Consider the following 72,089-nt stretch of genomic DNA (forward strand, 5'->3'; position numbering starts at 1 on the left):
TCTATCGAAGACCAATTGCTCACGTTTATCCTCATTTGATATGGTTGTTGCAATAGTTATGAAACTAACTTGAATTCCCTCCACGAAATCTTCGAATTTACTGGTGATAAGTTGCAATGATGCATCAAGATCACCCGTAGCTTATTGTTAATGAAGATTTCATTTTTTTTACATATTTGCAGGGAGGTGATTGTTTCTTTGCACATTAAAGTAAAGAGAACTAGTCTAACATATGCTTCAATAATGACAATTATTGAATAATGAATATTATTCAAAGACATAATGCTTCAAAGAGAACTAATTGCTCTAAAAAGATTCAAAAGATAGTGGCTTCAGAAATAAATGACAATGATCAAATAGTCTACATAGATAGCGTAAGCATTTAAGGTTCAAGAACCAGACCACAACCATTTTCCATATTCTGTGTAAGCATTTTTTGTCTTACTGACCACATATGCATTTGATTTTGAGGTCTTCTTAAAAAGCAGAAAGTCAGCAAAGCAATCTTAATTATTATGTTAAAAATTACTATAATGTAGCAAGGTGTTCAGTAGGAGGTGATGATTTTGGAACGTGTGCGGATTCAACAAATCCTTTACCAATTTCTGATCAACCCAAGCAAATTCACACTGGTTGACCAGGGGATAAAAGGATCGAGCAATTCACAAGTTTTAATGTCATATGAAAGTATCTATTAACATATCTTAAAACAACTTAAGACTAATACTGATGAATCAGACATAGAATTGGACATTAAACTTGCCAGAAACAAGGGGAAAACCATGAAGCAGAAAAGTTTGTGAGAAATTCCTAGAGTAAGAGGACTAAAAAATCGGAGAAAGAAGCATTCCAATAAGCCTATAGAAAAAAAAAAGGAACCAATACTATGATTTTCCTGTAAATATCATTCTTTGTCCCCTCCAAGAACATTGAAAGATGTAAACAAGTTCATTTCTGAGCAACTAAGAAATGACTAAAAACTTATATATTATTATTATTGGTTTTAATTATAGGAGAAATTTGAGAGAATACATAACTTAGAACCCTTGAATTTGGGTTTAGGGTTTTCTTTTTCAATTTTTCTTGGAGATCTTTCTCTTGAAGATCTTGTTGAACAATTTGTCTACTCAAGATATTTGTCCACTGTTAACCCATTTAGATATACTTTAAATCTTTTTTTAAAGAGATTTTGGATAAGAGATGAAGATTATATAGGATGATAGAAAAACTGATGAAAAAGAACAACAGAGTGAGGGGCGTATGATAGAGAGAGAGAGAGAGAGCAGAGGCATTAATTGTATGTGATGGGTAGGTCTGTCCATAAATGTTGTGAAGGAATAGTTTGAGGATTTTGTCCAAAACCCCCCAATTTGTTCTGGAATGAGAGAAGTCCATTTTTTTAGAAATGATTCCAAAAAGTGCATTTCAATAGGTTTAACCCAAGCAATAAATACGAGATTTATTGCATTTCATGATTCCCAAACCCTTTAAATAAGTAGCCCCTTAGTGTATAGAAGTTTCTAAAATTAGTTAATATTTCTTGACTTGTCTATAAATAGGACAAGCCTCTCTCATTTGTAAAACATTGTGTAAGTCTTTGAGTGCAATATAAAACTTTTCTTTAGCCTCTAAATGTTTATTTATCTTTTGCTTCTATATAATCGCGCACTTGAGAATTAGACTAAATTAACAATCATTTAATTTGTAGATTAAATCTAGAAACTTGCTATGCCGTACGAGCATTATGCTAATAGGGATTTTAGCCAACCTGTAACACATGGGAGACCTCGATCATAATCATATACTGTATAGTTATGATTAGCGATCGAATCCCCACAACTTAAGCACTTTCTTAGATTTTGTACGATCGACCAACAAAGGTTGCTATTATGAAAATCATGGCCGTACTCGACGAGTGTTTATGACGTGATTCTCAAGTTCAAAAGCAACCATACATTAGCCATAAACCATGGGGTTTACTATTATGGGTTAAAATTGAGCACCCTCTTGGCTAGCTTGCATAATTTCCTCATTCTCAGTAGCTACTATTTCCAAGTGCTCTTACTCCTCAACTTCTCCCTCAATAGCAGCAGTAAGTAAGTCCTCAATATCATAAAAATGCTCATGGTTCTCGTTGTTGTCATCATTACTGCTACTATTGATACCAATATCTTCATATTCATTCTCATCGTGCTTCTTATCAGTGCAAAACATTGTGACGAATGAGAGTTTGGAATCACTGCTAAAAACTACTTAGCGGCACTGATGACGAGGGGAGGGAATTTAGGAATCACTTCTCAATGTGTTTCCTACAGTAGTGACAACGCATGCCCAAGATAGGAAGTGAACTATCGCAATAATATTTGTGCAAGTGATGTAAATAGGGGAGCGACAAAACCACAAAATCACCATATTCGTACTCAATCTGATATATTGCACACATTCCCTGATTTTTGACCATTACTAATGGAAAATAATAAAGATTTGTTTTTGCCTTCAATGACATGTCATCATGGCTACCAAATAATGTTCTAAAAGCACTAAAGGTGACTTCTTCAAACTCGTCGTCATAGATGGATGGTAAGTTCATGAGATTCTCCATCAAGAAGGGTGAACAAGAGAAAAAAATTCAAACTTTAGCTTCAATCATTAAAAAGAATCCAACTTTACCTAAAAAACTACAATTTTGAGGTACATAAAAGTAACTTGATAGACAAAAGTTAGATATTCTAGTTGGAAGAGGAGATTGGATAATTGTGTGTTTGATCGGTACACTAGAATTGAAGAAGAGAGCGAATAGAGCACTTGTTTAGACCCCAACTGCGCGAAATCGAAATGGAAAGCTTGCTCTATTTGAAAATTTGGCTCAGTACTGCTAATAAATATTACTAGTAGAGTATCGCTGCTCTTGAGTTGCATATTAGCCTCAAATTTTTATAATTTTTTAATTTAGTGCTTAAAGTCTTTGTAGTTGACTATTTGTTGTGATGATGGGTTTAAAATTATATACATAACATATTCTCTAATGAGTTTCATAGATGAAAGTTTAAACTATGCTTATTATCTTGTTTAGCAAATGAATTTTTTAGGTATTTATCTAAAATTTTATTGTATCTTACTGTAGAAGTTGTAGATGAAATTTTTGAAATGTGTAAATTTTTGGATATTTTGAAATGTACAATTTAAAAACTTTAAAAAGTTTTTTAAGATTACTGTAGTTAAAATTGTTAAAAAATTTGTAACAGATAAATTTGACCAAAAACTTGTTTTACAAACAGGCCTTATGTTAAAAGGACAAGTAATAAGCTAGAAAAAGCTCATTTATGAAAAAGAAAAAAAGAAAATGAAGGTGCAAATGTTTCTTATAGAGCAACTAAAATAACATTACCTAATCTTTTGGTCTTACAAGCTTATGTGCTTGCAATCCCACCAAAACAAAGATATAATATGTAAATAAGAAATTTTCAAATTAACATTACGTGATAGAATAATAGTTAATCAATTTACAATTATAGGGTTAATTAATCATTTTATACCCAAAAATAGACCATTGGTGGGTTGCAAAATCAAAACATAGACCGTCAATAGGTCGCACACGTACTTATTTTCGATATTGGGGGTAGGAGACTTTGAAACTTGTTGAATTGGAGTTTAAGAGGTCTAATTTATTATATTTACCGTTGAAATATATTGTTGTGTGCATGTTAAATTAATCTTTCAAAAATTCTAAACTTGACAAAATGGACGATTGATTTGCGGTGTACTACTGGTAGATTTTTTTTTTAAAGTGATAAAAAATTCCAACTTAGTCCCACTTAAAGTGAGAATATTATTCGAGAACGCATTAGCAAGTTTGTTTACAAATAGCAAAATGAACCATAAAGCATTAGTTTATTTATAGCAAAATAATAAGATAGAATAGTTAGTTTGTAGAGAGAGAGAAAGATTAGGTTATTATGAGCCTATATGCTTTTCTCGCGTAAATGATTTTGTACTTTTTTTCAAAAAACAAAAGGTATTTCATATAATGAAAATAAAGTAATATAATTTTTTTCATGTCAATGAAAGAAAATGTGGCGCTGATGAGAAGAGGTTCGATGAGATGGAATGTATTGCCTCATATTGTTTGTTTGAGCATTCTGAATTGCTTAGGGAGGACCCCAGTGACCCATGGCTTGCTCAAGTCAGCTTGGAACACGCCAAAACATCAATATGTAGAAGCTTGCTTTGCTTGAAGCCGAGAAGAAACAATCTCAATCAGGATCTCTAGCCATGGAATTATTCTAAAAGCGTTTTATTGTTTTACCTGCCTGTTCCTCTTCGGTGAACCTAAACGAAGAAGATTTCTGTGTGCCCTACCAGGCAATCCAGGAGTTGGATGCCCTTGCTACTAGGATAGAGTAAGCTCTTCCTACTAACTTGGCTGATGAATATATGACTGTACGTCTGGATCATATTGTAGACGCACTCCTCCTCTAGCTATCTTTCCTCTTTTTGTTTTGATTGGTTAAGACATATTTGTCCATGAAGTTGTCTTTCATGGGCATTGCATGATTTGCATTCTTTGTGCGGTACTAAAACATCATTTATGTCTCTATCTTGTTATGACATCTGTAGGTGGTGAGTCAATCTACTGATATCCCTATACCTGCGCTGCTTGCTTTTGGTTCGGTGCAAATCACACACTTGGAAGCAAAATTGCTTGGGAGGATCGGTGGTCAGGACCCTACCCTTGATGCTATTGTGAGATCATTTTTTAGTCGCGAAAGGCTCCCTCTTGACCCTACATGCTTGCGTAACTGCCCTTAAGTCTCATTGCTCTTTTTGGCCCCTTCTGGTGTTGGTAAGATAAAAGTAACCAAAATGCATTATCGAGGTATTTTTCAGTGATGTTAGCAGGTTGATTTAAGTTGACGTATTAGAGTATGTGGAGGTGCAATCTATTGGAAAGAGCTCTAGGTATATCCGTTGTTGCCTGGAGTATTGCTATGTCTCGCTGTGCTATGACCATTAACTTTGTTTTAACTCTGATAATATACTAGGTCAAAGGACGAGATTCTAGATGTAGGCTTTCTATGGCTTGCTGAGGCCATAAGGGAGAAGCTGCATAGTCTTATTCTGCTCGACAAAATTGAAAGTGCCTATCAATCTATTGTTGATGCTCTTCTTCTAAATATCATTAATGGAAGATTAAGCGATAAAGATGGTCATCATGTGAACCTTAGTCACTCAACCATAATCATGACACCAAATATCGATTCTGAGCAGCTTCAGTCTAATGTTCCTCCATCATATCCAATTCACGACCATACATTAAAAGCAAGAGGTCGAGAGCAAGTTCTCTAGGAGGTAAATTTCTTCTAAAAAGGAGAAGTGTATTCCTTATATGTTTGATTTTACCTGTGCAAATCTTTAGAAAGAAGGTTTCGCTCCCAACATACCACAGAAAATTAGCAGGGAAAACAATTTTTCTCTTCTTGTTCTCGTGTTTGATCTATATGCTGTATCTCCTGTGGTTGTTTGTGATTATTTGATTTATGAACTAATGACAGACATTTTGACATAATTTCAGGCGAATTTTTTTCTTTTGCAAGGCACTTGTTAGATTCTCTAGATGATGTTATTGTCTTTGATGCATTATGAGGTGTTACAGTTGTTTCTAGACTAATTTTGAGGCAAAAGGCTCGAGAACTCCCTGAACATGGCCTAATATTGTTTCCTTCTAAACTTGTTCTGGTTGCTATAGGAAAATATGTAGTGAATCAGTGCTTAATTCCCCTGCTTCTTCTAATATATTGGTGTTTATATTCTTTTTCTTTTTTCTATGAGATTCTAGTTATGCACTTTACATTTGGGTGTTTGGAACTTTGCTTGTGCAGTTCTTTTAGTTTTGGTCAAACAATATTCTCCTTTCCTATCTTGTAAAAATAACTTTTAAGTTGAAAATCTTTAAAATATCTGAACACAATTGGAATAGAAGATTTCATTTTTGTTTAATTTGATTCCTCTTCTTGTTTGAACACTTTTGATTCCTGATATTGTTAAGCCTAGTGTGAGATGCATATAATAGTATTATTGACTTCTAAATAGTATTAGGGTGTGAATGGGGGCTTGGTGGGATGGAGAGGATAAGTAGGGTTTGAATGAATCACTTTGAAATTGATAGGAAGTTTGAACGGACTTTATTCAAGTTTAATATTATTAAAGATGTTTTTTTCTTCCCTATCTTCTTCTGACCCTCAAACAGCTGCCCTCAATTGCACCTTTTGACACCTTTTCTTTCTCCTTATATCTCTCTTCTTCTTTCGAAAATGGTTAGAAAAAAATCAAAAAAAAAAAGAAAAGAAACCAATAAAAGAAGAGAAGATATGTGGAATGTGCCGGCTATCAACAGAAATTTTGTGGTATCTGCAAGATCTAAAGTGAACTAACTGCCTGACTATCTTAGATTCTCTGATAATTGACCAACGAGAAGAAGCAGAACAAAAAGAAAGATGGAAAATGCGGGATTTCTGCAGGTTGTGGAAAAAAGCTTGATGATGGTGAGAAGCAAATACCGGCAGAGTTAACGATCATTGTGGCCTCGAAACTCCCCTGTTTCTGGATCGACATACATCTAGGCCTCATCTGGCACACTGCAAATAAGTGAACAATCTCATAAATTAGGCGCATAAAAAGAGCGACTTTTGGAATTGGCGAATCAACTATCAACTTTAGTCAGGTGGACTTTACTCCTCAATGTTTTTCGAGGCATTCCTTGGGACTTTGTCCTGTAATTAGAATAGTAACAATTGATTATTCGAAAAATAGTCCCAAAATAAAAAATGAATTTAGGGTTTCAATCAACCACCTTTTTGGCAGGGCAGTTGTTAATGTGATTCATTATTGTAGTGAGCATTGTCAACATAAAAAAAAATATTATTAAAGATGTAGACATTTTCTAGAATGGAGTTGAGTGGAATAGGAAGAATCAAATGGTTTTATATTCTACTAAAGTTCCATAAAATGGAATATGAATTTTTTATATGATTAGCTGGAGTTTTGTTTCTTTCAACTAGTAGACCGGAATTTGGAAAATCCATTTATTGTATGCCATTTTTTCTGCCTTTATCCATATCGTTGCAATGCAAATTGCGAGCATTGAAGTTTTTGGCCTTTATTAGGTTGCAGATGGAAAAGCATTCAAGAAAAAGTTGGATGAAAAAGTGGTTCCTCTTCTTCCTTCCACTGATCAAGATTTTGGTAATAAACACTCCATCAATTCTATTGATACCTTTGTAGCAACATATGAGTTATCTTCTAAATCGGAGAAAATGAACTTATTTGAAGATTGGTTGCCGAAAAATCACAAGGTGTCATCTAAGAGATTGAGAGTTATTTACTTGAGGTATAAAACTTTAGTTGACAGGATTTTCCAACTGAGAAGTATGCTCTCTTGCTTGTTGAATGCCTTTCATGATTACAATTTGCCAATTCAAGTGCATAACAAGCACGAGGCTTTAAAAGTTCTATTGATTTACAATACACTACTCCAGTCTAGATGGCTTCTCTCAGTGTGTAAATTAGTACAGGTATGCATTTCTATGGTTAGCTATAATCGTCATATTAGTTAGCCTTGTTAATATAGGATCTGAGTCTCTTATGCATTATTTTAAGGGAATATCAAGCTAAACTAAACAGAAGGGTTTATGTTCAGAATCTTGGAGCAATATAGCTAGAGAGAGGCCTCAATCAAGTAGCTGATGCTGTTATGAGATCCATGCATTTGTCATCAAGCCTTCATTCTAAGCCTGCTCGAGCTCTTCTCTTAATGGGTTTGACTGATATTGGCAAAGCCAAACTTGTAGACATGCTCAAGAATGACCTAGTACCTGATAATGGGGAATCTTTGCTTATTCAAGTGAATTTTTCAGATTACATTAACAACATACTGCAGCTGTTTATGTTTTCTTCAAGATACTATTATTGTTGGCTATACCTTTTCTATTTGTTCTAATTTGTTTAAGTTGTATGTGTTGGGGTTTTATTCAATCTTTGACCTTTAACATGCAGCTCCAGCATTTCTGAAGACAACAACCGCAAGATCCTGGAGGCTATTGAAATTTCCCATATCTCGCATTATTCTCTGACTTAATAGAGTATACCAATGCATTTTCCTTTAGCACTTTGCTTAAGATCTTGTACACTGGTATGTGGAGCGTTGGCCCATACATGATGATTGACTTTAGGCATTCCATCATCCTCATTACAATGCAGCAGTTAGGGAACAAAGAGAAAATAACTAAGTTATTTAGTTTTTTTTCCTCTGTGAAAAATTTAGATGGCACAAAAAAGGTACGTCAGGGAAATCCAGTTAATTGATTGTAAAGTTTTCTCGGTTGATGTTTACTAGTTTTCTACCCATCTTGCGGCTTGTCTACAATTTGATTGATTTTAGTTGTCAATGATGACTTGATTATCTTAAACTGCCTGTGGCTACTAAATTTTAGCCACAATTGATGCTATACTATATCCTTCTCATTTGTTGACAGGAAGCAAGACATTTTAGGATGGAATTACTGAACAGACTGAATAATATTTTCTATCTTCAATCCTACATCACTGGATCAGAGGAGAATCTTTGAATTAAACTTAAAATGCAATTCTTTTGGTCAAAGGGTGCCAGTGCCGATTTATGATACTTGCTCTTCCATCTATTTAAGGATTATGCAAGTGTTGAACCAAGTTTTAATTCTTCATTTGAAGTTAAGTTCTATGGTTAACAGTATGTGAATACGTAAACACATAAACATTTACCCTTCGAAGTGATGCCTCTTATGTTCAATGCTTACTTGATGCGGGGTCAAGGCTAGTGTGTGTGTGTGTGTACATATATAAATTTTATTGGTGTTTAGGAAGCAGCCAAGTGCAGTCCATTTGAAGCAGAATTGGAAGAATTGCAGGATGGAGTGGACTAATATGTGACTGTTCTCACCATTATAGACACCCTCACAGCTTGTTGGGAGAAATTTTTTTTTTTGTTTTGTACCATAATTGAACCATTTAATTCATGTGAAGTTAAAGGGTGTGAAGCTTGTAAACTTAGGATGAAAAACTGTGGTGTAAAATCAAGTTCAACAGGAGTAACAATAATTATACCAATTAAAACCTTAAAAGCATTTTTAAACTATCTAAAACATTCAAACATGTCAGAAGAAGTTTTGAATGAGGTCAGGAGATATTAACAATTAAGGGCTTTATTTGGCACCTGGACATTTTTTTTTCCAATCACGATCTATAAGACTACAGTAAATTGTTAAAACACTTAAAAATATTCAAAAATTCTATAAAACATTCAAAATAGTGTACCACCATCCAAAAAAAAGAAAAAAAAAATACTCCATTGCCTCCTCTATCCTTCCCCTCTTCTTCCCATTGCGACGGGTACAAACTTTTTTAGGAAAAGGATAAAAGTTAAGGCAAACAAATGAAGGATTGGACGCGGATGCAGATGAAATTTTGAAAATAAATAGTAGTTTATAATAGTTCTTTATTTGAGTTCACAATATAGCATTCAACTTTTGGAATGTTAATTTTATTATTTGAAAACAAAAATTAGATTTATATTATTTTTCAACTTTATATATTTTTAAAATATTTTTCTTTTTGTTCTTTACTGTATGTTCAAAAAAATACCCACAAATACCTATTGGATACCCAAACCCATAGAGTTGAAGTCTAGATTTACTTTTTCGGACCCATTTTTCGGCCATGCAAGTTTGAATCTGAATTTAGGTCTAACTAAGTTTAATGACTTTAGATCTAGACCAACTAGATGTAACTCAAACCCTACCTATTGACATATACTTAACTACAAAGGACAAAATTTTCATATTCAATAAACATGCTGAAATAAAGGACTTATATGGCCTTACTCTCCCGTCAAGATATGAATTCTTAATTCTAAATCTCATCGATATTGCCGAAATTGTCCTCTCACTAAAAGTACAATGACTATAAGTGGAATTAAATTAGGACCCTACCAAATCTGAAGCAACCTATCATTACATAACGTAAACGATTGAAACTAGAAGTCAAATACGGGGAGCTTGGATTCTATGAAGATTTGACTAAAAGTAATTGAAAAAGGGAACTAAAAAATAAATGGTTGCAGGAAAAGGAAGAAGGCTCATTATTGATGATCAGAATACCCTAGTGAGGTCTTGTTTGTTTGCAAGTAGGACAGCAAGTTAGAGAGGAGGAAAATGGAAAGAACTCCACTTGTTTGGGACTTACTGTCTAATTAGTCAGAAGCAACGCATATATTGGCAATCGTCAGGATTCAAGATCTGAATGCCATCCAATGGGAGGATTTGATCAAACCTCAATTGCATTTAGGATAGGGAAATATTTGGATCTAAATTATTTGCTTGCATTATAAACACAATTTTCAATACACTTTTTTTTTAAATTTTTTCAATCACCTTTTTATTTCGCATACATCACATCACAAAAAGTGTTATAGTAATTATTCCAAAATAATATTTCAAATAATATCGTATCCAAACACACTCAGTTTGCACTTCCATTTTTGTTAATCACACTCCCACTATCGTTTTAATCATATATTTTTCATTTATTACACTATATGATAAAACATATTATGGGAGTGCAAATCACAAAAAATGAAATGAAAATAACATTTCGCTTAGGATATGGTCGAATCATATATCTGATGTATTAACTAGAATGACCTCTAATTTGAGACATCTCAGCGACTTAGCCTTGACAAGTGCACATAACTTCAAAAAAGATTGATATGTTTACATTACACTAAAGTAATAAGAATTTTACCTCATGTATTAATACCCAAAGGGATTGCGAGCAGATACCAAAAGACCAGCGTAGCAAAACACAAAAAGCAAACTTGACAGAATAAAAGGAGTAAAATTAAATATCAGAAAGAAAAACAAAAGAGAAAAAAAAATATAAGTAGAGGATAAAATGATCGGGAATGAATAGAAGAACTTAACATGGTAAAATAGAATACGAAAACAAAATTTGCTTAGTCAAACAAAAATTTAAAGAGAAAAATTGACGACATTCCCTTATTTGTTCATAGCCTAAAGGAGTGCAGATGAAGCAATGGAATGAGATGAAGATGAGTGACAGTGGTAGTTCAGTTTGCTTCAGTGGGTTGCTTGGTGGAAAGGATGCAAATGAGGACGTCCACCTTATAAAAGAGGAAAAAGATATAATAAAAGGATATATACATAAAATAAAAAAGTTTTACAGGGAAATAGTGAAATTTAAGAAACGAGAAAGGGTTCGAAGCTAAAACTTTTAAATATTGAAGTTTCAACTTTAACCATTAGATCAAAACTTGATTGTGTTATATATTACTTGTCTTTCCTTTTTTTTCCCTATTCTTTTCCCCTTTGGTTTTAGGATGGCATAAAATTAGATTACTGATCTCGTCTCATGATTGGTTATAAATGTTATTAAACATTCCCTTTCATTGAATTAATCCCCCATTCATGAACAATATAATCCCACGGGTGGATGTATAATAATTTCTTCCTGAGATGATAATAATTTCTTCCTCCGATCAATATCCTATTTATAAACAAAGTAATCCCATAAGGGTGATCCCTAGAAGGTGATACGTGTCATTCCACAATAACTAAAGGGTAGGATAACAAAATTTTGGCTTAGTTTGGCCATCTTAATGCCCCTTAGGTTACCTCTTAGGTTCTCTTAGCTTTAACCCTCAGTCAATATTTAATTAGTTGGGTGTGTGTGTCTTATGTCGTTTTCGACAAAAAAAAAAAAAAAATGGCCATCTTAATGATATAACCATATGCTCTTACAATCTCACAGACCTACTCTCTCACAGATACAAAACGAAATTTTGAACGAATAGCCCTACAAATTGCATAACAAATTTTTCGACATTTGCCCCCTCTTATTAATGATATAACATTACTTACTCGATCAATTCCCGCAGATGAATGATTTAACTCATCGCTTAGGCCTTGTGACTTGGGTTCAACAAGCTTAAGCCCCGCCCAAAGAAAAATTTTACTTGGCAATTCGATCCGGGATCGACATAATAATTGTGCGCGCGCGCACATTCACTGAATCAAGGGTATCATATCTCGTTCAATGTCAGAGAAGGGAAGGAAAAGCAAAAAGGAAAATAACAGACAGAGGGGAGAAGAGGGGCAAAATCGAGAACGAATTTGGGTACAACACAAGAAAATCTTTTGTTTGGTAGGCCAGCAAATCATGTGTTGATGCAACATTGGCAGAATACAGGCACCAGTAGCTATATCTACTTCAACTGTACGTCAGACAATCTGCAAGCAGCCATCCATATATAGTTCAACAGACAACATGTTTTCTGCGTTCAGAATGCTGATTTAGTTCGAAGAACATGTTTAGGAGTACAAAGATTCTTGATCTGCCTAAAAGGAGAACAGCGAAAAAAAAATCCTAATCTATGAATTCATCAACAGCACAGAACATGATGAAATAACTTGGATGTATTTGGAACCTCAACTTTATGCCCCCTCTGCTAGGGTTCTCTTTGATGTGCTGATATATAGCACTGCAACCACAGAAACGCACACTATTATCATTACAGTGGAAGATAAATGAAAAACATACTAGAGCAACATCAATTTAAACTTACCATTATTTCCACGAATAAAGGCGTCTCCATATTTATTCTTCAGCTGTCCATTTACGTATTCCTCTGTTTGTTCCATTGCTATATTCATGTATCCATCGAGACAAGCTAAGATACCTGCATTCAAATAATTGTGATGTTAAATTGCAATTGCTCTTATTTTGCTATATCAGGTCTGCAGTCAGCAACACTTCGACCAAGTATGTTTAGCCAAATTTATTAGTAGTCATTTTGGCCTACTAACTAAAAAGAAATTAGAGCATTTTAATTGATGCATAGGACTAAGCATAAAACAAGAAAGACCCCTGGACATTTATCAATGCTCCAAAACTCAGAAGATCCAGTAACATAATTTCCTTTTAGCCCAGCTACAAAACATACAAATAATTTGCTTCTATCCAAGTCCTATTATCATCTTCTCCTCTGACCAGCTCCCCCACCACCAAACCCCCATCTTCCATCTATATTCAGTCACCATTCTGCCAAAGTAATTTTTGTTTCTTCATTTTTAACTTAACCCTGCTACTTTTCTCACATTTTCTTCACTGACATCTCCACTCCTCCATCATCCTCTTCTGGTTTTAAAGATCTTTCTTCTCTCTCTTACCATTTATCAGCTTGAATACAGGAAAAATAATGAATCTACTGGGCGTGTCAGAAGCTATTTTCTTTTTCAATATCCCAACAGCCCTGAACAAAAAAGCAAATGATTGGCAGACATGCTAACAAGACACCAAAGAAAATGTCATGCAAAACAAGACAACATGAACATAGTCGTTAAAAGAAATTATGCTCAACTTCCTTGAGTATTTACATGACGTCCAACTGGATAATTGTATAGACATTCTAGTAATTTATGCGTCAACAAAGGATGAAAAATATTAATCCAAAATTTACCAGTAAAGCTACTACTGATTATTTCATAAAACACATAAGAACAGGTAGCAGTGCAACACTTGCTGCATGTCAAATGAGTATCATTTAGTACCTTCTCATACAACAATCTCTCAACAATAAGCAGTAAGTTCAACTAGTCTCATATCACATCCAACTAACCCAACTCCCCCCCCCCCCCCCCCCCCCCCCCCCAAAAAAAAAACACCGGGACTCAACCAGTATGGGGTTAAGCATCAAAATCTAAAGTTACAGACAGCATAAGTTCATCACTGTCATTATCACTGCATGATCAGAAAGATATTTTGTAAAACTGAACATCATCATCGAATAAATGCAATGGACAGAACCAGGTCACTTTAAACATCTTCTGGCCTCTAAGACGTAATTTTTGACACTGATTTACAGATATTACCACCCACATAAACCACTCCCACCACAGCCCCACGGAAAAAAAAGGAAAGAAAAGGTTAGCTTGCTGCATTTATGTATTGATCATGATACATGGAACTACCCAAAACTTCCTTGGTTTTGCTCAGCTATTACCATAGTTACATTTACATTGCCAGTGGTATACTATTACAGTACAAATAGCTAAATTCCAGATTAATCATAAAGCATAAAATGGACACCTCGCACATATTTGTAACACAAATATGACTCAGAAGTAAAATGGTTGATTTGGAAAGTCACATGGATAAATCATTGACAAGAAGCAGATGCTCAATTTGCATAATCAGCTCGCAAGAGGGTAATTCAAATGAGAAAACCACAAAAACTAGTCGCAACATCTGACTAGGTAGATGCCTGGACATGATAACTACGGAAAGTTAATACTACTAAATAACAAAAAGTGGTAAGCAAAACTACGTTCCAGAATTGGAAGAGAAGGTTTCTAATTGAAAGGAAAGAACCACTAAAATAAAACACATAAAATAGTATCTAACCTCGATAGTCAACGCCAGAGTTTAGCTTGACAACAACAGGTCGCCCCCGAATAGATTTGAGAAAATCAGCTGGGGTTTTGGTGGTTGCTGAGCCTTTCTCTCCTGTTCCACTCATGTCTTAGTGCTAACAATGCCACTGGTTTCTTCACGGTACAGTGACAACAAGATTATTTATGAAAACATAACCAGCCAAAATCCATATCAAACATCAAATCCAAGTAATTTATGGTAGCATTAAATATTTCATCTACAATACCATCAAATGGACATTGAACAATGCATTTGCTACACTACAGAGTGATCAATCGAACAAGGGATAGTGCATCATTAACCAATCAACAAAATTCAAGCATTAGTCAATAATGTCTTAAATAGATTCCTTTGGACAATAAAACTCATTTTTGGCAAAAGTCATTGTAACAAGAAATCATAAGCAGTTACAAACAAAATAACAGTAGCAATTCATTCCGTACAATATATATCAAAAGAATCAACTTTGGCATTCAGAACATAAATCCACTGACCTCTTAGCAGAATAAAGAACCCAAAAAAAAAAAGGGAGACGTTCTTCTCCATAATTCTTTGATGAATATGAACACAGAAACTGAAACGCTTTATTCTCTTCTTATATTGTTAAAGTAATTTAACAAACAGTTAATAAAGAACAAACTCTCATATTTCAAAAATCCAAGCCATACATCAGCAGAAACGCTAACCCAAAAAATAAAATACATAAAATACAAAACGAGATTTGCACCCAAGAACAATGGTAGCAGGACAACATGACAAGAATATGCTACAATAATATCAATACCATGGTAAAAGGTACTAACAAAATACTAATAACAACGATGATACAGAAAATCAACCAATAAAGAAGCTGAGAGGGAGCTCAAATTGTAAAATTACAACAAAAAAAATCCAATTTTGCATTCGTAAACTAGACTCCAAGAACCCAAATCACTGAAAAAATGTAATATATAATCACGAAGAAATTGGGTAATTGAAGTCAATATACGAGCTAAATTAATCAAGAGGAGAAAATTCACTAACCACGAGTTCAAACTTCTTCAATTGGGCCGGATTCCGATAGCGATTAAGAGTGGTGGAAAGCTAAGACTTGGGAGATTTTCGTCCGGAAGGGCTATTAGGGTTTTTATAGAGTTTTTGGTCAACTAGTCAGTACTTCCCGGCTACTGAAGACTTTAGGCTCTCTCCAGTTGAAATTTTGGAAAATTTTGAAAATTGCGAATTGGTGCCTAATGTTTTGAACCGGTATCAGTATGCACTAGTAAACTTTGTTGAGGTAAAAAAAATAGCTTCTTAAAAAGCATAGCTTGAATTGAGGAATTTGATGAAAGATTTGAAATTCATCCAAATCGTGTAGTTGTTTGAATTGCTTAATGGACATTTGGGTTTGTAATATATCAATTATTAAAAAATATTTTAAATACAAGAATAATGGATAATTTACAAATTTAAATACCTCATAAATAATGTAAATGATGAGAGAGATTTCAAAAGATTTCAAATTCTTCATTAAATCTCTCAATCCAAATGCATACTAATTGAAGTCCATTTTCAATCCAAAGTGCACCTAGAACTTAAAAAAAAAATTTAAATTAGCTTCTAGAGAAGTCATTTTTAAAAATGAAATTGGTTTTCTCGATTTGTTTCCAGATTCAGGGACATTGGTTTTTCTTCTCTCTCTCTCTCTTTTTTTTTTCCGCCCCATATTTTTGCAAGGCTTCTAGAGGATGATCCAAAAAGCAGTTTTTCTTGTCAATTGATTCTAAGTTTTAGCACTTTTACCTATCGATAAAATTTAACGTTTAGGTACAAAAGCAAACGAGAAAAATAAAGAGATTGATTTTTCAAAATCAAAATCTAAATTCGGTCAAAATGATTAAACAAGAATACTCCCTCTAAAAACTCTATACCTGTTGTCACTCTAGTTTGATTTTTTTTTTTTTTTTACCTCAAAACAAAACACCAATATCCACATATTGTTGATTACAATTTTGAGAAAAAATTAACCTTTAACTCGTAGCAAAGGATCACAAAATCCAACATAACAAGGGGCGAAGCAAATAGTTGGTTGAAAAGCCACTGCACATAGTTGGTTATTGATTCAAAAGCTGTCCTTTTGTTCTTTGATCTTCTCCACGATAAAAAAATCCTCAGCTAAGCCTTCTATATATATATGTATAAATAGAAAGATATACACAAAACCAGCACAAATCATCATAACCTCAAAAATTTTGAGTTCTTCATCCAAATTATCCATCATGAATCTCATATACAATGTATGCAGGAAGGGAACGTGAATGGGCCTCGAGAACACATTCACACCACCTTCCAACTTTAAATCCAAGATTGCCTTCTGTTGATCTAACTTCTGAAGCCTCGTTACTTCAAAAACATCAATTGAAGAGATATCAGAAAAACAGGTTATTCTCTTCCACGAGCAAGCTTTGATTTATTACAAATTGTACAATATTCTTTTTCTTTTCAACAATGTACAAATTTGATATGGCCACCTAAATAAAAGGCCACAATCAATATATATTTTGGTCATGAAAAACTTGACCTCCGCGACATGAATGGTCCGAATGCATTCTTGGTTGCCATGACCTTGCTTACCAAAAGTTTCCATTTTGCCTCGTCTTTCTTACTTTGCTGCTGCATTTTCTCCTTGAAATGCCTGAAACCCAAAGAAGGGCAGTGGCAATTTCAGTTATAGCACCTTATTGCAACTGTTTACAGAGCTATAAACCACAATCATCGCAAAAAAGTTTGTATGTCGCTGTCATTTTAAAGCAAGTTTTTGATTGGCAATGGTTATCTTTGTTTTTCCAGCCAAGTTTTATCAGTTGGTGACTTTAAAGTTTGCACATTTTATATGTATAAACATTTGAATGTGCAAATCGCATATATCTGCAACTTCTTTAGTGTGGTTAAATAGCTTTGCTTCTGCACTGCCAGCTGAAAATTTAAGAAATGATGCTCCTATGTACACAGTACACATACCTGCACAGAGGAACCTTGCAAAGATCAGGTTCACAGCACATTCGGGAATGAAGTTCAAGAAGCTGCCACATTCGCTTGCACTGCATGCATCCACCAGGGACTCTTGTCTTACAGATAGAGAAATGACGGACTAAAGTTTCAATTCCCTTGCAAGCAGGGAAAGGACAAGAAACCTGGCTCCCTTTGAGAACTTTGTCACAAGGCCCAATTGTCCTACATCCTTCCTTGCAAATATGTAGCAATGCTTCCATTGCCTCGTACAGTTGCAAATAAACCTTTTTCTCTTCAATTTTCTTCAACCTCTCCTCTTTCCTCTAAGACAAAAAGAGTAAATTAATATCCTCTGTTAATGAACCAAAGCATAAGTTAAACCCTTTCCAACAAGGTAGTAGCTAAAATATGTATACCTCAACTAGTTGATTAACACATTACAGCACAGATCTAGCGCACATCTGATGTATGATATCTCTAGATGCTATGCACAAATATCATGAGTAGCTAACTGACATTTCCGGAATACAAATAATGCAACCGACACTTGTTTTGGCTCTTTATTATTACATAAAATAGTAAGCAGAAATCCGTGAAAGAACAACGATGAAGTTACCGAAAACAAAATGCATACAGGACAGCCAAATGAAATAACAAAGTAAATGCACAACAATCCCCCAGTCCCTCCTTACGGAATATCAGGTCTAGATGCCCTTATGTCTGCGGGGAGAAATGCAGTTTCTGCATATGAAGGCCTACCGTCTAAGTTACTCTTAAGCAACCAATTTTTGGTGCCATAGCTTGCTGTTAGTTCAAGTGTGAAATAATTTTCAGATGACTCTCACAATAGATAAGCAACTGAAACTAATCTGGCAAGCTACAGGAGGGAGAAGAAAATTATCCTCTTTCTTTGGAACTTGGAATTTGGTGGGTGTAAGGGAATGATGAAGGAGAAAATTCTCATACTGTCTTCTTCTAACTTAATTGCAAATTCCTCAAGATTTGACCATAAATTTACTAACTAGAACAAAGAAAAATGGGACAAAAGTAACTTTTTCTTTCACATTTTCTAGTGCTCTTCCTTCCCATCAGGGTCTAAATACAGCTCAAAACCCCTGCCTGAAAGAAAGCAATCTCTGTAGACCCCGAAGAACATGTTAACCAGATTCAGTTGAAAGTAGACATTTCCAAGATATTTTGAGCAACACATCTTATATTACATGATTGACTTCAGACAATTAGGATTCTCTAACAGGTGTCTTCCATCAGATATTTCAAATAAGAAAACATACATCGGTCCACCAAGCACTGCTTAGCTGCTCCATCCATGAAGCAGTAGCAGCAACTGTTTAACATTTTATGGGAAAGGATGAACACTGTAATCTATCAGAATATTTCTCATAGATACAGAGAAAAATATGACTTGGAAGGTTCCACAATAGTTTATTACTATTCATATTGAGATGACCATCAGGAAGTCACTCACATCAGGCATCTCATCTTGTTCAACAAGAAGCCAGTCATTCAAATGAAAGAAATAGATTGTATTCTGTGGAGATAACGAAGGGTAGCTCTCTTACAGAATCTGCTTCAACAACTGACTCCAAAAGCTCCTGTTCAAGACTGGGATTTGCACGTTTCATTACTTTCCATCCTTCAGTTAAAGATATGGTTTTGAAGTCCTTAACAATCATACGAACACATATTAAGGAAAGTCTTGGTGCATCACAGTTTTTTGCTAGCTGCAGAACATCTATCACATTCTCGGTTGTCAACCAACGTTGCTCCAAAAGGTCTACACAAACTTTTTTAAGCGATGGTACTGAGTATGAATGTGATAAAACCAATAAATGGAGAACAAATTTCTTCATTTCTCCTTCATCATAGCTGATAGGAAAAGATTAAGACTACAATTTAGAATCTGGAAGAAGATAAAGAAACAACATATCCAACATTATAAGCCTTGACAATCATTAAAATGAAGAGGAATACTAGAAATATCAACGCAATGTTCTGGTTTTTTGCACTAACTGATACAGCAAACAATGTAGCAGTCAGTTCAAAATCCACAGGTCCAGTTAGATGGTGTCACTGTACGGTTTACACTAATTATTCATTGTTTACTCTTTGACTGGTAAAAATTTTTGGTATATTTTATTAGTTACAGCATTTTCCTAAGAAAAAGAAGACCACCTTTATTTGTTAGAAATAAGCATTTCTGCAAATACGAAGACGATTATGTTGACCTTGCCAATTCCAGCAACTTAGATGATAAGACTTTTATGCTACTGATGCCACTGGAACTGAATCTATTTGATAAGGAGAGAATTAAGTATCAATTTTCACTTCTACTTATAAGGTGGTCGAAGAGGAGTTTCACAAGAAGAAATGATTAGTTCTGTCATGCTACCAGAATAGACATGAGCAGAATTTTGAAGTTTTGTACCATCTATTCCAATGTAAGAACCAATGAACTCCACTGAATTATCTACAGCCACTGCTTCCTAATAGACAATCCTTAGCCATGAAAAGTTGCCTACTATAAACAATTATATCAAACCCCTGCATTTCTGAATGTAAGAACCAATGAACTCCACTGAATTATCTACAGCCACTGCTTCCTAATAGACAATCCTTAGCCATGAAAAGTTGCCTACTATAAACAATTATATCAAACCCCTGCATTTCTGATCCTTCAGGACACTAAATAATCTTGACATGTTAAAGCACTCTACGTCATCTAAAAGAGGTTATATTGCAATATCAACTACTATCCATGACACCAGAAAGTTCGGGAGGGAATTCTTTATCAAGAACATCCATATTTGGTAACCCAAAGTATTGTTCTGCAAAAACCTTCATAACCATTCTTATCAGAAGCCTGGTCCAAGACTGCAGGCTAAACTGTCACCATCATGACAACTGACTGAGAAAGGGGACTGTTTAGAAGGATTAAACAAGGAACAGATACTAATTGCTTGGAGAATTAGAATGACAATGACTTCACTTATGATTTTGTACTGTACTGAAGCAGAAGAACAATAGACAAGAAAGTAAATAGCGAGATGGGCAGCATACCAGGATGAATAAAGGAAACGTATGAAAACATAAATAGCATCATAGGGTAGCCCAGGAATCTTTATATATCTTATACCATTCTTTGCTTTAGATTGCTGCAGAAAATTCTCCAGGACTGCTGATGCAACACACTACCAAAACAAAGAGGAAAAAGGGACATATATCAGCTATTACAAATAAAAGTGAATGTTGTCTAGTCATCTATCAGATTAAACAATTTCCAGGCAGACAACGACAAGCTTTCTCCTTGTCATTAGCAAGCTTTCACATAATCTTCGAGCCTACTAAGTTTAGTTGTGCTTTCAACTACAGTGGCTAAAGTGCAAGTTGCACACAGCAGACTGTACAGCTTAGAATTGATCAGGGTATGCCAACTCAGGTGTAAATAAGGTACGATGAATTTGACTTACATACCAGAACACTATAATGTGCTGGAATTACAGACCCATTTTCTGTGATGATATGCACATCTGCTGCATATCCTTCTCTAAAGAGCCTGTCCCATAAATCTTTAGTTTCCTTGGGAACAAAACAGGATTTTGTGAGACATCTTTGGTTTTTGGTTCTTTGACATATTTTAGCTGGGAGAGGAGGTGGCTTTGGGATAGTCTGGCTACAATGTATGATGGACTTCGATTTGTCTAGTGAATCTAAACTAGCAGAAGAACTAACTTCCTCTATGTGTATATCTAGGGAACCGTCAAAGGATTCAATGGATGAGGCCAGCCATGGTGTGTCAAGGTCCAGTGAAGCCATGAGATACTACTTTACACAATTGATCAATATACCTGCACAGGAAAATGAACAAAACTGTAGATATTGCAAGCTGAGGAAGATTTAAAAATGAATACAAGTATAATCAGGAACAATAGATTCCTTTAAGGCAACAAGAAGCTTATATCAAATAAATCTCGTTATTTCTTCTTGTCAAGACAAGTCTGACAAATGAAAATGATACAGAAGAGATAAATTTATCGTCTCCAGCAGAAAAAGAATAACTAGCAAGTGTTCTTTGCTAATGACTTGGAACCAAAACAATTAGAAAAGTTGGATTTTATGGAAAACTAAGGATTCTTCAAACCTAAGTAAAAAGATTCCTGGATAATGTCTTAGTTTACTTTCTAGCACAACTCAAGGAAAGATTTTCATATCAATTGCCTCATTTTGTGGACATGCATTAGACTAACATGATACACAGTTCAAGTTTTGACCAAAATATTCCAAATTCTCCAATAAAATCCAAATATAAATAAATAAGACAGTGATAAGGAAAAGGGTAGCCCAGAATAAATTCTTCATGATTTCAGATTCGTGGGGAGGTTAGCTGAAAGCAATCTAATGGAGAAATTGACACCGTACCCTGATGAGCGGGTTAAAAACAACATCCAGAGTACAAAAGACAACATCACGTTTATACAAAACAAGCAATACATGAAATTCTCTACTTTATAAAAGAATCAATTCAGATCAACTAAAGTTTTAGACAAACCTCATTAGATACTACCATACTATACAGAAAGCTAAAGTTGAGAACCTTTCTTGATTAAGCTGTGGTTATTACTTAAACAGTCACCCAAATGAAACAGGGGAACCCAAAACCAGAAAAGGAAATTAAACAAGAAGATCTGATAAGACAGAAAGTGTATCCAAGTATACAATATCACACCTCGAAACATGCCAAGTATGAATAACTCTGATTAAGCAAGCCAAACCACCAGGCCTAACATGTGCTTATCTCCTTGTTCCTCCACCCCCACCCCCCAAACCACCCCAGAAGAAAAAGAAAATTAAATAAAAGTTAATGATCTATAGACTATACTTACAGATAAGCATATATGTGTCTACCTTACAACGAAAAATCAGCAAATCTCCTGAAAAATTATTGAGATTTCTGCAATCTTTCTACTGTTACAACTACTACAACAGAGCTGATATTCACCCTGCTGAGGTAATATTAAAAAAGCCTGCAAAAAGAACAGAAAGGACACTGAAAAGAAAATCAATGCAGCAGAATAATCTAAATCTTCCTTCAACAATCAAAACCACCTTTTTCCAATATATTACGTGCAACAGAACTAAATAAATGCAGCAGAGGTTTTGGAATCGAATCAAGAAAATCTGAATTCAACCCGTTTGACAAACACCTGAAAATGATGCAAGAAGATCAAGAACTCACCTCAGAACAACATCAAACCAATAGTTGTCATCAACTATTCTGCATGTAAATATGCAAACACCAAGTACTGTGTTACTGTAGAACCATGGATATATGATAACCTTTAGCATTAAAGTTATAAAAGAAAACGTGAAAAAAATGAAGGGATGGGAGAGGGATGGGGACTCGTGAAGAAAAGAAATGTGAAGTGGAATACAAGTGGGCTGAGAGAAGAGGAGTGGACGGAAAAAGAGAGGCAAAATGGGACCTGGTTCGTTTGTACTTTGTATATTTCTCAGAAGAATACAATAAGCATAAATTGATACATGTACACCTTGTATATTGTTGTTATACATTTAAATTTTCATTGGCATGATTCTATTTCTGTGGATGGGGTGGGGACTAATTGTGGGGAACTGGGATTTGGCTTTTTCTTTTTTTGGGATGGGGTGGGGACCGAAAAGATTTCTGATTCAATAATGTTTTTCTTTTTCTGACATATACACACACATATACATATACATATATAGATATACATATATGTATATGTATAAACACACATATATGTGTGTTTGTGTGAGTGTATATAATGTTTGTCTTTTTCTGATACACATATATACACACACACATATATATATATATATATATGTATATGTATATATTTGTGTGTTAATCACTTGAAAGTGTTTTAAAAACAATCTATGGTCACTGACATCAGCAATATATTTTATAGTTTCTGGAATGCACATATATAGAAATAGATTGCAGTTATGTTAAGAGACTATCACACAAGATTAAGGTAGTAATTTTTGGGTTAAATATGAGAAAATAAATAGACAATTAAATGTCGAGAAGACCTTAGTTTAGTGACTACGATCTGGACTTTTAAGTTAAATATTTTGAATTCAAATTCTCTTTCCCTGCTTATTAAATCTTATGCCTCCCATGTTAGAGCAAAAAATAAAGAATTAAATATGAAAAATGCATATCATGTTTCTAAAGAAAATCAAGTATAAACTAGCCAATCAAACTTAGCAAATTAAGTTTTATTTTCTTAGAAAACAAAGAATAAAAACTTAACCCCCACCCCCTCCAAATAAAAGTTTAAAAACTCAACATATTTTCATTTTCACACTGACTAAGATGCGAGGAAAGAAAGTTTAATAAGTAAAACATCATAAATGTTTTTTTTTTTCCATTTCTATGTTCTTGCTTATTTGCAAATTTAAATACTCAAAATCCTTTTAGAAAATTATAACATGTTGTTTACTTTGCCTCAAATTTTTGAAAGGTAAAATATATATTTGAACAAAGTCATTTCTACCTTTTGTTCCTATAAATAAAAAGTCCAATCGAGTTCATAAACCAAACATTAAGTCAAGACACCTGCAAAAGTGCATATTTTTCTTGAAGAAAAATTTAACTTATATCAAAGGCAAGAAAATAGCATACCTATATAACAAGCAGAAGGTTATAGGCTATATTAGGTTATAAGAATTCTACCTTCCGTGCAGATTGTCCTTTTCTGAGTACTGAATGAGCGGAGATTAGTTTGATTGTCTATGGTCGGTGATTATGTTATATTAATGTCAATTTTGTCACACAGAGTCAGGATGACCTGTACCAATTTTAAAGTAAAGAAACGTAGGACTAATGACAAATACTACTGTTAAACTATTTACTTACCATGTATATCAATGAATTAATTGGGCATAGTTATCATCCTATGATTACATTATTATGGATAAAATAATCATGTCATGATTACACAATTATTTGAGCTTGAGAGTCATGCATATCCTATAACTGTTGACGTTAGAGTGAAATTACTATTACTATTATTATTTTTTGCCTCCCATCTTCGACCGTCAGAATTAGGATTCAAACACTAAATATAGATCTCGAGAAAATTCTAAAAGTTCTCCCCTGCACTTAGAGTGAAATTAGTCAATTACGGCTAACTAAAACAAATTGACCAACTCCCTTTAGTGGAGTTGGCCACCACCTTTAGTGTGAGGTGTTGAACCCTTGACCTCCCATCAAAAAGTTGCAATTTAATGTGACTTTGCTTAAGATCCATATGGGTGTTGTGCACCCGTATGGTCCGATGGTGATTTAGTCCCCATCGATTTTCCGTGACCCTGTTGAGTCACCCCCTAGTATAAGCTAGATTAGGACTAGGAGTAAGTGTAGATGTAGATGATGACAAGTGGTAAAAAAAAAAAAAAAAAAGCTAACTAAAACAAATTAAATATAGGGGTATTTTATTGTGCATGATTGGGCATAGAATGGCAAAAACTAGATGATAATTCTTAACCTTTTTTTTCCCATTTAAAACAATACGAGTTAGAACTTATGGGAAACTATGTGAGTTGAACCAGGGCAGGTAAGATGACAAATCTTCAGCTTTCAACATCCAGTCAGGTAGAAAGTAGAGTTTCATCCATGGAAAGGGTTTAGGGAAGGGTCACTTTAACGTGAAGCCATCAAGAAAAGTGACTGCCACAGACAAAAAAAAAAAAAAAAAAAGTCATCAAAATGGGATTAGGGAATCTACAATCTGTCGCAGGTGCAACTGTAGATGCTAACTCATGAATCAGATTTTAAAATGAAATCCAAATTTGCAACTCAAATTGTATTATTATATGAAAATGCAAAGTTGATTGAATTAGGCCGTTAATTATTGACTGCAATTACACCTCTAATGACGGATAATCGACTATCGATAAATAAAAAATTAATAATTCATATTTAAATTTACAATTTATGCTATCTTGTGGTCTATAACACATTTGCAAAATTGCACACTTTTGAATTGTAGGTAAAAGTAACGAAATTTGTCAATTTGGCAACGCATGTTCCTTCTTTCCTTTATTTTTAGGAAAAACTATCTAGAGAGCCCTTAAATTATTCCATTGGTTTCAAAGTGGTCCCTCATTTATTTCAAGTCTCAAAATGGTTTCTTAATAATAAAAAGCGTCAAATTTTGATCGTTTAGTCAATCTCCACCACTGAAACTAATGGATGTAAGGGCAAATTTTGACAAATCTAACAGTGAAAATAGACTTGAAGATCAAAATTTGACACTTTTTTATTGTTTGAGATGTCAATTTAAAACTTGAAATAAATGAGGGACCAATTTGAGATGGTTGAAATCGTTTAAGGACTCTGTAGGTAGTTTACTCTTATTGTTATTGAGTTGGATGCATGCATATGTAACTTTCTAGTCTCAACTGAGGAAAAGTTTTCCTGCAATAAATCATGCAATTCTTTAGCCCATTACAAAAGATTGAACGATTATTGTGTGTTAAGATCCATAGTCAAACATAAGATTGAAATGCACCTTAATTTTCTTACCAAAAGTAGGGAAATATAGACTTCTAATTTTGGTTTTCCAATTAGTGTCACTTTAGAGGTTAGAAATGGGGATTGCTAGGAGTAATTAATATACAGTTTTAGAATAGATCTACATCTCTCACCGATTAGATTAGCCAAATTATTGTCAACTTCCTTGCTAAAAAGTTCTTTAATTTCTTTCTCAATAACTTACAAGAACCGCATGCTTCTTACCTTTTACACGACAATCTTACTTTTATTTCTAGATATTATTTAACATTGTTCTAAGCGTAAATCTTACATACACTGATTGTCAGTATAATATATATCATCATTGGATTCATGACGTATGTTCTAAACTGCACAGAAAATAGAAATTAGTGAACTTAAAATTTTGACATGTCAATTCAATATGTGAATATATCCTAGAAATCTTGAAGATAGTGAACTTATGAGGCCATAATAATCATAATGAAGAAAACTCATTAAGTCGAGTAGTTTTAGTTGTCCCAAATCCACGTAAAATAAGACAAGGTACTATTTCTTGCGAAATTCTTTAGTACTTTAAAGAAGTATGAATTCATTTGAAGTAAAATATATTTGAAGGTTAATGTAGACCATTGCTTCAATAACTGAGTAATTTAGGGTCATATTAGACAAAGTAATATTTGTACTACACCCAAACTTACTAAGTTACAGTCACCCCAAGTGTAACAAAATTTTTGTAATTAACTCAAAAACTTCCATTTATTCAAAATACCTTGTGAACCAATTTCTGTTATGATGATGCTACAATTAAGACGGAAAAAATTATCATTTATCTTGACCAAATAATTTACGAACATTTCAAATCAAGTCATGCATAAGATTTTTGACAAAGATTTGATCATGCCTAAATTGACAGATTAGAAGCATCTTTGACAAAGATTGGATCATGCCTAAATTGACTTAGAAAAAGGAATTGTCAGCATCCACTAGGGGGCGGGGGTGGTGGTATTCAAAAACAATCAACTAGCAACATCATCATGCCTAAAGGTCGGGTTTTCAAGTTTTCTGCTGACATAACAACTATGTTAGCGAGCAATCTATAAGAATTTTTAGAAGTTCCGAAAACATACCCTAACCTGCAATGATTATCGAAGCTAAATCCATCCAAACTTTTTATTGAAAAGAAGTACAATAGAAGGTATTGTTCATGAACAATATGACCTAACGTACAAGGCAACAAAAAGAAAACAATGTTGAAGAGTATAGGCCGGTTGGTTATGAGAGAAAGATGTGAACGACGCGTGGAAGTGGGAGACAGAATAACGTGGATAACGTCGATGGGGACCAAATGAAAGCAATCCACCGGCGGCTATATTTGGCAGAATCACAAGAATGCAAAAGATCAATGGAGAGGACGACAATGGACGGTCGTTGAAAAAACTGGGATGCTAATCGACTGATTGGATTTGTTGGGTCCCCATGACTGTTGATAGATTCCAGCAATGAAACTCATACAATCAAACCCATGAATAATTTGGAAGAGGAATAATATGATTGTCACTGCAATCGTTCCTGAATAATGTAACATTACAAGGGCTCGTTTGGGAATGCGGTACGTCCGCGCAGAAAGCTCTTCTGAGAAGGAAATGCACTTTTAAGATGTTTGGTAAAAGGAATAAAAAAAAACCAAGCTCAATGGCCGTCTTAAATCCCTCCTTGAGTTGTAGTTGGGGATTCAAATCTCGTCTGCAGCGAAAAAAATTTAAGAATGGTGTCAAAGCACCCCTTTGATCTAATAAAGTCTCCGGAATAGAATATATTGTATAATAGTTATCGTCTCCGAAAAAAAAAATAGTAAAAGGGATAAAAGCTTTTTTAAAGTGTTCAATGAGTATCATTCTTTAATTTTCGGAGTAGAGATTTTGGCTGTAGGAGCACTTTTAGTTTTAGCACATGTTCTAAATTGATGTTTTTAGAACAACAAATGACAATTTTACCCGTAAATATTTTAACAAAACTCCCGTATTTGGTATGCTTATCACAGTTATTAAACCCGGCCCGGCCCGGCGGTCGGACCGGTCAAACCGGTGGCCCGGTCATGAAACCGGGCTGGTTTTCTAGTTGGATCGGAGTTGCAAAGAACCCGCCTTGATCCGTTCGACCCGGACGGTTTAACCATAGAACCGCTAGAACCGGCGGTTATTGATAAACCCGGTGGGTTTTGGTAATTTTTTTGAAGTTACCGTTTTATCCAATTTTTTTATTTAGACCATTCATACTACATGGGCATTATCGTCTTTTTAGCCAAATAAAAGAGAAAATCAGAAAAATTGAAGAATGAAGAGGGAATCGGGCATTTGGCCGTCATTGGGGATTTAGGCATTAGGGATTGTTTTCTTCTTTGTTTCTCTGAGAAGCGAGAACAAATGGAGAACTTTTTAAGCATTTAGGCATTCGGCCATTGTTTTGTGGCACTGGCAGGTTTGAACAATTTTTCTTTCGGCACTGGCAGGTTTGAACAATTTGTCGGCACTGGCCATTGTTTTGTCGGCACTGGAACTTGGAAGTTCGAAGTTCTTCAAGGAAGCCGTCGCTGCTACTGAAGCTGCCGTTGCCGTTGCCGTTGGTACTGAAGCTGCCGCTGCCATTGCTACTGAAGCTGCCGCGGCCACTGAAGCTCCAGGTACTCGAAGCTACCACTACCGCTGCTACTGAAGCTGCTGCTACCACCGAAGCTCCAGGTACTCGAGGCTGCCGCTGCCGCTGCCACCGAAGCTGCCGCTTCCAGGAAGCTTTGTTCCTCTCAATCCTCTTGTGGAGTTTGACGGTCTCTCTCCCTATTCTCTTAAGGAGTTAAGTCTCTCCGAATTCTCTGACCGCAGGCAATATTTTGTTTCTTCTTTCTTTTTGGATGATTATTTATTTCTTCTTCCTCTGCATCGAACTTCAACATGTGTAGTTACATAAATTTCCAGTGCCATTTAATACTCTTTGCTTCTGAGAATTTAATTTCAACATGGTTAAATTCATTACCTGTATTTAATCACTTGCCTCGAACCCGTCATTGATATATTAGTTCAAAATGTAGATATTGTTGCCAGTGTCTTTTTAAGGTTTCAAATTGTCAAATCAAATTTAGATTCATTCACTGATGAGCTACAAACAACCTTTAGGAATTAGAAAGCTTTAGGAATTAGAAAGTGGTGAGTTATTCTATTTGAGCCATATGTTTGCTTATTCTTTGTTTTTCGTTTTTGGCTAAATATTATCCAAATTTAGTGAATGATTCATTGATTTTTGTACTTATGTAGATGAAACTCTAAATTTGGATGATTTGGACACGGGAGATGAAGATGAGACCAATAATGAAGAGAATGTGGAAAGAAATGTTCTTAATGTGGGCTGTGATGTAAATGAACTTGGTGGTACTGAATTTGGCAGAAGTTGGGAACCATGGGCATGAATAATAGATGGAGTGAACTACTCAAGTGATAATTGTGGTGTTGTTTATGTTCATGACTTTATGTTTGGTTGTATTGAATTTGTCGTTTATGACTTATGTTTCATGGTTTGATACTTATATTTATGTGTGTGAAATGAATTATGAACTATGAACATGTTATAACTTGTTGAGATTTAAGAATTTCTGTACTTATATTATAATTTACATGTTTATTTAATTATATTATATATTTTTTTTATTATATATTGTGACCCAACGGTTCAACCAGTGACCCACCGGTTGAACCACTGACCCGTCAACCCGGTCCTCTTGCCGGGTTGATGTCCGGGTTGGTTTTAATAACTATGATGCTTATACTTAGAATAAGTTTTAAAATTATTTTTTCATTCTTTTTCCTTCTTGTTCCTTTTTAAAAATTTTCACCAATAAAACTGTAGAACTATCACTATTACCTCTAATTTCTATATAACCAAACGTCGAACTAGTGATTTTTTTTGACGAGTTAATTTTATGTTAATCCAATGTTTTTGATGATTTTTGTTTTTTATTTTTTGGTATTAAAATTAACAATAAATCAAAAAATGGCCCAAAAGCACTACTAAATTATGATAATTCCACTGCTCCAAAAATTCATAAATTTTAAATGAATTATTTCAACATTTTCTTTTCTATCTTATAAATCTAAATTCGTAGTAAAATACTATCAAAAGTATTATATCATAGTAATAAAATTATTATTATAACTGTTTATCAAATAATAGATATGAACATGAAAATTTTGGCAACTTTTCCTTATAATTATACTAAATAATCTTATAATTGTATAGAAAAATAAATTAAAACTCATTACACAAGGGCATTTTTGGATATTTATATAAAAAATTGACCAAGTCTATATTATTTTAAGATTTTGTTGCTAAAACTATCAAAACAAGGGAGATAAGTGTAATTTTCCAAACCTTAAGGGAGCTCAATGAAATTGTTAAAAACCTCAAGGGAGGTTTATGTAATTATCCCTTCTTTTTAAACAACCATGCCGTATATCCGATTATAGTTTGTATTTTGTATTGACAAAACCATTTTTTTTCCTAATTTAATTTTGAGTCAATGACCTCCTTGTTACCCGTATTTTTCATCGTATTTTAACAGTTTTCTTCTTTGACCATGTAATTCTGTTCACTAAAACCCTGAACATATTTTTCAGAAAGAATGACTGCACCCATTGTTCCAAGGAAACTCTGAATTTCATTCTAACAAAGATCTCAGAAAACTTCAATAAGGCATTTGATCAAGCCTGGAGTCTTGTAATTTTTCATCATCATGCTTCACAAAAACATGAGGGTTCTTGTTGGCCTTGTGTACAATCATCTAAGAAGAATTACAAACTTGCTCATTCTTCAAGGCCATAAACAACAGATACTAATTCTATTACTAATTTTCATCAACATTGCATATGACCACCATAATAGCCAGCAAACGAGCAACAAATCTTGTCCACAGCCATTGCAGATGTACCAAGAACCAATTGACCTGATAGTCATTTACCATCTCCAGAGCGGAGAAGCACCTCAGCAAAAGGATCTTGTAATGTACAAAACCCTGGTAGATTGCCAAAAATTCCAACCCTTGAAACATCATTCTCCGACCACAAAGAAAGGAATGCTCCTGGTGGTACAAAATTAATGCAAAATTAACAGCAAGTTCTATGTATGTTATGATAGAAACATTACAGAAACTATAAATTCAATAGTCAGTACCAAAAAATAAGGACAATCGAAAATACCAGCTTTACAACCACAGATAAATCTTTGACCTATAAGTTACCAGAAAACATATGCAATACTATTGGCTATGAGTTTGTCCCTGTACTTGATTCATAAAAATGGAGCAACACAAATTAACTTACACGCCGCCATGTCTTGAGAAATAGTCATTATCCAGTGAGAGAGCTAAAGCAACAGCTACTGCTCTCTGTGCCAGAGTCAACGGATGATTCACTTGTAACTCTTGACTCTGCAATGAGGGAGCAGTTAAATGCCCATATTAACAATAGATGACATACAGAATCAGCAATTAAAAATTTACCTCTCCATCAGGATAACTGGGATCAGCAGAGCCAAATCGGATAACATACTGGCCAGCGTCAGTAAAAAGCTGCATCACATTAAGTGCAAGCACAATCAATTTGGCACCATGTAAGGAAAGTGTTCATTAGCAGCCTTCTAAGAGAATGTTTCACCAGTATTATGTCATTATTCACATAACTTTAGCAAAGAAGATATACTTTGGTATATTGATATGTTTGGTATAGGAAGAAAAGAGGAGAGCCAAGACAAAATCTTTGGATTCCAAGAGGAACAACAGCCGTACCAAAACCAAAGTGGGAAAAACAAAAGGCAAAAAAAAAAATAAAAAATAGAGGAGCAATGAGTGCACTAGGTGCAGTAATAAACCAAGGTCTGCATCATTTACCCCCACCACCACCACCACCACCCCACCCCCCACAAAAAAAAAGAAAAGAAAAAGAAACCAATAAAGTTCAAAACAAAAGAAAAGAAAGCAGAGTAGAGCTTTACTTCATACAAAGTCCAAAAACTGCCACAACAAATTGGATAGCACTAGACTCTAGTTTAGGACACAAACATAAATCATTAACATTGACAAACTATAACCTCAAAACCAAAACCCCTCCAGTTACGATCTATTTCAGCCAGCACTTCTCCATTAATGTCCTTCAAAGTAAACGTCCAGTTCCAGAATCCAGGATTCTCAACCACTGCAAACTGCATATTCCTACATAAGCATAAAAAAATCGTGGTTATATATGCAAAATACCATAGTATTCTTGGATAAAAAAGTAATATACACTTGAGTCATAGAACCCAGCAAAAATAGGAGGGATGTGTTATATGACCCGTAAAAAGAGGATGACTAAAAAACAGATTCAATTATAAGGAGGATGCAGGAAGAGTATGTTCCAGTAAAAGGAAGCATTCCATATACATTGTTATGAAATTTAAAGCTACTTCAAAAATTAATGCTTTTCCTGAATTTCTTCAAGTTACTAATTCAATTTCAACTGAGTATAAAGGATAAAGATACGAGTTTAAGGACAATACTGGAAGAGCACTTTCCAGTAAAAAGCAGCAATCTATCATATTTTCTTATGAAATTTAAAGCTACTTCAGCATTTAATATATGCTCTAAAGCTCTTCGAGTTGCTGAAAGCATAAAGCACAATAACAGAAAGCTCTGTGCTACAAAAGATATACAATTGCAGCAAAAGCAGACTATTGCAAAGAAGAACAACAGGCAAAAACTTTTATTGGAGGCATAGAGCATCAAGCTCCTTATCAAGAGAGACTTATATATTAGACATGGGAATTACTTATCGAGGTGAACAATGAAGACTATATATTCTTGCTATCTTTCATATCTTCCAGTAAGCAGAAATTATGAGTTTCCAACAGAATTAAGTTTATGGCAGCCAGAAGCAAGTTATTCAGAATGGCATGAGCCAAAGAAAGTGAACTGCACGAACAAAAGAATGAAAATTAAGTGAGAATAGGAGGCTTCAAGGTGTTACCTATCATGAAATCCTTACTGGGAAGCTGGGTTAATGAAGGCACTTCCAAAGCGTGTCAGATGAAAGGAAAACACTAGAAATTTGGGGAAATACCACAGAAGAGAAGGGGAAACCTAAACAGGAAAGTTTCCTTTGCAAAGATGATTACTTTTACCTAATCTAGGTTTCAAAGGGGTTTAATTTGCTGTTTTAGGCACATTGCTGGCCTTCCAGTCATGACTTATTAATTTTACCATTGTATCACAACCTAGGTGCAGACATGCAATTTGAAAGCCTTAATCTGTTAGATCTTGGTCTCCAAGGCCAAGTTTTACTAGGAGATCCTGTAGTCTGGGCCCTCAAAGAATAGCCGTGTAAAATTGCTATATATCAGCTCCAGGAGGTAGCTCATGACATGAACCTTCCAGGAATTAACTGCTCCTGTCTCAGCTTGAAGCCTAAATTCTCTTGTTTCTTTTCACTATTGTCCTTCATCCATTTTCTTCACCAGTTTCCGTTCTTTTTTTCTTCTTGTAAAAGTCAATTTCTGCATAAATATTATAGCACAATGAAGCCAATCTTTTACAGTGATTCATTGCACTCAAGATTAACTCTCTTAGCTCAATAAATTAGCAACTCCCCCCAACTTTTAAGCTACTAGCTGATTAGCCTGGTTTTGTATGTGAAAATTAAAGATACAGCATCATTGTGGAAAAGCTCAGAACAGCTGACAATTCAAAAACTTTACAAGGAAGAAAGACAACAAATGTTGATAATAAAAACACTTGAAATCTAAGTACATTCACTAGATGAGTAAGAAGTTGAAGAAATTGAATAGTAGCAGCCTCCTTTTATGACTGCAAATTAAACTTGCATGTGACTTGAGAAAATGCAAGAGTACAGTTCTCATGATTCTCCAACGTGAAGTCACAGAGTGAAGACAACAAAATGTCCTAAATTAACAGAAGAAATATTAACCGCTAGGTAAATGAGCTCCAAAAATGAGAAAGAACATGAACTTGCAGAAATCTAATGAATAGACACCGCATCAATTGCTTTCACATGTTGACTTGTGATCATTCCTTTCATGATACAGACACTTGGTTTCCATGGTCTTGGTCAAGAAAATTACATGTACAATTAAAATGCCATTAGCTGAATAATTTCAGTTCAAATAAGAGAAGGCACAATATTCCAAATGGAAAATCTCATAGGTTAAGATAGAAGGTTACCCCAAATATAAATCGTAAATTCTCTTCCAAAGATGCCATCTCCTATGAACAACACCAATTTCCTGAGAACAAGTAATTAAACAACACAATTAAGTTTGTGTTTGCACAAAATAGTTTCCATCAAAGAAAAGAAGGTTAAAATATCATAACATGGTAATCCAATTCACTTACCTTTCCATTAATCTCAGTATAAATTGAACTGGTGATCCACCAAAAAGGCCTGCGAACCTATACAGACCCACCCATATAATTCACCAAACTACAGCTGAGATTTTTGAAAAACTAAACTGATCAGGGTGCTTACAAACTCCACAATACAAAAAGTATCATGCTTACCCTAAAGAGTTCGCTACCCAAAGCATCGGTTATACTCGCAGAGAAAGGACGCCTTGATCGCAAAAGCTGGAATGAACAATGACAAGCATTTTTTTCAGCACAGAAACTGATACCTAGAAAGGAAAGTAATGATAACGATGTGGGAAAACTTGTTCTGAAGGGACTCCCTTAGGAACTTTTTTTGCTGCTGTATCAACTCTATTCTTGTGGAAGAAGATGCAAAAAGTGTACAGGGAAATTAGATCCTTTAATAGTCAGGGTAAGAACTCTGGAAAGTGACTGCTAAACTAAATCGTCCATAAAGGGTAGATAAGTGGGATTGAGGGCAAAAGAGGTGAATCTCCATAAAAACATTGTAAACTCGTTAAATAAACATAGAAGTCTCTTTATCTTTACATTGAGAAATAATTTGTTGACAACTTAGCCTAGTATTATGATTATCTTTTATCGTAGCCTAGAAATAAGCAGAGTCCTGGTGTCCCACACAAAATTTTCCATTTTTTGGCACATTTAGTCCCAGATGCAGACATAAGCTGCATTCAGAACTGAATGACATTGTGAAAATTGTGCCAATATTCAACTCCTTTTTCTACCGGATTTGAGACCTCCAGGATAAATGTCAAAATGTTGCACACCGATATTAATTAAACCATATTGCAGAAATGTTTGACATAATGGACTTGGTAAACACTTCAGTAATGAATTTACTGTGTAGCACACGAACACACAGAAAGGAAAATAAAAAGGAAAAAGAACATATATTCAGGTGGAGACAGGGCAAGGGTTAGAGGAGAGCAATCTTCCCCATTTAGATTTCCCCTGCTTGTTATCCTCCCTGAACAGGCACCACTTCCATTTTCATGCTTAGCTGTATTGATACCTTGTTAATATACCTTCACCGTGAAGTAATTTCATGTGTTACATCATATTGGCTACTGAAGTGAAGTAGCTTTTTTTTTTGTTTAGTATTTGACCAGAAAGACCTAGTCAAACTAATGACCACATACTCGAAAAAGCATGAAAAAGTGAAGGAATAGTTAGTGTCTGAGGGCTGGGACTTGATACCAGACTTGGGGTTTTCAAATTAAAGAAGAGGTAGAAATTCATTTGAGGTCCAAGTATTCTGGACATATACAAACATAGACACATCATACACACACACACAGAGTTATATCTACATATACATATGTATATCTATATATGCATGTATATATGTGCGTCTTGTATATATATGTGTGTGTGTCTGTATATACATATGTATATCTATATATGCATGTACATATATATGTGTGCACACACACATATATATACACGCGTGTGCACATATACATATACATATATATTGCAAAAGGAGAATAAGAAACAAGATGGCAATGTGGATGGTAATTGCACGAGGAAGGGTAGATTGAGAAGCATTTTAATAGTCTTGCAGCTTTCAGGAAGAACTGTATTCTTTTTAGGTAGGTGGCATGACAAGTATGGAATGCTTTTTCCACTGTAGATTGTGAGGTGCAAGGGTGAGGGAAAGATAATTCTGGCATCTTCAATGAAAATGAGCATATAGGAATGAGGTTTTTCAAATGAACTCTAAAGCTACATATAGAGTCACAGACTAAGACAAGGCTCAAATAAGCTCACTCAGGCTCAATAGTCTTTCAATTTAAGTGATCATATAAATGTATGCCCCAACGCTTTGCTCGAGCAGCTTGAATTCAAATTCCAAAAATAAAAAATGTCAGAAAGAATGTTATGCCAAGTAAAGCACAGCAGAAGCAGCTCACAGACACCTCAGCTCATTCATAGCTGCACCCTAGAGTATCTTGCAACGAACTTTTAATAGCTAGTTAAGAGGCTCTGAACATCACATAGAAGGGTCACCATTTGGTCAAGAGAAGAACAATGCATACCTGTCTTGCAATGACATTACTCTTTTCCCGAATATAACCTACAGGCTAAAAAGATACAGTTAAGCTAAGGAACCACTGATAAGGAAAAATTAGCAGCAGGAAAAAATTTTGTATACTGGCAGCAGGAACCACTGGCAGAAAAAAATTTTCTGCCAAATAAATTTTGTATGACTGCAAGATTTCATTTATACTGCTGAGGGTAGGAAGAGACAACATACTGAGTGAGGATAGCAGAGATCAACTACCGCATATCGATTCTCCTGCAATTCCAGAGTCAGTATTATAGCGTTAAACAGAGATGAGAAATGAAAAGCAGCAGCTACTAAAAATAGAGAATAAAGAAGACACCAAAGTTCTCAGAAAAATCTCGCTATGAGTGGAATGCACAAGAAATGATACACTGGAATAGACAGGAACATACTACCAAAAAATCTGGCTAAGTTGCTTCTAAGCTATTCACTTTTCTGTTTGTATTGGTAATAATAAAAAGATCAAATCTTTAAAATCGTTTAAACATCTAAAAATTTCATAAAGAATCTTGAAAAGCAGATTAATACCATTGACACAATTGATTACCAAAAAGGATGAAAAAAGAGCTAGATGCAAAATCAGCAACTACTTAATAAAGACAGAATTAACAACCATCACAGTGCCCCTAAGAATGTCTAATGTGTTTGAAATGGACAAGATGGGTAGATTGCTATCAAAACTTTATTTTTTTTTAAATGACGAAATTAATATTTCTGACTCTTACTAGCTTTTGGTTTGGAACCTTTAGTACCATGATTCCAATTTTTACAAGTGTAGACACGCATTAGCTCTATCTATTAAAGTTGTTACACATAAACCAAGAAAATCCCTTCCATTTGAGTGGTTAAGGATTGTCATGATCATCTGAATAAACAAAGCCAGAGTACAGGAGAAAATGCGATAGAACTGATATTCACTATTACCAAATGAAATTAATCAGAAAAATAAGAATATGTTTTATCGTGTCAGTGACAGTCGAGAAAATAAGGGCCTTTGTTTCTAATCCCCCCCCCCCTCTCACAGGTCCCATGCCTGCACCCTGTTCTTCTGGGAATAGAATAAAAAGCAAAGATTCTGCTGATATGCAAGTTTCTTACATCTAAAGGGAAATGAAAATCTCATTTTGTCAATTTTAACAAATTTGAAAAACAACCAAATAAGATACAGAAGGTAACTTATGTAGACATATTTTTCCAATGTTTCAAGAATGAACAAATAAAGGCAACTATGGGTTCTATTGAAAGTAATCACAGAAAACCAATATTAGTGGACAAAGATCAAAGATTACCTGCTCAAAACCAACAGTAAGATTTGCCCATTCTATATCCCTTGTAATCAGGAGATTGGATCTTGCAAGAAGAGGAGCAACCAGAGCCTAAATAACTCAAAACATTGAGCCTAAAGCATAAGTAGGCAAAAAATTGTAATGGTACTCATTAGAAATCAAGAAAAATTATAAATTCTGAAATCTTACCTCCTCTAAAGACGTAGGTTTAAGAAACCCCGTGACAGGTTGGCTGGTAGGCGGTTGCTCCAAGGCTGGCTTCATCTCTTCTAAAGATCCACGTGGAACTTCAAAGGAAGATTGACTACCAACAGGTGCAACATCATTGTGAAGATGCTTGCGAATCTTTCGACTTCTATTTTCTTCAGAAATTAGTCTTTTGTTATCTTCAACCCAAAGCTGCACAAGAAAGTCTCTGCTCAAGTCTGGATCAGAGTTCCTGCCATGGTTATGTCGAAAAGATATAGACATTGCACATTTCTCTGGTCCTAAAGTATTCCTTGAAAGGCCAAATGGAAGCTTAATCTTCCATGGTGTATCTCTTGCTGAATTCGATATCTTTTGAGGATGTGCACTTGTATATCCATCTCGAACAAGTGATGTTGCTGCTACATATCCTCTTTGTGCTAATGAACAGAGGAAACTATCATTTTTAGCAACAAGAACACCATTCTCAAGCCGTCCGAGCACAGAGGTGCTGCACTTCAATTGCTTGGTGAAACAAGTCAAACCTTTAAAGCAGTTCATCTGGTCATGCTGCAAAATGACATTTTGCCATCCCAACCCCAAGTAGGGGGTGAAAGGAATTGCTAAGATGAGTCACACATTGAAGATGGCAAAAGAAATATCATCTAAACAGAAGTACAACCTTACGTACTTGATCTGGAAATGTCAGTCTAATCATACTTGACAAGTAATACCTAGTCAGTGTCTTAATACTCAGAAACACATGGTATCACAGAGCAAGTACTAATAACAAGGACAAATAAAATGCTTTAGGATTATTGTTTCATAATGTAAATTACGTAATTTCATCTTGCAAGTGATGTCTGGCAATGATGAATGCTTTCACTAAACAAAGCTGCACAAGGTTTAAATATAGTCAACCCCAAGAATTATAAAATACTAAGAAAAGGTGCTTTAATTGTGTAATATGGTCCGAACTGGTTAGGAGCTTCAAGATATCTCAAGACTGAAAATCTGTCAGCTCTTATGATCTTATGATGATCCATGTGATGTCAGAATCCCCCAGAGTTGGTATTGGAGGAGGTTAATTCGTAGAAGAGATAGAGAGGGAAATGGAGAGCTTCAAGGACCAAGAGAGAAGATGGTGTAATTTAAGTGCAGAGAAGTGTTTTAGGAGGCTTTAAACTCTAGGGTACTGGAGCGATTCAAGAAAAGCCTTTTTAAATCTAGGTTACCATAATTAAGTCCAGAAAAGGCTTATTCAGTCTGACGGCAGTATATAAGGGATATTCTAGGCTAGAATGGGAGAGATCCAGCAAACTATAGTAATTTTTGTGAAGAATGCTGATTTAGCATAAGGATCTGAGGATTAGTGTTTTAATTCAGTAACTGACCTCAATTTCACTTGGACATATAATATATCAAAAAAGTTCCAAATTCTTTACCATTTTCGTTAAGATTTCATCTCTGTGAAGAATTTCATTTAATGATGCAAGTATCAAGACCCAAGAACCATGAGTCAAAACACCTCCAAGTTTCAAATCCTAGAGTTCTAATTTCTAAAATAACTGCTCTGCTCAGTACAGCTGAATCAGGTACCACCAAACATTTGAATAACAGAGGGTCATACCTACAAAAAGGTAATCACTTTATCATTGGATTATAAACTGATGAATCACAGCTACTATAAAGGTTGATACCAACTAGATAGCTAATTTTGTTTAGCATCACTCATATACTACTACTTTTGCAACTACAAGAGGTATAAACAAGCAAAACAGGCTCCAAGAACAGTGGTAACATCTTCAGCCATATTATGCATTACTAGTTTAGTTTTCTTCTTCTTTTTTTTTTTTTTGGGGGGGGGGGGGGGGGGGGGGGTGGGGGGTGGGGGGTGTGGGTGGCACTAGTTTTTAACACTATTGATGGCATTGACAAATCCTCTATAATAACAGCAGAGCTACCTTACTAACTAAATCCTAGCTTTTCTTCTCTGCATCACTTTGAACCCCATATGGCTTCAAATAGCTCAAATGATAAGGACAAACCCACCAAAAGAGGGCACCTATCACAAAACTAACTTTATAAGCAGCCCCAGAATGCTAACGAAGCTACTACCTTATATCTTAAAATATACGGCAAAGTGAATTTATCTCCTAACAAATTGGCCATTTATTTTCTCATTGTCATTCAAGAAATAGGGAAATATTGCAAATTTCAGCACACACTAATCCAAGTTTCTAAAATTACAAGGTTTTGCAACAACCCACAGAGCAATAACAACTATTATAACATCTAGAACCTGTATCTTATTAACAACACGACGGCAGATGAAACTGACAAGCAATGCAGCATAATGTGTTAGTAAAACGAACATTACATTCATGCAATTATCCGCTCAAAATCCGACTTAATGCAGAATGAAACATCCCACAATTTTCCCAGATAATCCGTGTACTCAAACTAATAAAAACAACAAAATTTACGCCAAAAAAAATCAACTCTAATAGGCACTTGTACAAACAGTTGATATGCATATCCTAAATTGCACCCATTAACACGAAACATCTATCAGATGATTCAGATATACGAATTTGTACGGAACTCATCGATAATTGAAGATAATACAAGCTCAGGTGCATTAATTTACCGTTCAGATTACGAAGAAAGCTTCCCCTGCGGGCTTCAATGGCGAATAGGGGTACGGCCAAATCCGAGGAAGAGACCATTCCAGAGCTTCTTTTACTGCTGTTAAGTGCTCCTATTAGATTAGAGACAAATGACGTTTGTCAATACGGAAGTCTCGAGATTTGACCCAAACAAAAAAAATAGTAATAATAATAAAGGAAGTCTCGAGCGCTTAATTTTTATAATTTTTTTTTTTTTACTATTCTGTTGTTGTTATTTTTATTATTATTGTTATTATTATTGTTATTGTTATGAAAAGATAGCATATATGGTCAGCACTTGAGGGAACCCAATTATTAGAACTTAACATATTATTTCACACAATTCAATACATGCACAAAAAAGAGGGTCAATGACAAGTCCATTGACATATATGAGTCATTCTTCACAGCAATTACAAGCCAATACATCATTACTAGAATGAGAACATGTCTTTGCCAATCTTAAACATGACATTTTTATTCACATTTTCCAACTCCTATATTTTAGAGATCCAATTTATGAAATTACTAGTACTTTACTGCATATTAGAGCTAACAATAGCAAATTACAAATAACTAAATTCGGAAAAAACTTCAAATACCCGCATAACCACAGGTACTTCATTAATGCGCGGACTTTTGTCCTCAGTAATTATTGAGCGTGTTTGGATAGGAGATTATTTGAAACAATTTTTTGAAAAAAAATACTATATCACTTTTTTTGATATGATGTATGTGAGATAAAAAAATGATTAAAAAATATGTTTATGATGCAAGTAAATACATTTGTGCGAATAATAAACTATCCAAATAAATCCAATTATTTTCTTCAAAAACTCCTTTTAGTCTTGGGCGCACCCTAGAGATGTGGTTAAAACCAACTACTGAAAAGAATTAATTTGATATAATGGTCCAAAAATCTTTGATCCTAAATTACTACAACGGCTACCTAATGGAATTGCGATGATTTTGCCTGCAAATCCCAACCCTAAAACACTAATCCCTAAACCCTCACAATAATACCCTAATATGCAAACCCTAACCCTCAAAGCAGCAAATTTAATTTAACTACAAAAATTGTGCAAATTTCATAAATGGTGATTAATCATCCTATAAAAATTCTTTCAGCTTCCTTCTGGTTGAAAATATAAAATGAATTGAAAATTAAATATGCCCAAATCATCCATTTTTTGAATTTTTTTGGTTTTAATGTCAGGCAAGACATATTGAAAATTAAATATGTCGGGTACATGAACAAAATGTGTGGAGGTGCCTTTTTGCGACGCCTACCTTCCTGTTTTCTATCACGCATCTGCTTAGCTTAATGCTCGACAGGTATCTCGAAAAGGACAGTACAAAAGGTAGATGAGCTAACATCTTGACGGTCAAATGGACTAACTACCATCCGTATTCATTAATTCAAGTATTATAATTTCTCGAAAATCTTTTCTCATATCGCTATCAATCCAGGATGAGCACGCTGTGCAGGATTGATGTGATCGACATGATCGAGATACATATTACAGAGGTTTTGCAACTATATGAGGTCACCAATTATGGTGATATGATGGACCATCAGCTGCAAAATCCTCTATTATAAGGCTAGACGCCACCACTTTGTCTCGTACAAAATGATTAACTCCAACAAAAAAAAATAATTCCAACTAGCAGAGGACTCTGACGCTTCTGTTTGAATTTAGCATGTCATGAACAGCATCATGGGAAGTAAGTAGTAACACATGAATATTTATATAATTATTTTCATGTTGAATGCAACTAGAGCATGGAAAAACTGCTACTGATGATGAGACACAAATGCACACAAATGGCGGTTTCTCCTCTACCGCAAATGCAATTTGCGGTTTCTCAAAAAAATAATTAAAAAAAATATTTTTTTCATGCTTTGCCGCAAATGTAATTTGTGGAAATTCAAAAAAAAAAAATTCTCAGCCTCATTCACCATTTGCGGCGAAACTTTTGTGAAAATGAAAAAAAATTTGGTTCCGACTTTAAAAAAAGAAATATAAATCAAATTTTCTACGAAGCATCATTTGACATTTGCGGCGACCCTTAATCTAGAAGCAAGCCCACAGTAGCATCACTTTTGTGATGTTTTCTCTTTTTTGCATTATTTTGAGAAATTCGCCCATTTTTTGATATGATGTATGTAAGATAAAAAAAATAATTAAAAATGTGTTTATGATGCAAGTAAATAACTTTGTGCAAATAATAAACTTAAACTACCCAAATAAATCCAATTATTTTCTTCAAAAACTTCTTTTATCTTGGGCGCACCTTAGAAATGTGGTTAAAACGAACAATTGAAAAGAATTAATTTGATATAATGGTCCAAAAATCTCTGATCCTAAATTATTACATATAAGCTTGTTTATAGACTCTAGGTTAGTAGGAGCTTAGAAGAAACAAGAAATAATATAGTAAGAAAACTATGTAATGAACAATAAACTATAATACTAAAGCATAAACATATGCCAAAGCTACCAAAAGAAACAAAGGAAGAAACATAGAAATTATGAGAAAAATAATAACTACAACGGGTACCTAATTAGAGCCCTAAAAGGCTTCCTTGGCGGCTTATTTATGGTTTCTTATCAGAGGGCTCAGAGCCTAGGGCTTGATATTCCATATCAAGATTGTTAAAGAGTCTCTTTCAATTAGAAACTACATTGATTAAGTATATAAGGGACTACTTTAACTGGTTTGTCATGCTAAAAAAGGAACCAAATATGTTAAGACGTGAAATATAAGGGACCTTTTATTGATTTTCTTTTCCTCTTCGAAACTCTTTGTTTGATGGAGTGGTTTCATGATGAGATGAAAATGGCCAATTATTTATGGGTAAAGATGGAGAAGGACTTGGTGGAAGACTTTTTGATCATTTCGTTGATCAGCCAATTAGTTTTGGGCAAGTATGATAATCCCTTAGGATTATCTAAAGATCTGTACAACAATGTCAAAAGTTGACTTGTAATGATAATCCCTTTCAACTTCTCTCGCGGTTGGATGATGAAATGTTTAGTTGTTATGACAGAGCTTTCTATGTACATTTTTCTTGGAGATGATTTTGCTACTCTTGCATGATAGTGTGTCTTCTTGGGCTTTGGGCAAAACAACTTTATTAAGCCATGATTGATACTGTAAATCAATTATCAAGTGTTTTAATACCTAACTAATATGCTAAACTTGTACAGAGAAACTTCCTCTATATATATAAATATATATTTATTTATTTATTTATAAAACTATAATTAAACAGAAATGAAATTGAGGCTTAGCAATGCATTATTGCAGGGAGGGGATCGTCAACCATTGTTAAGTGTAATTGCTGGACAATTTATTTCTGGGATCTTCCTATTTTGAAATTTTATAATAGAGATTGAAATTCCGAGAAATTTTAGAAATAATGTACGACCAAGATGGATGCTATTCACTATCCACATACATATATTCTCATAAAATCAACATTGTCAACACAAATTAGAATGTGTAATTGTGAAGCCCGGCCCCTTAGCTGCAGAAATGCTCAAGTGTGGTTCTATATATTGGACAATTCAAGTTTTAAATTGTTTTAGTATTCCAAGTTAAAATTTATTGAAATTATTCCTTTCCCAAGGGTGACGAGGACTTGCTGCTTCACAAAGATTGTAAAATTGTTGATCTCAAGTGTCGAACTCAGCAAGACCTAGATCTTATTTTCTACACGGAATAACGTTTAAAAAATTGTAGCATATATGTCAATCTCAGTGTGGAACGTTAGATATGACAAAATTAATTGATCCAATACAAATAGTTGTGAGCCAATTGCCATTTGATGGAATTTCATCATTTCACATTGATAGCCAATTGCCATAGAAGCACAGGAGTTCACATTAATATTCTAAATTCTTTTTTTAATATATAAAATATCACAATTTTACTAAAATCTGCAATAATGGCAGAAGTTATATCATCAACCATATACAGATATTAAAGAACATATCTGAAGAATGGATATTAGAAATATGAAACATAGATAAAAATTATACTGTGACGGTCCAAAAAATATTTTAAAAATATGATAAAATAATTGTAGCCCAAAAATATGTGGGCATGCTTCTAATCACTAGATCTACTGATTAAGTGCTTCAAGTTCAGAAATTATAGTGGGATCTATTGAATAGACCCAAGAAATTTCAATTTTGACGATCAAAACTTGAAAAAACTTAGATCTAATGAAAGAACAATGAAAAAAACTACCTAAAACTCTCACTAAGAATGAACACCTAGGAGAGAAGAAAACTCTCATTAAAAAAGTTTAGAAAGGAAGAAAACTCTCATTAGACAATTATATAAGAGAAGAAACTCTTATTAAGATACCCTAAAAAAGACTTTATTCTCACAAACAAAAAGAAATTAAAGAGAGGTATTGTTTCATGGGGAAAGATTAGAAAAATCTGATCCCTTCCATGGAAGAGTTGGAGAAAGTTTTGGATGGAGAGTTTTTTAGAGAGAAGGAAGAAAGAATTAGTTTTGGAAGAGAGAAAAGGGTTCATATTCTAAATTCTTATGCATAAGAAAATAATTACATGATCGCAATTCCAAGTTACATGTGTATCCTTTAAAATTTTCACCAACCAATTGTCTTACTATGCTATGGGTCTGTTTGATAACATAAAAAAGTGTTGAATCTGAATTTTTTCAGACACTCAGATGTTTTGAGTGTTTGATAAATGAAAATCCATTTGCTGAACTTGTGTGTATTTTTTTCAGCACAAGAATCCTAACTGAATGCTTAATTCTGATAGGAATCAATAGAATTACTTCAATTACCTTATCTTATCTACCAAATCTACCCTTGTTTGTTAATTATGTTCAAAATTCTTATCTAATTAAACAATCTAATATTCTCTATCTAATGATTTTCTATTTCTTTTTTCTCCCTTTTAAATGATTTTCACATCTTCTCCATACTCCACATATAATATATTTCATCTTTTATATTAATTTGATTTAAAAATAAATATTATCATTTTCATACCTAACATTTTTAGCTAATTAAATCATAGGTTCTATTTCTTTTTTGGATGAAAAGATATAAGGGCAAATTTGTCAAATTTAACTTATTAAGCATTCAGATATAAATGGTTATCAAACAGGATAAAAAGGTTTAACATTAAAATTCAGACATTCATATATTTCTTTTCAGTACTTAAAATTCAGCAAATTAATTGTTTCAGTATTCAGAATTCAGATTCAGTTTTATCAAACGGAACCTATATAGGATTCGATCGTATATTATTCTAAACCGTTTAAATTTTATTTTGCCAAAAAGAAAAAAATAAATTAGTGTTGTAGTTCTTTTAGTTTTATCCAATAATTTTCATCTTAAATAGGAAATTCATCTGCAGGACCAAAGTAGCTATATGAAATGTCTCTGCAGCTCAAGATCTCCATCCGGTAATTCTCTTAATTTCCTTCTTCCTTCATTGTTTTCATCCTATGTCTTCTAAATGTATTCTTATGATTATTATCCATTACGTAAAATCCTTTTTCTTGCGTTCCATTCTCCCTCAAAGTTATAATTTCTTTCTATTCATCGTCTGATTTAATATAATCTTCTTATGTTTCATTATTTATTAAATTATGATGTGTTTTATTGAAAAAAAAAAAGAAAACCAATCTTCTTAGAACTATATCCAGTTTTAGTAATAATTTGCATAAGCCATGTGGAAAGTCTATTCTTGTGCCAAAATTGAAGGCCTGTTAGGGAGAATATCCAAATCCTGATCTTTTTTTTTTTTTTTTTTTGTCGACGGAGTGGGTGTGCGGGTCAAGTCCGTAAAGTCCGGGTCAATATCCAAATCCTGATCGACCCATGTAATTATTGAGATTGAACCTTCTTGGTCAACTATCTTTAGGATACATTATTTTGTTGGCAACTCAAAGGATACGTGTTATGATTGAGACGGAGTTTTGAAAATTGTTACTGCTCTGTATTGGTTGATTCGTTAAAAATGCTAAGCAATGAAAAAGAAATATAAGGACAAGACTCTAAGAAGAAAAGTCAGGATTGATGATTGAATTGTACCTGGTACCAATTTTATATATTATCCTTCACGACAAAAAGAATTGGACATCATCACAAATGGCAACGGGGACCCGACCGGCCGCCCGCCCCCTACTAATTCCCCCACCCCCGGCGCCGCTACGTTTTTTTTGGGCTTAATAAAAATTTGTCATATAATTAAAATTTAATAAATAATTAAATATTTAAAATATCAAAATATCACCAAATTATTATCTATTATAATTTTACAATTGAAACTCATAAAAATAATCAAACAAAAGTTATTTGAATACAATCTAACATGATGAAATAAATACAACTAAAATAGTGAATTTTTCACTTTTGACACAAATACAATTACTAAGTCATTTTTGTGTTTTTTTGAGAAAAAAATGTTATTGTGTTAAGTGTAATTAAAAATTTAGTATAAATGTATTAGTAAATTTAGTATCACTAATTAATAATTTCTATTAGTAGACACGTATGATTATTAGTATAATTGATAATATCAATTATATTACATATATTAATATCCATTATATAATACATATAACTAATAATATCATTATGATAAGTTTGTAACTAATTAAATAAAATAATATATATAATTATATACATACACACACATGTATATAAATTTTTTTAATGGTTGGCAGGGAAAAAAATTCCCCCGACCCCGCCCCAATCCTCACCCCATTAACCTCTCGAGGGCGTCTGCCCCAACTGTCATCCCTACTCACCACACAATATATCAATTGTCATCTTCTTTGTGGTAATTATATTTCTTTGTGAATTGACTAAAAGGACAATATTCACCACATAATATACAAGTCCCATTCCCACGTTGCTGTCATTTAATTGATTCTGTAACGTAAACTACCAAGAACTTTCATACCTAATTCATGAGTGAAATCCCAGTAATCTTTCAACAAATTTGGTTAGTAATACCATAGACAAAATACAGATATAAAATACATTCTACCTATTTTTCCTCAAAAGTACGATTTATAAAAAGTCAATCAAAAGTAAGAACAAGTACCTCTCTTTTCTTTTTCTTTTTATTTTATTTGGAAAGTGAGAACATGGGTCAAGACACAAAGTTGGAAAAATTAGACAAACAAATTTACGAGAATAGTATGAGTATACATAAACTTAAAATGCGGATTTATTTACAATAATTTTCGTATACTAAGCTACACTAATGCTAGTTTTAACTTCTATTCCAATTAAACTTTAGTAAATTGGTAGTGTCATATATATATATATATATATGCAAAAATAGCTTAATTGCCTGTCTGTAAAACGTTAATAAAAAAAGATAGAACTCGGTAAAAATAGATTAAAGGGCAGAATTGATGTTAAAAACTTGTTATTACGTATTTAAGATATCATCTTTTATTTATTTATTTATTTTTGAACTAGAATAAGGTGTCCCCGACTTTGAAGAGTGAGGTGTCTTCTAAATATGAAATTTGAAATAGCGAAGCATGATATAGGCTATAAATAGCATCTCTCTTTAGAAAAGATGTTCAGAAATCAGAAGACTAAGAGCCAACAAAAATGGAGGGTAGGAACCAATCTTACAGAGCCCACGTCTTGGCAATTCCTTATCCAACCCAAGGCCACATAAATCCCATGTTGCAATTTTGCAAGAGGTTAGTCTCCAAAGGCTGCAAAGCCACTCTAGCAATCACAAATTTCATCTCCAAAACCATGCAGCCAAAATCAGAAACTGTTCAAATTGATACCATTTCTGATGGATTTGATGAAGGTGGCTTCACTCAAGCAGAGAGCATCCATTCATATTTAGAACATCTACAAGATGCTGGCTTGAAAACTCTGAGGGAACTTCTAAATAGGCAGAAAAACGCAGGGACTCCTGTTGATTGCATAATCTATGATTCTTTCTTGCCTTGGGTTGTGGATATTACTCAAGAGTTTGGTCTAGTTTCAGCTGCTTTCTTCACTCAACCTTGTGCTGTTAATTTTGTATATTATTATGTATATCATGGGCTTCTGACACTGCCGATTTCTTCATGTCCCGTATCCATTCCTGGATTGCCACTTCTTGATCGCCTGGACATGCCAGCATTTATTGCTTTTGAGGGTACATATCCTGCATATTTCCAGCTGGTTCTGAGGCAGTTTTTGAACATAGACAAAGCTGATTATGTGCTTGTGAATACATTCTACAAGTTGGAAGCCGAGGTAAGCTTAAAGACCTGAACTTTATTATTCTGTATTAAACTTTTGTTTTTGGTTTTGGATTAGCCTAACCAGTAGGAAAACATATGTGGTAAAGGGTCCCTATATTATAGTTTATATTTTGGAATTTGGATCTCACAAACCTTTTGTTTTTGGTTTTGGACTGGGATCATCCATGGCTGGTGTTTTAAAAAAAAATATATATGTGTGTGTGTGATGTATGTATGTATGTAGTGTGTGCATATATATATATATATATATATATATATATATATATATATATATATATTGTTGAATGGGCCACTGTATAAACGATGAATAATGGATTCCAAAACAAAAATATTGTGGATATTCAACGCTTAGGTGGAATATCACTTAAAAGATGAAGCAGTAAAATTTGTAAGCAATCTGAATATTTTTTTTTTTAATACTAGTGATTGAAAAATAATTATATAAGATACATACTTCCCCAGTCCCCACAAGATTGTTGGAACCTCCGGTCATGGCCAACCATTTTTTATATCTAATAATACACGATTGCAGCTGTGATAATTGTCTCAGCAATTAATTTAACCAACCGTCTTTGGCTCTTTGTTTTATTTGTTTAATTGCAGGCCTTGGATGCCATGTCAAAAGTTTGTCCATTACTTACCATTGGTCCAACCGTTCCATCGGTATACTTGGACAACCGAGTTGCAAATGATGAAGAATATGGGCTCGACCTATTTGAATTAGACCCCTCAATGAGCATCAAATGGTTACATAGCAAGCCTAAGGGTTCTGTCGTTTTCACAGCATTTGGTAGTATGGTCACTTTTGATGAGAAACAAATGGAGGAATTAGCAATGGGACTGAAACAAAGCAATTTCTACTTCTTATGGGTGGTGAGGGCTTGTGAGGAAGCCAAGCTTCCAAGAAACTTTGTGCAAGAAACAAGAGAAAAGGGCTTGTTGGTAAGATGGAGTCCACAGATGAAAGTACTAGCCAATGAGGCAATTGGATGCTTTTTCTCACATGCTGGATGGAATTCTAGTATTGAAGCTTTGAGCATGGGAGTGCCTATGGTTGTCATGCCTCAATGGACTGATCAAACTACTAATGCTAAACTTGTCCAAGATGTTTGGAAAGTGGGGAAAAGAGTTAAAGTTGATGAGAATGGTCTTGTAGGGAGGGAAGAGGTTGAGGGTTGTGTAAGGCAAGTTATGGAAGGAGAGAGCGGAAAGGAAATGAAAGACAACGCTATTAAATGGATGAATTTGGCCAAGGAGGCAGTCTGTGAGAATGGGACATCTGATAAATGCATTCATGAGTTTTTATCAAGATGGAAAGTGTAAATTTATGGACTAGTATCCACTGAGGACCGGTGGTGGTTCAGTCTCTTCCGAATTGTTCTTGGGTTTCTTCAGGTCTTTCCTCCCTTTGATATAAAGTAATGTAGGTCTATCGTGTCAGGCCATATAAAAAAAAAATCCTCTGAGGACTTATAATTTAGATGATTCAATTAGAGGTAGTCATAGCACTCATGTTGCACTATTGTTTATTTTCAACCTTAATACAAAAATAAATAAATAAATAAATAGATAAATAAACATGTTTGCAAGGACTTGTTGATAATTTACGAAGAGATGGTATGGGGGTTAAAGTTAGACTACAATAACTACAATTCTAGCAATGTTTGTAGGAGTATAATTTTTTCTTTATAAGTTCTGTCATAGATTAGCATTGGTCTATCCAATATGACGTCCAAATGATTGGATGATTTCCCCCGGTGTCAATAATCTTGATGCCAATAGCCTCTCAGACGATGGAAAGAGACGAATATTTTTCTTTACTTTTTAGTTCCTTTTAACTAGCAAATATCTAGTGATGTCGAGACAAAATTAGTGGTAGTCATAGCAAGGTATTCAAAATTAGGATCATACTTTTTTTAAATCGTTGTAGAAGTCATACTATTGAATAGGGGGCAAGATTGTGAGATCCCACTAAAAAGAAATACAAAAAACCGATATAAAATTATTATTCATAAAAACATATGCAAGTAAATGTAATGTTAGCCCAAAAAGTACAGTTCTTCAAATAAAGTATATAATTTCTAGTATTATATGCTAATAGATAAAAGTTCAAGTCACTCTAGGATTTATTTTTTTGGAGAAAAATTTGAAAAATTAATATTCTTGGTCTAAATTTGTGAAATATAAGATTTTGAACTCCAAATTAGTAAGACACTAGTTTTGTACTCCCGTGCTAAGCATGGGGGAGATAATTAATCAACTGAAGAAGTAATAAAAATCATAGAACTAAGGTAATTTAATTTACTTAAATAAATTTGTAAAGGTTGGTCGTCTGATTTTAGCATAATTAGAATGGTTTAAAATTACTCTGCATAGAGCAAATTGAAAAAAGATTTTTTTTTTTTTTGGGGAAAAAAGAGCCATCTGTGCAGCAAATTGAAGTTTATATAAGTAATCTAATGAGAAAAAATTTCATGTACTATATTAGCCACAGAGGACAAAGTTCACAACAAAACATTTTTAACAAAGATATATTTATGAAATCAAATTACAACTAAATCTTGCTTTATTAACAATTTTTAGAACAACTTTGTTTACTTGTGTACACATACAAATGCTGTCTGCAACTGCAACTGGGCCATTACATGGAAAGTGAGTCCGCAGTCCATACCTCGTACAGCCCAATTGTTTTGGTGTACAAATCATTCTCACAAGTAATGTTCCGTATCTATTAAAATTTGCTTGACGCCACGGCTAGGACCTCCAAAGACATTAATATACAATATCATTTTTGTGCAAAGCTTCTGCAAAGAATTAATTCTAAATAACATAGTCATGCTAATTATCAATGAAACAAAGAAATACAAGCTTGGTCAATGAACTCAAATGTTCATTCCTAGATTTATGCTTTGCAGATGTATCACAAACATCTGCAATGTTTTTTTTTTTTCTTTTGTTGCCCATACATAACACTTAGAATAGTGTTCATATCAATTAAACCTTAGTGCATTCAAAACCATGCATTTTGAAACCTTATAAAAAGGTCATGTTTTTGGAAAACAATAAGTTCCCTTCAACCAAAAGTGATAAACCAAAATGACTAAGACTTGCATTAGAATTTAGATAAATACTCGTGCATTTCTAAAGTTAAAGCTTGATAAAATATGGATACAAAAGCTTACCTGATTTTTCCCCATTTGGATGATCTCTAGTGTTTGGACTTGAAATATATATTTACCTTACGTTAGAAGCAAATATGATGCGTGGAAGGATATTGAAGTCGTTTATAATTTAGAAAGGATGATATTAAAGTATGGATTGGGCAAACATTTTTCGTATTTTGAAAAAATTAATTATTTGTATAAGTACGTTTACAAAGTAAATATGTATTAAATGGTTTGATTTTAGATAGATTTTTATTATGCTAGATATATATATATATATATATGCATGTAAATTTTTTTATTAAGGTCCTTGGAAATGAAGCTTGATGATGCTGGCAAATTCACAAGAATCAATTCGTCTGCCTAGAGTGATTGGGTTCTCAAGCCAGCCCAAAATATATAATTCAAAATTATACAATAGATTGAAAGAAATTACAAAAAGAAAAGCACTTGGAAAATAATATCATGTTTCATGATAAAATTTGTTGAACATGAATTTTTGTGTTTAGACAACTGTTGAACATGAATTCCTTATACTATATAAGAATGAGTTTAGGGGCAAAGATAGTTTTTGGATTTCAACCGCATGGGTGGGGCTATTTGGGGAATGTGAGAGTGTTTGAAATACAATTGGAACATTAAGTACAAGTTATTACATCTTTAATTTTGCTATAATTACTTATATAACCTTTCAGACATTTAATGCTAGGGGCAGGTTTGGTAAGTGATAATGTTTGGTGCCTAGTTGAGTATCAAGTACAACTGAATTAAACTTGTGTTTTGATAGAATTACATAAAAAGTCTTTTAATCATTTATTATACTAACATCCAAACCTTCCAATTTCTGAAGCCTTTCTCATCCGTTAAGGAATTAATTGGATGTTTACATAATTGGATTTTAATTACAATTAATTGACCTAATTATTACCTGAACAATCATTATCATATTTATGCTCCATGTTTAGCCGATTGCCCTAAACAACCATCAGCATAGTTATGCCTCCATGTTTAGCCGATAGCCTATCTTCTTTTTCCGTTTCACCTCTTTGGTTTTATTATGGCTATTAAATATTTGGTGGAAGGCGTAGCTTTTCCTTTAAATTGAGGTGAGCTCTTTGAGTTTGAGGTGGTTTTTTTTTTTCTTTTTTGATGATTGGTTTATTCAAGAACTCCATATAGTTTGCTTTTTGATACTTCTAATTCCAAAAACTAACTAATTGTGCTTATTTTCTGGTTCATTATCATATTTATGCTCCATGTTTAGCCGATTGCCCTAAACAACCATCAGCATAGTTATGCCTCCATGTTTAGCCGATAGCCTATCTTCTTTTTCCGTTTCACCTCTTTGATTTTATTATGGCTATTAAATATTTGGTGGAAGGCGTAGCTTTTCCTTTAAATTGAGGTGAGCTCTTTGAGTTTGAGGTGGTTTTTTTTTTTTTTCTTTTTTGATGATTGGTTTATTCAAGAACTCCATATAGTTTGCTTTTTGATACTTCTAATTCCAAAAACTAACTAATTGTACTTATTTTCTGGTTCTTGTATTTGTGGAATAGGTTGAAGTTGGTATCAAAACCTAGCTTTGTTGCATATATCTTGAATAAGGTTAGTAATTTTATCATCTTGCTTATAATTCATTAAATGAAGTTGTGTAGAACAAATTTTTAAAGTAGCAAAACTTATTTGTTCTTATAAATTTATTACTTATAAGTTATAGATATTAAGTCAAAGTTTAATTAGAACAAGGTATAATATGAGGGCATTGCAAAAGCAAGTTCGACGACGACCTTGAGGAAGTCCCTCCAGTCTTGAAGAAGATTGATTTGCTTTTTGGAAGCATTGAAGCTCGTGCCACACCGGATCCAACACATGCTTAGTTTCATATCCCATCTTCACCTCCTCGACCAAGTTGCTAACATCAAATATATATTGCATTCATCAGACTTTCTGGTATGCCGTGATTTACCACCTACATGCGCCGTCACATACTATATATCACTCAACCGAAACCATGTAAAAGCATGATGTTTTTTGATAGTTCTAGAAAGAAGGGAGTTTGAATTTCTAGAATTCCCGGTGTCTTGCTGCTACTAAGTAGCTAGGAATCCAAATTCCCAAGCGAAAGAGGAAAAAAGAAAAGTGAATGATCCAGTAGTTACCATGAAGAAGCCTCAATCTTGAAGATGCTAATCAGTATTGTTGAAAGTAAGGTGTGATGCTTAAGAGTTTAAGAGTTTACGAAAAAATAATTGTTTATTACTTTTAATGGGCAAGGTGATGCTGCATAATTCGATTTAAAAAAAAAAAAAAAGAAAGTAAGGTGTGAAAAAATAATGATAGGGACTGAAACTTGAGATTCTGAGGCAATAGGCTTACGGGTGTGGGTGTTACAGTAAGCATAGCAAGAAGGGATGGAACCGAGGCCTGGTGATTCTACCAGTAGTTTAATGCTTGACAAAATTTTTGATGGTTGAACAGAATTATTATGGCATTTTATATTATGGATAAAATATGGTTCAAGTAGTTATTTTTATTTAGTTTTTCATTTAATATGATTTGGGATTCGGCTTGTGTTTATTTTAATTGGAAATTTTATGATTGTAAAATTTATTAACTTAGAATTTTGTCCTTCATTGAAACTAAAAAAGAAAATTAATCATGTTACATAATACTAAGATGTAATTTGCACTCTATTTGCTTTATGTGTTATGATCTTGTTCTTGTATTCTGCTGTTTATATAATTCCAAATACAAAAAATTTGCTTTTTTACTTTGACAACTCGTTTTGCGATATTATTTAACATGCTATCTAAAGGAATTTGTAGTGGAACTTGATGAGTTTAAATGCTTCAGCTACAGCACCATTTTGATTGCGTTGTATTAATTCATTTACTCATAATTGTATACTGTACAATAATAAATAATGTTTCTTGATTTTGTTGAAACAACTATTATTCATAATTCAAACGAGTCAATTAAGTAGAGTTGCTTTATTGGATACTTATATAAGTAAACATTGGAAAATATCATTAAGCAGTTTCTACCATAGCTTGCAATTCGAATTCATATGAGTAATTTCTTCTGGTTTTAGTTACCATTTCCTACAATTTCAAATTTAGAAAATATTATTTGCACCAATTTTTTATAATCAAGGTAATTTCAAATCAGATCTTTAACAATTATGCAGATTTGAACTTATTTATGAGATTATGAAGAAAGGTCCCTAGCAAAAAAACACCAAATCTGAATCGCTTCTACAAAACTTTGAAGAGACCACTTAAGTTTCTTATCTATCATTTTTGGGCTTATTATCTTTATAAGAAACATGTAATGAAGTCGTATTATGCCCACCAAATTATATAAACAGTTAGTCTAAAATAAAATTATTTTAGATTAGATTGGATGCAAAATGATTGATGGATAAACTTGGCTTGATAATTCAAGTTGAGCTTAAGTCGAGGGAGAAATCAGAAGCATTGCTTGAGGGATCTTTCATGAATATATATAGATTCCGGAGATGAAGGGTACAATTGATACTTTTAAATGTTTTATCATCTTGGACAAGTTTTAGAAAAAACTTTTGGATACTTTTCAATTGCACGTCAAACATTCTTACATTTCCAAACTACCCTTATTTTTGTGATCGAAATTCAAACATAACCTTTGATCACAACTCATTTTTATATAGTATAAGGATAAGGATATTTCATTGCACATTATTTTATTGACTCACTATGTAATTTATGATTTTTCTGGTAAAATCACATGATAAAATCATCATACTTCAGTTCTTATACTACAAAATATTAAACAATAATTATTAATTATCTTTAATCACAAGTACCAAATTCCCGCGCGTCGCGCGGACTCTCCCTCCCGAGTTTAGTACATGAATTTTAGTGTTTAGACGACTTGGCTAATTGTTTTTTTATTTTTTTGAGCAAAAGAGATCAATTTTATTGATAGAGCATTTAAGTTTGTATAGCTCAGGCAAAGAAGCCTAAATAGATGCAAGAGTATACCTCCCTTGCCAACAACAAGAGACCACACTGCACAGTGCATGAGCTAAACACTATCGAAACATTCATGGGAGATCCCCCATTCCATCACCAAGTCCCAATTAGTCTTGGTTCTAGCCACACTTCTCCAAGTCCCAACCACTCCTTGAACCTCAGTAATGATATTATATACAATTTGTACAACAGACAAAGAGCGATGCTGAAAGATAGCAGAATTTCTTGTCCACCATAAATGATACGCTGTGCATGCAAGAGCTAATCTTTTGAGTTGAACGCCGACGGATGTAGACTTCCGGTGTTGACATATCTATTCAAGTTCAACAGCCCAGGGGTAAGTAGCCTTATACACCAGACATAAGGCCTGTATCTTGTGCCAAACTGCAGAAGCCACGGTGCACTCAAAGAATAGATGATCAACGGTTTCATCTGCACATCTACATAGCACACATTCTGGACTATCTGAGCAATACCACCATTTCCTCACTCTACCTTTAGTATTTAGCCTTCTTCTGCAAGCTAACCATAGAACAAATGCAAACCTCGGTACGTAACCCTTACTTCATACAACCTTGTACCAGTTTACCTGTTGCCTAACAGGTCTGAGTATTTTCAAAGCTGACTTGACAGTGAAAATACTAGATGAGCTAGCTAACCATGCAGTTTGATCCTTGTCAGCTGTAAAGGGGACAAAAAAAATCAGGAGTCTGATTCTTCAATATATTTCATTCGAGAATTTCCGGCCAGTAGCCCAACCCCAAGCATCATTCTTCATACATTTATCCACTATGTCCTTGTCATTCAATCCAAAACATACCAAGAGATGTTTACTAAACTTCATAAATAAAGTACAATGAAAAAGTCCAAAAATAATTGTAGCCCAATTCCAAAAATAATTGGGTCCAAAAATATGTGTATATGCTTCTAATCACTAGATCTACTGATTAAGTGCTTTAAGTCCAAAAATTATGGTGATATCTATCGAATAGACCCAAAAAATTTCAATTTTGACAATCAAAACTTGAAAAAACTTAGATCTAATGAAAAAACAATGAAAAAAATACCTAAAACTCTTACTAAGAATGAACACTTAGGATAGAAGAAAACTCTCATTAAACAATTATAGAAGAGAAGAAACTCTCATTAAAAAATCCTAAAAGAGATTTTATTCACACAAATGAAAAGAAACAAAAGAGAGGCATCGTTCCATGGGAAAAGAATAGAAAAATCTGATCCCTTCCCATGGGAGAGTTGGAGAAAGTTTTTGATGGAGAGTTTTTTAGAGAGAAGTAAGAAAGAAATAGCTTTGGAAGAGAGAAAGGGGTTAATATTCTAAATTCTTATGCATAAGAAAATAATTACATGATCACAATTCCAAGTTACATGTGTATCCTTTAAAATGTTCACCAACTAATTATCTTACTATGCTACATAGGATTCGATCATATATTATTTTGAACCGTTGAAATTTTGTTTTGCCAAAAAGAAAAAAATAAATTAGTGTCGTAGTTCTTTGATAGTGAGATAATTGTATGCTTTATTCGTTGATGTTTGGTATTGATTTTGGCTACTTATGGTTCAGAGTAATGGGTTTTTGCTCATAATTGGTATATGCATCTGTTGTAGGCAATTGGTATCAAAAGTGGCAAAAAGAAGTGAATTTCCAGAAGACCAGTCCTTCCAGAGCGTGCCCACGCTAGAGACCGCAGAATTGCGTTAAAAAGACAGACCGCTGGTCCTATCCCTGGAGCTACCGCTATTCTTTGGAGACACCTTTTGAACCTGCGTGGGATTAGGAAGCCTTTTCAGAGAAGACTTTTGGCAACAATTCAAGAAGGAAAATAAGGAAGCAATTCTTTTTAGAAACAAACTCTATTTTGGCAAAAGAGAGGCAGCAGCGAAAGCTTTAAAGAGAAGACAGCAATAGACTAGAGGGGAACCATCTTTTGATTTTTTAAACTTGTAACTGGGATCTTTAGTGAGGTTCTCTCTCTCCCGAACGAGAATCCACAACTAGCGACCGCGTCCTTTTTTATCTTTTTCTTTCAATCGTCTAAACTCCATGAAAGCCTTCAATTGCTTCGTGATTATGCGACAAGGCTAAACATTTTTATCTAGTTGAGGAATAATCAAGACCTGGTGCACAAACAATTGTGAGATCGTTTTAATTGTTTTGCTCTATTTTAAATTCCGCGTTCATGGGTATTTAATTATTCTTTGTTTTAATAGCCTATTGTTATTTGGATTTATTGGATCAATATGGCCAGTTGTTCAATAGTCTGAATAATATACCGCCAATTAGGGCAAGGGTGCGTATCACTTGATTGTCTTAAATTAGTGGCAAACGGCATAATTTCATTGCTTCGCAAGCAGTCTAATCTGTCCCGTAGGAATAAGTAATCTAGTTTAAATGAACCCGTGTGTGTGTTTGTTAACTAGAATTGGGTCTCTCTAATTCCTAAAACTGTGAATAGATTAAATCTTTCGAGCGTCTCTGGGGTTATCTATTTTACAAGGGAATAGTTTAAAAGCGTCTCTAGACTACCATATAATTGAGTAGAGATTGGTAGTTTGGCGGTTGTTGAATTGCTTTAAATAATTTATTTGCGAACGTGTGAATTAATTCAGGTATCTATGATCAATTGCGTGAATCGGTTCCGAGATTATCTTTTTGATTAGGTTGTGTTAATTAATTGTTTATTACATTCGTTAGCTACTACACTTCTGTGAATTAGCAATTCAGTACCCCTACATCTTTAATTTGTTTCTTTTATCTTCCTTCCAAAAATCCCCAAATTCTCCGTGTGTGATAAGTCTACCGGTTCCTTGAGGAGACGACCCTACTCACCACTATACTTATTCAGTTTTGGTAGTAGGTCTAATATAAATTTTATTTTTGGTAGTTTGACAGCCACCAAATTTTGGCGCCGTTGCCGGAGAACTTGTGTCTGATTAATTTGTTTCTTTTTGAGTTCATCTTATTTTCATTTCTATTTTTTTCTCTTATTTTTTAACTAGTTTATGGTTGCTAATCTTCCGTATTTTGGTGATGGACTGGATTTTATTTCTAGAAGAGATTATGAGACTCATGCTTTTTCTAATGATCAATTGGCTGTTACAAATTATGGAAGTTATTTTGTCTCAGATCATTCAACTGACATATACCCTATATTTCAAGATGGTTTGAGTGCTCCAATCGACACTTTTGGAGATTTTTCACCTCAATATCAAATGTGGTATGACCCTTACTCAAATGCGTATGAACAAGAATGGTGGGACAATTCCAACTTTAATTATACTCCAGAGCCAACCGATTTTCAATATTAATATCAATAGCAACAGCCATCATCCATGTCAGGTATGTCTCTTGAAGAAATGGTTGAATTAATAGCTACTAAAACATATCAATTTCAACAGAAGACACAAAGGATGATTAAAGAGATGGAAGATGGAAGGCGTGAATTGGCATCTACAATGAGTAAATTGATTTCTCCAATTTATGAAGATGAGAGTCCAATTATCCTGACAACTGACATGGAATTGCAAGAGTCTCAAGCAGAAGAATCTAAAGATGCAGTTGAAAAGGGAATTGAAGTACAAGAAATGGAACCCCAATATCAACTTGTCCAAGTGAATGAATCCAGTGATCAATTTTCAAATGCGGTGACATCTCCTCAATGTATTAATCAATATTCTCTTGACTCTTATTCTTTAATTCCTGTTAGTGAGATTGACTTTATTATACCAGAAGATTTTGAATTTCATGACAGGAATAAGTTAAGAGTCATGATGGCGAAATATCTCGAACCAATAAGTGCTCGTGATGGAAGAGTAAGTGAAGAATTAAGGTCATTATTTGTTTGTTTGGCACCATCTATAAATCCGTGGAAGACCGTACCTCGTGTGCTCAATGATTACTCTATTTACGAGGGTTATCAGGACTATATAGAGGGTGAAACATTGAAACGAGCCACAAGATTTTATCCTCCGTAAATAAATAGGGTAGTGTCTAGCCAAAGACGTTAAAGAGAGGCATTACTTGGGAGGCAACCCAAGGACTAAACTTTTCGTTATTGTTATCTTTCATTTTTCTCTTTAATTCTATGTTTATTATTATTATTATTATTATTATTATGTCTCATTCCCAGTGCTTTATTGGTGTTAGGCAGAAAACTATGGGTTCCAAGGCATGCCCACGTTTCACAGAAAATTTCATGGGTGCTGTTACAACGAGTGGGCGGTCAACTTACGCTTCTTAAGTGTGGTAACGCCTCTCAACCACGGATCGCCACTGCTTGCCATTGCTGCCCCACACTCCCTCGATGTCCATCCCCTCTGCATCCTGTGTACTTGGGGATTTTTAGTTCCGCGCCTTGGCTGATGCCCTTCGCGGGTTGGGTGAACAAGTTGATCATCTGGATGATCGTCTCACAGTCTTGCAACTCCATTCTCCATTCTTCTATTCGACACAAAATCTGGCAACCTTCTTTGCCCATGTTGAATTTCAGCCACCTCATCCTCTTCCCCTATAATGCTTTCGCGGCGTCCTTTCAGCATTCAAGGAAGTTCTAGCTCCTTTCTACTTGGTTTCTATTTTTCTTTGCTACATTGAGGACAATGTAGGCTTCGGGTATGGGGGAAGTAGTTGAAAATTGCTAGAATTTGATGTTATGATGATGATTGCAATTACTCTACAAGCATGAGCAGTGCTATTATGTGGATTAAATGTCTTGTCTTCTTAATAATGGAATTGAATGATGAATTTTGCAAGACTTGGCGATTAGTAACTATTTTGTGAGTTGTCGAGCCAATGAGCATTGCATTGATAACTGCTCTATTTTCTTTCATTGAGTGATACCACACATAATTTGATTGTTCTAGAACTTGCTTTGTTATGCAGATCAAGACCGCACTCTTGAATTTGATGCATTAAAATGATAAGGGGCACTTAGATTAACCATTTTGGACTTTCTAAAGATTAACCCTAATCAGATCTCCCCTAGTTGACCATGGTTGAGTCTAGACCTTTTCTCAGTTTAATAACCCATATTGTCGCCCTTGAACCCATTGTGTTCGAAACCTCTTTGTTTTTACCACGTGTCAAAGGAATGCCTTGATTTCAGTGCATGATGCGTTGAAAAGGGATGATTGAAGTTAGCAAGTGTGTTTATATTTCCTTGTAGTGGTGCATATTTGAAAAAAAAGAAAAAAAAACTTGGAAAAAAAAAACAAAAAACAAGCAAAAAAAAAAAAAAGAAGAAAAAGAAAAAAAAGAGTTATGAAGTGCTATTGTCAATATGTGTTGAGATAATTGGGTGAAACCCTTGGTTGAGCTTGCATTTGCTAATTTTTGGGGAAATTTATGGGTATGTTTGAAAAGATCATTGGAATGAAGAAGGAAATGGGAAATCAAGCAGTGGGTCGATGGTACTTTTTTTGACATAATGAGTCTAAAATACCTGTTTGATCCTATCTGTGCCTAAACCCTATTACAACCCACATCAAGACCCTTTGATTTTTGCATTAAATTTGGTTTTGGTGGTGGCGATATGATATATTAGCATGCATATGGTAACATCATTTCATTGTGTGGTGAGAGTGGCCTTTTGTATTTCATGTCGGTGTGGTGAGTAATCATATACCACTCTATAAGCGAGGGTTAAGTCTTGCAATTTATAAATTTGATAGCATTGTTATGAGGATAGGATACTTGTGCTTACGTGTTGGACTGCTACATGTGTGTAACTATGATTGAATTTCTGAGCTTTGAAATGCTTGAGGATAAACATTGTCTTGGTGTGGGGGGATTTGATAGTGAGATAATTGTACGCTTTATTCGTTGATGTTTGGTATTGATTTTGGCTACTGATGGTCCAGAGTAATGGGTTTCTGCTCATAATTAGTATATCCGTCTGTTGCAGGCAATTGGTGTCAAAAGTGGCAAAAAGAAGTGAATTTCCAGAAAATCAGTCCTTCCAGAGCGTGCCCACGCCAGAGATCGCAGAGTTGCGTTAAAAAGACGGACCGCGGGTCCTATCCCTGGAGCTACCGCTATTCTTTGGAGACACCTTTTGAACCTGCGTGGGATTAGGAAGCCTTTTCAGAGAAGACTTTTGGCAACAATTCAAGGAGGAAAATAGGGAAGCAATCCTTTTTAGAAACAAATTCTGTTTTGGCAAAAGAGAGGTGGCAGTGAAAGCTTTAAAGAGAAGACAGCAATAGACTAGAGGGGAACCATCTTTTGACCTTTTAAACTTGTAACTGGGATCTTTAGTGAGGTTCTCTCTCTCCTGAACGAGAATCCACAACTAGCGGTCGCGTCCTTTTTATCTTTTGCTTTCAATCGTCTAAACTCCATAAAACCTTCAATTGCTTCGTGATTATGCGACAAGGCTAAATCTTTTTGTCTAGTTGAGGAATAATCAAGACCCGGTGCACAAACAATTGTGAGATCGTTTTAATTATTTTGCTCTATTTTAAATTCCGCGTTTGTGGGTATTTAATTATTCTCTGTTTTAACAGCCTATTATTGTTTGGATTTATTGGATCAATATGGCCAATTATTCAATAGTCTGAATAATATACCGCCAATTAGGGCAATGGTGCGTATCACTTGATTATCTTAAATTAGTGGCAAATGGCACAATTTCATTGCCTCGCAAGCAGTCTAATTTGTCCTGTAGGAATAATTAATCTAGTTTAAATGAACCCGCGTGTGTGTTTGTTAACTAGAATTGGGTCTCTCTAATTCCTAAAGTTGTGAATAGATTAAATCTTTCGAGCGTCTCTGAGGTTATCTATTTTACAAGGGAGTAGTTTAAGAGCGTCTCTGGACTACCATATAATTAAGTAGAGATTGGTGATTTGGCGATTGTTGAATTGCTTTAACCAATTTATTTGCGAACGTGTGAATTAATTCAGGTATCTATGATCAATTGCGTGAACCGGTGCCGAGATTATCTCCTTGACTAGATTGTGTTAATTAATTGTTTATTACATTCGTTAGTTACTACACTTCTGCAAATTAGCAATTCAGTACCCCTGCATCTTTAATTTGTTTCTTTTATCTTCCTTCCAAAAATTCCCAAATTCTCCATGTGTGATAAGTCTACCGGTTTCCTGAGGAGACGACCCTACTCACCACTATGTTCATTCAATTTTGGTAGTAGGTTTAATATAAATTTTATTTTTGATAATTTCACAGCCACCATTCTTTTAGTTTAATCCAATAATTTTCATCTTAGGAAATTCATCTGCAAGACCAAAGTAGCTATATGAAATGTCTTTCCAGCTCAAGATCTCAATCCGGTATTCTCTTAATTTCCTTCTTCCTTCATTGTTTTCATCCTATTTCTCCTAAATGTATTCTTATGATTATTATCCATTACGTAAAATCCTTTTTCTTGCGTTCCATCCTCCCTCAAAGTTATAATTTCTTTCTATTCATTGTCTGATTTAATATAATCTTCTTATGTTTCATTATTTATTAAAATTATGATGCGTTTTATCAAAAAAAAAAAAAAAAAGAAGAGAAAACCAATCTTCTTAGAACTATATCCGGTTTTACTAATAATTTGCATAAGCCATGTGGAAAGACTATTCTTATGCCAAAATTGAAGGCCTACTAGAGAGAATGTCCAAATCCTGATCGACCCATGCAATTAATGAGATTGAACCATCTTGGTCAACTATCTTTAGGATACTTTATTTTGTTGGCAAATTTATTTTAAGCTTCCAAGAACTTTGCTTTACAAATCGATTCATTGAATGGACAACCCAAAAGATACGTGTTAAGATTGAGACGAAGTCTTTGAAAATTGTTACTGCTCTATATTGGTTGGTTCCGTTAAAAGTACTAAGCAATGAAAAAGAAATATAAGGACAAGACTCTAAGGAGAAAAGTCAGGATTGATGATTGAATTGCAGTTGCTACCAATTTAATATATTACCCTTCACGACAAAATGAAGTGGACATCATCATTTAGGTACGGCAACGGGGCCCCGCCCATCCGCTGCCCACTAATTCTCCCGTCCCCGCCCCGCGCGGCTACGCTTTTTCACGAGATTATTAAAAATTTGTCATATAATTTTATTATAATCAAATTTTAGTAAGTAGTCAAATATTTAAAATATCAATACATCACTAAATTATTATTTATTGTAATTTAGAATTGAAATTTATAAAAACAATCAAACAAAAGTTAGTTGAATATAATCTAACACGATGAAACAAATACAATTAAAGTAGTCAAGTTTTCACTTTTGAAACAAATACAATTACTAATTCATTTTTGTGTTTTTTTGAAAAAAAGTGTTATTGTGTTAAGTTTAATTAGGAATTTAGTATAAATGTATTAATAAATTTAGTATAACTAATTAATAATTTCTATTAGTAGATATATATAATTATTAGTATAATTGATAATATCAATTATATTACATATACTAATATCTATTATATAATACTTATAATTAATAATATCATTATGATATGTTTGTAACTAATTACATAACATAATATATATAATTATACATACACACATATATAAATTTTTTTAACGGTTGGCAGGGAAAAAAAATCCCCCGCCCCTCCCCAATCCCCATCCCATTAGTCCCCCGCGAGCATTCGTCCCAATTACCATGCCTAATCACCACACAATATATCAATTGTCATCTTCTTTGTGGTAATTATTTCTTTGTGAATTGACTAGAAGGACAATATTCACTAGAAGGACAATATTCACCACATAATATACAAGTCACATTCCCACATTGCTGCCATTTAATTGATTCTTTAACATAAACTACCAAGAACTTTCATACCTAATTCATAAGTGAAATCCCAATAATCTTGCAACAAATTTGGTTGGTAATACCATAGTCAAAATATAGATATAAAATACAGAGTAAATCTTATATATACTGACAGTATATACATTATTGTCGTTTAATTCATGATATGTGTGCAAAAGTTGAATTTTAAATTCAAATTTTGTATACTTGACATTCATCCAATCCTGACAGTTCAATCAATTACACAAAGAATTATTAATTAAGTATGGATTATTATGATATCTTCGCATTTGAGGTATCACATATTTGTTTAATAATTGTATAATTATTTTTCAAAAAATAACAATATATTATTTTTGACAGATAGAAAAAGATATATTGTTCAAACTTAGAAATTAATAATATTATTTTTTAGAAAATAAAAAATTCAAAAGTAAAAAATTTAATGAAAGTTAATAACTTATTTTTTAAAAATAATGAAATTATTTTTAAAAAAATTACTTTATTTATTTATAAGATATGAGTTATGCATTATTAAAATAAATGTTTGATTTAATTATGGACCCATGCTATTACACCTTATGGAGTGTAATCCATTATGAGTGAGAGTATAATAAAAAAGGAAAAAGTGAAATGCTGACGTAACATGTGGATTACACTCTAAAGAGTGTAAACCATTGTAGATGCTCTTAGTGGATGTTGTTGTTGGTGATTGCGTGGCACTATATTTTATATGGTGCGTTCCATCATTGTTGAGCTGGCTGCAGGAAATGTGTTCATTCTCATAGTAGACGTTGCCTTGCATCCATTTAAAATTTTAGTTGCTTTTGTTGTTTCCTTTTGCTCTGCTTCGTTCCTGCTCAGACTTTGGATCATTTGTATTCACATGGAAACATACTACAACTGTCCCCTGTAAACATACAAGTGTCATACAAACTAAAAATATTTGGCACTCATGCAACCATTTTCAATTGACACGTCATGCATCTCAAATCACTACATATCCAGACAAGCAGCTGGCACTCCATTCAATTCTTTCAATAAATGTTACAATAAAGATTAATAAATAACAATTTTCCCATAATAACTAAGCCCTGCCACGCCATTGCATCAGTATTGCCATGCAACACTCTTCTAAAAAATAACACTAAAATTACACATACTAAACACAAACCTGGGCATTGGCGTGGCACCCCAAAACTAGTAAACTTAAAATGCGGATTCATTTACAATAATTTTCGTATATTAAGCTACACTAATGCTAGTTTTAACTTCTATTCCAATTAAACTTTAGCAAATTGGTAGTGTCATATATATATCGAAGTGCCATGGGAGGTATAATAAATCCCATGACACGGGTCCATTACACGTATCATTCTAATGGTTTGTTGTTTAAAGAAGAAATGGGAGATCTGGAGTTCGTTCTAACAGATGAAGCCATAAGCAAAGATAAGTTAAATAAATAAATAATTAGACAAATAAATGATTTAAACAACTTATAATCCTCTTCCCTTTGGCACAGAATCTTTTGGGATCCATGGAGGATAACCATTTTTCTAAACAGATTTGCTCGAATTGAGGAATCGACCCTTATTCAAGAAAAATTAGAAAACAAACCTTCTGAATTTCAAATTGACAAACAAAAACTAAGATCTGAATTCCTTGCAAACCACAATTATTTTAAAAGAAAATAATTTTTTGACAAATATCAGGGAGAAACCCGAAAAAATATACAAGAATACTTTTATGACTTTTTGACAAAAACAAAACAACATATTCATTTCTTTGACTGGTATGAGTCAACCTTTAGATCTACATCAGGATCCGTAGATCTAGAACAAACTAAATCAAAACCTGCATCTTCTATGTCAAAAACTATAAAACCTCAATATTCCACACCAGATCTTGTAGATTCGGTCCAAACAAAATTAAAACCCATAGATCTATCTCAAACAACCCATATAATACCATCAGATTCACTAAAACCTTTTTCAAATTATGACTCCATACCATGATCTATAAACCTATCAGATCCACAAAAATTTTTGGAAAACAAATTTTTAGATCTACCAGATTCTCTTGTAGATCTATCAAACTCAATAGATTTACCAAACCAAGAATTAATTGAGACTCTGAAAACTCCGGTATCCAGCCAACCAATAAACAATTCTGACAATAGTACTAGTCTTGAGACAAGCATAGGATATTCCACAATAAATGTTTTAACCAAAATTCAACCCAGTGTCAAACTTATAACTGTCAAAGATCCTCAAGAAAAATTTACTGAGGAAAAAGTCCAAACAATTATTAAAGAAGGTATTACTAAAAATCTTTCTCAACCTCTTACCAAACCTACAGTTATTAAAAATCTACAAATTATTTCTTCTAAAATCCAGCTAGTTGAAGCCCAGTTAACTAACCAAAATACTAATAATTCTTCACAAACATTTATCTCAACCTTATTCCATAATTCTAACCTCCCTTCCAGTAGCACAGGTAACAAACTTAAAATTCAAAAGAAATTTTCAAATTTTCTATATATTCTTTCATAACTTACAAACAGTTGCAACCTGATAAGCTGAAGGTAGTTTGTTATGGCCCGTATCAGTTCAAGCTTCATGCACAAGCTACCAAGATGAGTCAGCAAAGGAATGAGCAGAGGAAATGTGATCACAAGGGCAGGATCACGTGGCTGAGCATTATTACAACAGAATTAGGAAGTTAGTTATTTGGCGGGAAAGTTAGTTAGTCAATTGCAGATTGTTTTCTTGAGCTGAAGGCTCTAATCTGTATAAATAATGCGTCTGTCTACTAGGGAGCTTAGCTTGATTGTAATCCAGATTTTCCCTCTCAATAAGATCTCATCTTTCTCCTTCTCTGCCCTTTCTTCTCTTTCCCCCAATTTCCCTTTCTGATCACTTCTCTTTTCTCCTTCTATCTCTTATCCCTAATTCAACTCTGTCTGATCCATTACATAGTTAATATCGAGTACCCAAACCTCAAGGTGAAAACTTATTCAGAAGAAACATGGTTATCCAGCAAATACAAGGGACAAACAGAGGAGACATGGATCTTCAACAGAATAAAGGGACAGTCTCAAATATAAGGAATATCTGAAAAATCAGATCTATCAAAGTTGACTAGATCTCGAATCGATATTCCAAGACTTATAAGACCCATCAAATAGAGTCAGAAAAACCAGATATTCAAGAAGAAATACATCCAACCTTTGTATTTTTGGAAGAAAAAGATTGATCATCCATCTGCTCAAACAAAAAATACAAAATGGCAAGTTATTAGATGTATCCGGCGGAAAACTCAGACAAGATCTTCTCTGAACAAATCAGTCACCAAACAAGAGATTCAGGCAGAATCTGCTTCAACAAAATTGGTCATTCATGAAGTTGAGATCGGAATTGACCAAGAAGCAGCCTATACCCATGCCAAGGAAATTCTTACAATCTATCCAGAAAAATGCCTCTTTAATCTTTTTACCCAATTCATTCCTAAAACTCCTTTTACAAATATCTGTTTTCTAAACTTACTTCTTAAGCCTTTAGAAAACCAAAAATTTAGGATTGAACAATTCTTTCCAATTCCTTTACCCAAACAAGAATTCGAAATCCAAAGAGCCACCTTAGTTAATACCCTACAAAACTTTCAAGGGTCCTCTACCCTAAATAAATTATATCCAAACTCTTTATTACAAAATTATACTCCCAACCAAGAAAGCATTCAAAATCCATACTACTCTCAAATAATCCATTCAGATATTTTCAATATTCTTCAGCACTCATACAATACAGATGACATCTATGAGTGGAGCATAGATAGAATGTTTAAATACAATCTTTTTATGACATCTCAACAGATGACAACCACGACTATGTCTAAACAAATGTCACATGGCTACAAACAGTTATCTACTCATATCCTATCCATATGGTTTATTGGGCAATTCAAAGAATGTTGGGAAGAACATCTCATCATTGGAGACAAAAATATTATTCACAACATCCTAGTCACAACCAACAAGGATGAATCTGATCTACAAGATAGGAACATCCTCCCAGAAACAATGAAATTCAATGTTATATTTACCTTGGACATATTCACATCTGATGCAGCCCAAGAGGATTCATCAAAGTTATTCCCAAATTCCAGTAGATATCTACATATATTCCTGACAAAGTCAGACAGAGACAAGGTTCACAATAAAGATTTCTTCAAGGCCTTCTTGGATCCCAATACAAGAAGATTAAACCCTGGGAAGAAACAACTTGTGAACAGAACCAACAAGTAGGCTGGCTTTCCAAACAACTTATAGAAAAACAGCACCAAGAAGGAAATCTTGAACCTCTTTACAAATAGTTAGAACTATCTAGCTACCATACAAAGGCCAACAAACAGCCCAAATCTATAGACAGACTTGAAAACCCTTTCTCTTCTACAAAACAACCAGTCTTATCCATTTTCAAAACCCATCAACCTAGATATATAACCCAACATTACAAATTCAACCAAAATTTCAATATTTCAGCACTTGCAACCCAACTTTCAAATCCTCTGATCGAATCAGATATTATCAAATCTAGACGAAAGGAAGATTATGACTATTATACTTCAGCCTCTTCTTTTCCAACTATCAGTGATGAAGATGAAAAAGAAGGACATACCATTGAAAAAATGAGACAACCCTACCTACACCAAATTTCGAATCCTTTAACAAAAACCCTTCTCTTTGATATTCCAAATAACTTCAAAAATCCTAAACAAAATTTTCTAGAAATCCTTGACAAATCTCTTATTCGGAATTCTCAAACCAACCTTGTGAATCTGAATAACAATTCTCAGTTACTTCAGGAATATTCGATCCAAATACGATTACTAATTATTGGTAATTATGTAATCGAAACAAAAGCCCTAGTTGATACAGGGTCAGACCAAAACTACATTCCTGAAAATCTTATTCCAATCCAACTTTTAGAATTCCTTAGAATAACCAATAATCCTAAACCTGATATAAAATTCAAAACCAATTCTCAAATACCTTCTTTTTGACTAAGTATCTGACTAACCATATTATTTTAGGAGCATCATTTCTCAATCAATTGACTCATTTCCAAATTATCTATAAAGGATAACATTCCAACTTTTTAAACTAACTATTTCTTTGTGCAAAAACATGGCAAGTGAAGGAAGTTCATCATCACACAATTTAGAAGAGAAAAACTGACTCTTCGATGGATACTCTACTTGGAAACAAATCTCCCACGGTGAAATATCCAACAATCAAACTAATGAGTGCCAAACATCATCAAATCAGAATCAAGTTAATTGGGAGTGGATCCCTAAGGAATCATCCTCAAACTGAATACATGGGAATCTACTTCAAATTGGGTGCCCGATGAAACAATCTCAAATCAATTCCAAGCAATTGATGAGACTTCAACAATAAACTGGATCCAGAAAACTGAAGAAAATGAAAATTCATTTCTAATTCCTAAAGATCCTACTACTTAATCCTTCCAGATCAAACTCAGAGATTATACTTTCTCATAACTCTGGATGGAATATCACTATCTTGAAAATGAGAGAAAAGAATCCAGAATCAGAAACTTTGGCATCATATACTTTAACAAGGATACTGGTGAAAGAATCCCTTGCTACAACACCCACAGATACAATCACATCGGGGCAGGAAACTCAAACTATTCGGTACAAACATTGAAAGAATAATGTTTTATGCAAAGAAGAAATATTCAAAGAATGATTCTCAACAACTACTTGCTTGACAAACAAGGAGTCAATACAGAGCATTATAAGGAAGGGATCAAAGAAGCATCGAAAGAATTATTAGCAATGATTTGTTGAACAAATGCTTCTAGAGACATTCAAGCTGGCTCAATCGGAACAAAATTCAGAAAATTTTTTTACTGTAGCACCGGAAGCACTGTAGCAGTCCAGCAAGTTACTGTGCAAACACGGCAACAAAAAGACAAACGATGCATTGTAGCTCGTACTGTAGCGGTACTGTAGCAAATCACTGTAGCGGATACTGTAACAACACGAAAATTTTGCTATAAATACCCCTCAAACCCAACACCATTTCAACACCATTCAGAACACAATTCTGAACACCATTTTTCAAACTCTTCCTTCTCTCTAGGCTTGAAGAAAATCTCCTCTACAAACTAGTTTTTAGATTTTTAGTTTAGATTCAAACAAGGAAGCAAGTCTTGTGCAAGTTTTATATTCTGTAAGTTCTCTTACAAACTCTTTTATTCTGATATTCAATCAAATGGTCGGTTGACTCGCCTTATATCCATTTACTTATTCTTGTTTTATTCATTCTGTTTATACTAACCATCCATGGCCGGTATTACCGCCTAAATTAACACTCTAACTAAGTGGCAGTCCGACTGCGATCCACTTTCTAACTTTTATGCTTTCATTTTAATTTATTTAATTTATTTTCCTAGTTTAAGGGGCTAACCCCTCGTCCCGTCTGGTATCAGAGTTAGAGGGGGAAGTGGGGTGATGGCTATCTTTCTTTATTTCTTATAATGTTGCTAGTGTAGATCTACAAGTTTATATCTTCCTAATGAGATTGTTTAATTTCGTGATTACTATCTTTCTTTATTTATGATGTTGCTAGTATAGATTTACATGTTTAGATTTGTCTGATGAGACTGGTTAATTTCGTGATTACCATCTAATATATTCAAGCTTATTCTAGTATTGATAGTATTGATTTTATGATTTTGATCTGTCCGAGGGACATGGGACCTATAATTGCTAGTATCCGGTCCAGGTAAGGTCATAAGATTTGGCATTGTAAGGATGTTAAGGTTCTTGTGGTTCGAGATTCAGGACGGTGAAATGTCGAAAGATCAGATCTGATTTCATGGGTTTTTACTATTAATATTATAATTTTGTTCGAAAATTTGGTCGTCATGTATAGTTAATCTTTCTCAAAAGATTTAGATATATTCTTGTAGCTTTATTACTATTTTTATTATGATAAATATATGATCGTTATGTATAATTAATCTTTCTCAAAAGGTTAGA

General features: G+C 34.0%; 4 protein-coding genes and 1 long non-coding RNA gene across 9 annotated transcripts; 2 read left to right on the forward strand and 3 right to left on the reverse strand.

Moving 5' to 3' along the window:
- Positions 1-12,329: 12,329 nt before the first annotated feature.
- On the reverse strand, positions 12,330-15,721 carry LOC113736977 (sm-like protein LSM36B). Of its 2 annotated transcripts, none has more exons than XM_027264209.2 (4): positions 15,565-15,721; positions 14,512-14,654; positions 12,674-12,787; positions 12,330-12,589 (listed from the first exon to the last, which is right to left on the reverse strand). In XM_027264209.2, the coding sequence occupies exons 2-4, from the start codon at positions 14,624-14,626 to the stop codon at positions 12,543-12,545; spliced, it is 276 nt and encodes a 91-aa protein (XP_027120010.1). In that variant the 5' UTR covers positions 14,627-14,654; positions 15,565-15,721; the 3' UTR covers positions 12,330-12,542. The 2 variants fall into 2 exon arrangements, with proteins under 2 accessions (XP_027120010.1, XP_027120011.1); XM_027264210.2 differs by having other exon boundaries at positions 14,512-14,647; positions 15,565-15,705.
- A 1,031-nt stretch (positions 15,722-16,752) lies between these two features.
- Positions 16,753-23,151, reverse strand: LOC113736978 (BTB/POZ and TAZ domain-containing protein 3-like). 2 transcript variants are annotated; one of them, XM_027264212.2, is made up of 7 exons: positions 22,787-23,151; positions 22,456-22,574; positions 21,025-21,398; positions 20,611-20,741; positions 19,113-19,419; positions 17,542-17,855; positions 16,753-17,215 (listed from the first exon to the last, which is right to left on the reverse strand). In XM_027264212.2, exons 3-7 carry the CDS (start codon positions 21,364-21,366, stop codon positions 17,086-17,088), a joined length of 1,224 nt encoding a protein of 407 aa, XP_027120013.1. In that variant the 5' UTR covers positions 21,367-21,398; positions 22,456-22,574; positions 22,787-23,151; the 3' UTR covers positions 16,753-17,085. The 2 variants fall into 2 exon arrangements, with proteins under 2 accessions (XP_027120013.1, XP_027120012.1); XM_027264211.2 differs by lacking the exon at positions 22,456-22,574 and having other exon boundaries at positions 22,787-23,142.
- Positions 23,152-28,433: 5,282 nt separating this feature from the next.
- Positions 28,434-29,716, forward strand: LOC113737982 (uncharacterized). Its single transcript, XR_011842150.1, has 2 exons — positions 28,434-28,971; positions 29,401-29,716. It is a non-coding gene; the product is annotated as an uncharacterized lncRNA (long non-coding RNA).
- Positions 29,717-30,774: 1,058 nt separating this feature from the next.
- LOC113736979 (altered inheritance rate of mitochondria protein 25) lies at positions 30,775-41,007 on the reverse strand. Of its 3 annotated transcripts, XM_027264214.2 has the most exons (13): positions 40,744-41,005; positions 39,539-39,723; positions 38,097-38,663; positions 37,911-37,997; positions 36,811-36,852; positions 36,593-36,637; positions 34,686-34,751; positions 34,521-34,577; positions 34,350-34,411; positions 32,225-32,345; positions 31,638-31,706; positions 31,459-31,565; positions 30,775-31,217 (listed from the first exon to the last, which is right to left on the reverse strand). In XM_027264214.2, exons 2-13 carry the CDS (start codon positions 39,539-39,541, stop codon positions 31,187-31,189), a joined length of 1,257 nt encoding a protein of 418 aa, XP_027120015.1. In that variant the 5' UTR covers positions 39,542-39,723; positions 40,744-41,005; the 3' UTR covers positions 30,775-31,186. The 3 variants fall into 3 exon arrangements, with proteins under 3 accessions (XP_027120015.1, XP_071939681.1, XP_027120016.1); XM_072083580.1 differs by lacking the exon at positions 39,539-39,723 and having other exon boundaries at positions 38,097-38,716; positions 40,744-41,007; XM_027264215.2 differs by lacking the exon at positions 39,539-39,723 and having other exon boundaries at positions 40,744-41,000.
- Positions 41,008-48,301: 7,294 nt separating this feature from the next.
- LOC113736980 (UDP-glycosyltransferase 74F2-like) lies at positions 48,302-50,637 on the forward strand. The gene is made up of 2 exons (XM_027264216.2): positions 48,302-49,037; positions 49,649-50,637. Exons 1-2 carry the CDS (start codon positions 48,390-48,392, stop codon positions 50,366-50,368), a joined length of 1,368 nt encoding a protein of 455 aa, XP_027120017.1. The 5' UTR covers positions 48,302-48,389; the 3' UTR covers positions 50,369-50,637.
- Positions 50,638-72,089: the final 21,452 nt, after the last annotated feature.

This window comes from Coffea arabica, chromosome 3e, assembly GCF_036785885.1.
Source record: "Coffea arabica cultivar ET-39 chromosome 3e, Coffea Arabica ET-39 HiFi, whole genome shotgun sequence".
Classification (NCBI taxonomy): domain Eukaryota; kingdom Viridiplantae; phylum Streptophyta; class Magnoliopsida; order Gentianales; family Rubiaceae; genus Coffea; species Coffea arabica.

Excerpts from the sequence above, each read along its gene's own strand:
- LOC113736977 (XM_027264209.2), bottom strand. The coding sequence starts at position 14,626 with ATGAGTGGAACAGGAGAGAAAGGCTCAGCAACCACCAAAACCCCAGCT. Across the intron at positions 12,788-14,511 it reads CTCTGGCGTTGACTATCGAG|GTATCTTAGCTTGTCTCGAT; the intron begins GTTAGATACTAT and ends ATTTGAATGCAG. Across the intron at positions 12,590-12,673 it reads CTTTATTCGTGGAAATAATG|TGCTATATATCAGCACATCA; the intron begins GTAAGTTTAAAT and ends CTGTGGTTGCAG.
- LOC113736978 (XM_027264212.2), bottom strand. The coding sequence starts at position 21,366 with ATGGCTTCACTGGACCTTGACACACCATGGCTGGCCTCATCCATTGAA. Across the intron at positions 19,420-20,610 it reads CGTTTCCTTTATTCATCCTG|CTATGATGAAGGAGAAATGA; the intron begins GTATGCTGCCCA and ends TTTTCCTATCAG. Across the intron at positions 17,856-19,112 it reads CAGTTGTTGAAGCAGATTCT|AGGAAAGAGGAGAGGTTGAA; the intron begins GTAAGAGAGCTA and ends TTTTTGTCTTAG.
- LOC113736979 (XM_072083580.1), bottom strand. The coding sequence starts at position 40,822 with ATGGTCTCTTCCTCGGATTTGGCCGTACCCCTATTCGCCATTGAAGCC. Across the intron at positions 37,998-38,096 it reads AACCTACGTCTTTAGAGGAG|GCTCTGGTTGCTCCTCTTCT; the intron begins GTAAGATTTCAG and ends TGAGTTATTTAG. Across the intron at positions 31,566-31,637 it reads CCAGTTATCCTGATGGAGAG|AGTCAAGAGTTACAAGTGAA; the intron begins GTAAATTTTTAA and ends CCCTCATTGCAG.
- LOC113736980 (XM_027264216.2), top strand. The coding sequence starts at position 48,390 with ATGGAGGGTAGGAACCAATCTTACAGAGCCCACGTCTTGGCAATTCCT. Across the intron at positions 49,038-49,648 it reads TCTACAAGTTGGAAGCCGAG|GCCTTGGATGCCATGTCAAA; the intron begins GTAAGCTTAAAG and ends GTTTAATTGCAG.